Raw genomic sequence first — 67,676 nt, 5'->3', positions numbered from 1 at the left:
ACATCGATTACATTCTCCAAGTTGTACAACCATTCTCACCCTCCTTTTCTGAATTGCTCCTCCCCCATTCACATAAACTCTCTGCCCCCTAAGCTTCCTAGCTGATCTTTCAAATTGCTGTTGTCAGTTGGATCCCATATAGTTCTTAAAGGAGCACAGTGCTCAAGGCAGACATTAGTAATTAAGATAAACTATTGTTTGATTTAAAGAAGACTTCAGGAGATATTTTTGGATTAAGGTTTGAAGATTATCTTGGCAATAGTTTTGAGAGCTCACCCAGCTTTGATGGTTCTAGAAAAACTAGATCCCATGAGAATTTGAAGTTCTGCATTTTCCCCCTTTTGATCAGTATTCGTCTATAGCATCTTTGATCAAAACATTCAGTAATGGTAGCTAGGCACTGTCTTGAATTACTTTTTTTAATTGAAATTTTAATTGAGATAATTTCAGATTCACATCCAGTTGTAAGAAATAATACAGCTATATCCCTTTTACACTTTGTCCATTTTCCCCAGTGGTAACATTTTGCAGAACAAAAATATCACCACCAAGATATTGATAACCCATCAATATTACTCAGATTTCCCTAGTGTTACGTGTGTGTATGTAGTAAGTTCTAAACGATTTTATCACCTGCAGAGGCTCATATATTCACCACCACAAGTCAAGATATTGAGTGGTTCCAACACCACCAAGGGTCCCTTGTGTTGCCCTTTTATAACCACACATCTCTCTCCTGTGCCACATCCTAACCCGTGGCAGCTACTAATCTGTCCTCCATTTCTAAACTTTTGTCATTTCAGAATGACAAAAGTGGCATACAGAGTGACATCACCAGAAATGGTGGAGTAGGGAGCTTCGAGGATCTGTCCTTCCACTGAGGTAACCGTTAAGCTGTCAAAAAGTGGTCAGAATCTTTTTTTTTTTTTTCCAGAACTCTGGACTCTAATAAGCTTAAAACAACCAGGAGAATGTTTAATAAAAGAGGGTGTTGAGTTTCAGTAAGAGGCTGTTCTGACATTTTTGCTTACCTGACTGCCATCCCCCACTCCCCAGCTTGGTGATGGTCTTGAGCATGGCATCCCACTTTACTGGTGTGGTTTACTGTTGGTGCTAGAGTGGGCAATATGGAATTTGCTTTCAAAGAATTGTAGGTTTGGACCTGTCTGGGAGTTTCCTGTTGGATTGACACATAGACTTGGCCTTTGTTCTGCTCCCTGAAATGGGCTGGAGTGGCCACATGGGAAGCATTTGTCAAAAGCACTTAAAGATATATACTGGCTGCAGCCATCTGGGGCGAGGGATGGTGGAGGAGAAGCAGCAAACAACCCAAAAGGCCTGGGGAAAAGACAACAGGAATAAGTGATTTAAATGGTTCCCACATAAACAAGGGAATCCACAGCGACTCAAAATCGTGCCACCTTTTAGCTTGATTCATAATTTGATCATATTTTCATTTTCAGTTTCTTCCTGAAGGTTTTTTTTTTTTTTTTGTATTTTAGATGAAGGTTTACAGAACAAACTAGCTTCTCATTAAACAATTAGTACACATATTGTTTTGTGACATTGGTTACCAACCCCACAACATGTCAATATTCCCTTCTCTACCTTGAGTTCCCTATTACCAGCTTTCTTGTCCCCTCTTGCCTTCCAGTCCTTGCCCCTGGGCTGGTGAGCCCTTTTAGTCTCTTTTTTATGGGCCTGTCTAATCTTTGGCTGAAAGGTGAACTTCAGGAGTGACTTCATGATGGAGCTAAAACGGTGTCCGGGGGCCATACTCTCGGGGTTTCTCTAGTCTCTGCCAGGCTAGTAAGTCTGGTTTTTTTTTTTTTTGAGTTAAAATTTTTTTCTATATTTTTCTCCAACTCTGTCCAGGACCCTCTGTTGTGATCCCTGTCAGGGCAGTCACTGGTGGTAGCTGGGCACCATCTAGTTGTACTGGACTCAGTCTGGTGGAAGCTGTGGTAGTTGTGGTCCATTAGTCCCTTGGACTAATCTTTCCCTCATGTCTTTAGTTTTCTCCATTCTCCCTTGCTCCTGAAGGGGTGAGACCACTGGAGTATCTTAGATGCCTGCTCACAAGCAAGACCCCAGATGCTACTTACCAAACTAGAATATAGAACATTTTCATTATAAACTATATTATGTTAACTGAGCTAGATGTTCCCTACAACCATGGCCCCCACAGCCCTCAGCCCAGTAATTCGGTCTCTCAGGGAGTTTGGATGTGTCTATGGAGCTTCCATGACCCTGCCTTGGACAAGTTGTCCGGGCGTCCCCAGTATTGTGTACTGTCTTAACCTTTCACCTAAGTTACCACTTATCTGTTGTCTGTTTAGTGTTTTTCCATCCCTACCCCTCCCCTCACTTGTAACCATCAAAGATTGCTTCTTTTTGTGTGTAAACCTTTTCATGAGTTTTTACTGCAGTGGTCTCATACAATATTTGTCCTTTTGTAATTGACGACTTATTACACTCAATGCCCTCAAGATTCACCCGTGTTCTGAGACGCTTCGCAGATTCATCACTGGTCTTCATCATTGTGTAATACTCCATTGTGTGTATGTACCATAGTTTACCCATTAATCTGTTGATGGGCATCTAGGTTGGTTCCATCTTTTTGCTATTGTGAACAGTGCTGCAATGAACATGGGTGTGCATGTGTCCACTCGTGTGATGACTCTTTATTTCTCTAGGCTATATTCCTAGGGATAAAAAATTCCTAGGGATGGTATTTCTATTTCTAGCTTTTTAAGGAAGCGCCATATCATTTTCCAAAATGGTTGTACCATTTTGCATTCCCACCAGCAGTGCATAAGAGTTCCAGTCTCCCAGCAGCCTCTCCAACATTTGTTATTTTCCGTTTTTTTGATTTGTGCCAGTAATGTGGGGGGTGAGATGGTATCTCATTATGGTTTTGACTTGCATTTTTCTAATGGCTAGTGATCTCGAGCGTTTCTTCATGTGTCTGTTAGCCTCCTGAATGTCTTCTTTGGTGAAGTATCTGTTCATTTCCTTTGCTTATTTTTTAATTGAATTGTCTTTTTGTTTTAGAGGTGTTGGATTTTCCTGTAGATTTTAGAGATTAGACCTTTGTCAGATTTGTCATGGCCAAAATTTTTTTCCCAGTCTGTAGGTTCTTTTTTTACTCTTGGTGAAGTCTTTTGATGATGATCAGTGTTGAATTTTTAGAAGATTCCAGTTATCTAGCTTATCTTCTGGAGTTTGTATGTTGTTATGTTTTGTATCCTGTTAATGCCATATATTAGGGCCTGTAGCGTTGATCCTATTTTTTCTTCCCTGATCTGTATAAGTTTTGATTTTATATTTAGGTCTTTGATCCATTTTGAATTAGTTTTTGTGCATGATATGAGGTATGAGTCCTGTTTCATTTTTTTGCTGATGGACATCTAGTTTTCCCAGCACTATTTATTAAAAAGACTGACTTTTCCCCATTTAATGGACTTTGGGCCCTTGTCAAAGATCAGGTGACCGTAGGTGGATGGATTTACACCTGGGTTCTCAATTCTGTTCCATTGGTCAATGTATCTGTCATTGTACCAGTACCAGGCTGTTTGGACTGTCATAGTTGTACAGTAGGTTCTGAGGTCAGGTAGTATTCTTCTTCCTCAGTAGTGCTGTACTTATCCGTGGCCTCGTCCCTTTTCATATAAAGTCAGTGATTAGTTTTTCCATCTCTTTAAAGAATGTTGTTGGTATTTGGCTTGGGATTGGCTTCCTAAAGTTTTTATTTTCATTCATATGGAATGAAAATTTTAAAAGTAAAATTTTTCTACATGGCTTAAAACGGAAATGTCATTCCCCTTCACCGCCTTTCATCACTCCCTAAAGGCAACTGTTTGTTACTTTTCAGTCTTAGGTAGGGATTATATCGTCGATGTGTCCTGCACCCAGAACATACACATTCTCGCCATGGCTGTGCTTCTCCTCCCCTACTTCCCAGTGTAGAGAGACGTTAGATCACAGCTTCTGCTTTAACCAACGACATAGCTTCACCTCTGCGCATTTGGTTTTCTCTCCTAAGACACTTACCTCTCGGCCGTCGGCTTTTCTGCCCCTGAGGTTTCGGGACCTTCACTCTCTGCATCTTTTTCTCTCTCCATCTCCTTATGGTTATGTATGTTTGCCTTTTCAAATTCCTTAACTGTCATTTTGCTGGGAATTGGGGGACAAAGGATGTAACTATGTGTGTTCAGCCTGTCATATTTAATTGAAAGAAATGTCCTATTTAGAATCCTCTATTAAGAATCCTAAGGAGTCCTGGTGGCGCAGTGGTTAAAGCACTCAGCTGCGACCCAAAAGGTTGGTGTTTCCAACCCACAAGTGGCTCCAAGGGAGAAAGATGTGGCAATCTGCTTGCATAAAGATTACAGCCTTGGAAACCCTATGGGGCAGCTCTACTCTGTCATATAAAGTCACAATGAGTCAGAATTGACTTGATGACAAAGGGTTTTAATAAGACTTCTAGGAGGCCCTGGGTGCCACAAATGGTTAAGCACTCTGCTACTAACTAAATTGGCAGTTTGAACTCACCCAGAGGTGCCTCAGGAGAAATGCCTGGTGATCTACTTCCAAAAGATCACAGCCTTGAAAATCCTTTGAAGCACTCTTCTACTCTGACACACATGGGGTCGCCATGAGTTGGAATCAACTCAGTGGCAACTGGTTTTTTTGTTTAATTAAGTTTCTGAATCTTTGCATTTCTGTTTCTTGCCTTCACACTTGATTAGTCACTCGGCTGGTATAGAATGCTAGTTTAAAAATTACATCTCTTAGAAGTGGAGGCATTATTGTATCAGACCTCAGACATTCACTCACGCTGATGAGAAGACTACTGTCTTCTAGAAATTCTTGTTTCTTTGTAGGCAATCTGTTTTTCTCTCTCCAAGATTTATTTTCTTTATCCTTGCTTTGAAATTTCACAAATTTGTCTTCAGAGGTGGGGTCTTTTTTATTCATCTTGTCTGGTGCTCAGTGGGACCGCCTCATCCCAGGAAGAATGTCTCTCACCTCTGATTTCACCATCTTTTTTACATCTTTGAAAGGGCAGGGCTCCCTCCACTCTGATTTTTCTAGCATCAAAATCCCATTTGCTTTCAATCTTCGAAACAATTCTTCAAAATCTCTGGGCAATGCACCCCTCCACTTTCTTAACTATGCTACGAACTTATCACTTTTTATGGATTCTGTAATCTCAATGGAATTTTGGGATGAAAGAGGGTAGACATGTGTATCCATCTGCCACCTTGACCTAGAAGACTCACTTATCTTTTAATATGATTACCTTGCATGGAATGTCTTACCTTGTCTGGCTCATCAAGAAACACCCCTTTTAATAGCTATCCTAAAGCCTAAATCCGTTATATCTATCTCTTATTGATCAGCTTAGAGGAGAAAAGATGAGATCATCGATGGTAGTCTGAGAATGATGTTTCTTCCCTGCATATAGGATTGCATATACCTCATAACGTCCAAGACTTTATTCTTTAACTTCCAGAGTTATTTGTATGGACCTTTGATTCTAACATGGCAGAAACCATATTTATTTTGCCTCATTTTTATACATGCATGACAGAAAAGATGACTAAGTAAAATTTTGATGCCAGAATAGTGTTAACCTATTGCTATTTATGCTTAACTACCACCAATCCTCTGTCAGTTGGTCGTACTGTGGTGGCTTATGTGTTGCTGTGATTCTGGAAGTTATGCCATCAGTATTTCAAATACCAGCAGGGTCACCTATGGTGGACAGATTTCAGCAGAGCTTCCAGAGTAAGACAGACTGGGAAGAAGGACCTGGAGATCTACTTCTGAAAAAATTGGCCAGTGAAAACCTTACGGATAGCAACGGAGCATCATCTGATATAGTGCCGGAAGATGAGCCCCTCAGGTTGGAAAGAACTCAAAATATGACGGGAAGAGCTGCCACCTCAAAGTAGAATCAACCTTAAAGACATGGATGGAGTCAAGCTTTTGGGACCTTCATCTGCTGATGTGGCATGACTCAAAATGTGAAGAATCAGCTGCAAACATCCATTAGTAATCAGAATGTGGAATGTATGAAGTATGAACCAAGGAAAATTTGAAGTTATCGAGAATGAAATGGAACACATAAAGATCCTAGGCATTAGTGAGCTGAAATGGACTAGTATTGGCCATTTTGAATCAGACAATAATATGGTCTGCTATGTTGGGAATAACAGATTAAAGAGGAATGGCATCACATTCATCATCAAAAAGAACACTTCAAAATTTATTCTGAAGTACAACACTGATAATGATAAGAACAATAGCCATATGCCTACAAAGAAGATCAGTTAATACGACTGTTATTCAAATTTATGCACCAACCACTAATGCCAAAGATGAAGAAATTGAAGATTTTTACCAAATTCTGCAGTCTGAAATTGATCAAATACGCAATCAAGATGCATTGATAACTATTGGTGATTAGAATGTGAAAGTGGAAACAAAGAAGGATCTGTAGTTGGAAAATATGGCCTAGGAGATAGAAACAAAACGACTTCGGAGAGCACATGATAGAATTTTGAAAGACCAACGACTTATTAACCACAAATACCTTGTTCAACAACATAAACAGCAACTATGCATGTGGACCTCACCAAATGGAATACACAGGAATCAAATTGACTGCATCTGTGGAAAGAGACAGTAGAGAAGCTCACTATCAGGAGAAAGAACAAGGCCAGGGACTGACTGCAGAGCAGACCATCAATTGCTCATATGTAAGTTCAAGTTGAAGCTGAAGAAAATTCAATCAAGTCCATGAGAGCCAAAGTACAACCTTGAGTATATCCCACCTGAATTTGGAGAGCAACTCAAGAATAGATTTGATGCACTGAATACTAATGACCAAAGACCAGATACGTTGTGTGATGACATCAAGGACATCATACATGAAGAAAGCATAAAGTCATTAAAAAGACAGGAAAGAAAAGACCAAAATGGATGTCAGAGAAGATTCTGAAACTTGCTCTTGAATACAGAGTAGCTAAAGCAAAAGGAAGAAAATATGAAGTAAAAGAGCTGTACAGAAGATTTCAAAGATTGGCTGAAGACAAAGTAAAATATTATAATGAAAAGTGCAAAGACTTGGAGTTACGGAAGAAAACACTTGGCATTTCTCAAGCTGAAAGAACTGAAGAAAAAAATTCAAGCTTCAAGTTGCAATTTTGAAGGATTCTATGGGCAAAAAAAAAATTGAATGATGCAAGAAGCATCAAAAAAAAGATTGAAGGAATACAGAGTCACTGTACCAAAGAATTAGTTGATGTTCAACCATTTCAGGAAGTAGCATATGAGCAAGAACCGATGGTACTGAAGGAAGAAGTCCAAGATGCACCAAAGGCATTAGCGAAAAACAAGGCCCCAGGAATTGACAGAGTACTAGTTAAGATGTTTCAACAGAAGGATGCAATACGGGAGGTGCTCACTCATCTATGTCAAGAAATTTGGAAGACAGGTGCGTCGCCAACTGACTAGAAAAGATCCATATTCGTTCCCATTCCAAAGAAAGGTGATCCAATAGAATACAGAAATTATTGAAGAGTATCATTAATATCACAGACAAGTAAAACTATGCTGAAGATAATTCAAAAACGATTGCAACAGTACATCAACAGGAAACTGCCAGAAATTCAAGCTGGATTCAGAAGTGGACACAGAATGAAGGATACCATTGTTGATGTCAGATGGATCTTGGCTGAAAGCAGAGAATATCAGAAAGATGTTTACCTGTATTTTATTGACTATGCAAAGGCATTTGACTGTGTGGATCATAATAAATTATGGATAACACTGCAAAGAATGGGAATTCCAGAACGCTTAATTGTGTTCATGTGGAACCTGTATATAGACCAAGAGGCAGTCGTTCGAACAGAACAAGGGGATAATTCGTGGTTTAAAGTCAGGAAACAACAATGATAACATGCTTAACTATGTTGTTGCTGTTAGTTGCCATCGAGTCAATTCCACATCATGGCAACTTCATGTGTGCTGAGTGGAACTGCTCCACAGGGTTTTCAAGGTTGTGAGCTTTGGGGAGCAGATGGACAAGCCTGTCTTTCGTAGTGCTTCTAGGTGGGTCTGAAATGCCAATCTTTTGACTACTAGTCAAGCGCTTAACTACAGCACCCAAGGGCTTCTGTGTTTAACTAAAACATTCTCGAATAAAAATGTCCCGACCAAGACCCTGAAAAGATTGTTGTTATTTTTGTTAGGTGCAGTCGAGTCGATTCCAACTCATAGCAACCCTACGTACAACAGAACGAAACACTGCCCGGTTCTGCACCATCTTCACAATTATTCTTATGCTTGAGCCCATTGTTGCAGCCACTGTGTCAATCCATTTCCTTGAGGGTCTTTCCCCTTTTTGCTGACCCTCTACTTTGCCAAACATGATGTCCCTCTCTAGAGGTTATTCCTTCCTGATAACATATCCAAAGTATGTGAGACAAAGTCTTGCCATCCTTGCGTCTAAGGGCCATTCTGGCTGTACTTCTTTCAAGAAAGATTTGTTTGTTCTTCTGGCCTGTTGCCATCAAGTTGGTTCTGATTCATAGCGTCCCTATAGGACAGAGTGGAAATGCCCCACAGGGTTTCCAAGGAGCAGCTGGTGGATTTGAACTGCCAATCTTTTAGTGAACAGCCGTAGCTCTTAAGCACTGCGCCACCAGGGCTCCGGTGTTCTTCTGGAAGTCCATGATACATTCAATATTCTTCGCCAATACCATAATTCAAAAGCATCAGTTCTTCTTTGGTCTTCCTTATTCACTGTCCAGCTTTCACATGCATATGAGGTGATTGAAAACATCTTGGCTGGGGTCAGGCGCACCTTAAATCCTTAAAGTGATATTTTTCTTTTTAACACTTTAAAGAGGTCTTTTGCAATAGATTTGCCCAATGCAATGCGTTGTTTGATTTCTTGACTGCTGCTTCCATGGGTGTTGTTTGTGGATCCAAGTAAAATGAAATCCTTGACATTTTCAATCTTTTCTTCAGGTTTTTGTTTTCTTTATGTTGAGATGTAGTCCATACTGAAGGCTGTGGTCTTTGATCTTCATCAGTAAGTGGTTCCAGTCCTGTTCACTTTCAGCAAGCAAGGTTGTGTCATCTGCATAGCACAGGTTGTTAATGAATCTCCCTCCAGTCCTGATGCCCTGTTCTTCATGTAGTCCAGCTTCTGGGATTATCTGGTGAAAGGATACAACCCTGACACACACCTTTCTTGACTTTAAACCACACAGTATCCCCTTGTGCTGTTTGAATGACAGTCTCTTTGGATTATATTTCATCTTGTTCCTTTTCTACTCTTTTTCCCCTTCTCTTTTATTACCCTACTCTTCTTAAAGATCACTGTCCCTAATTCTTTTCCCCTTCTTTCATGGGCGGATATATTTATTTCTTTGTTCAAATTACTTTCCACAGGCATTTTTGAAAACTGGTAATTCTAGAGTCGGTAAATCATTGGTAGAGTGCCTGTGGAAAGGGCCCTAATTCTAAAGCTTTAAGGAAAAAAGAATGTTTTAAGTAAAAAGGAATGCCTAGGAGGTCTTAAATACTTTGATCTTTAACTTTTAAAATAAAAACTTTTGGTCCTTCGTTAGTCACTTAGGACTACATATTTCAGTTCTAAACTATCCTTGGGCTTTGCTAGAATTAATGAGTTTTTCAAAAAACATTGTTTAATGGACTTTAGCCTATGAAATTCTCAAAAATAGAAGTAACAAAAGTATAACTGCAATATGAAATTTAATTAGTGGCCATGAACCAAAAATTAAATGCATAAGGTGGAAAACTGATTTTATACAACTCAAATATGTTAAATGTTATATAGTACATATTGGAACGATAAATATAGCTTTATTGCTGATAGTCACCATACCTCTATGTATCAATTCTGAAGCTTTTTGTTTTGTTTTGATAAATTTTGTTCAGTCTCTGACAAGTCCAGGAAATTTAGGTTATTTTCTAGTCAAAAAATAGAGCAATTTTTAAAGTATAAACAGAAATTTTATTTACTGGTATACAAATCTTAAGTAAAATTAAAAGTTACCCAGGAATGTCTTCAAAAATCTCGCTTTGTAAATGTTAGAATAGCCTTAAAATGTTAATGCTGGAATTACAAAGTTCTCAGTCTTGATGAGACTCAGATTTTTTGTTGTCAGTTTCTGAGGAATTACAAAAACAACTTTTGACATTTCAATCCATGTATAGTCAGAAACACTGACACTCACAGCATTAAATGTCGGGAATGTTTCTATCCCTATTAAGCTCGCCGTGGGCATTCTGTCATTACGTGATAAGTACCAAGAAATATGCAATTTAGTAAAAATTTGTTAATATTATTTTATGTCTTTGATTCATTAACTTTCCAACCACACAATAAGGGGACTAATATGTCTCTGTGTGTGACAGATCATAATATTTGTAATAAAATTCATGCCTCTATATCGATGCCTCTGTCTTCTATCCCCGGCTCTCAGGAACCAGGACCCAACACAAGAAAATCAATGCTGTGGAACAAAACGTACCTGACGTTGGGCCCTGAAAGATTGTTTTTAGTCAACTCCAGGCTTGCTAGCCTCAGAAATAATCTTAGATGATGATGATAGAATTTTCACAATTAAGCAATCATTTCATTAATTAGGTCCAAAATTTCTCTTTATGAGAATAACATTTAAAAGAACTCCTATTGAGCAAGAGCGATTGACCTTTTCAACCAACCTGAGAAGATTGCTTCTTTAAAAAAAAAAAAGTATTTTTAGGAAAGCTGCTGGTTTTCATTACAAAATGCTTACTGAAATCTTAAACAACTTGTCCTGTGGAAAAATCATTTGTGACAGTTTGCTCGATATTATTTAATTCAGAACTTATGGACTAACATATGCAAATTATATGTGTGAGAGTGTACAAATATCTGTATACATTTTTTTAAGTGAGAAGCTTTTACGAGATTACAGACTAGAAAGAAAGAATGCAAGATTCAAAGGGTGGATACCCTTAAATGACAACTTACAATAAATGGATCACATTATGGTAATATTAGGGCAAGCAGTCATGTATTCTGTGCCACAGGCTACCTGTTGGATGACCTCAAAATGGAAGGTCAAATATATAAGACCAAAGAAGTCTTTAGGGTGGGTCCCCAACTTAGTAAAAATGAAAATAAAGGTATAGTGTTTCTTGAGAACTGGTCCCTAAATTTTCTTTCTCTACTTCAGAGGGTAACCATGGCATGTGTCCAGGGACTTTGGCCGGTTTTTGACAGTTTATGAAGCATTGAATTTGACTTAATAATATTTAACATGCTTACAAACACATTTGAAAATATGTACTTCACAGTCTATATAAAAATAAAGCTGTGGACAGCTGGACAAGAACACTGATCTACTCGCCGAACTTTTTTCCAAGTTCCTTGACATCGAGGATTCCCAATGGCTTGCCAATGGAGAGTTTGATTTCTGAAACGATATTTTGAAAATGTTAGCTATACTAAAAGCAAACCTAAGAAAATTTGAATTTCAAGTGCGTTATAAATCGACTTTTTATTTTTGAAGACAATGATCACACACTGAGTTTTCCTTCTTGGGTTACAAGGAACAGAAGCTCATCTGGGTTCTGTTGAAAACCATTTGCTGTCAAGTCAACTATGATTCATGTGATTACATGTGTGTCAGAGTAGAGCTGTGCTTCAAGGGGGTTTTCAATGGCTGTTCTTTTTTGAAAGTAGATAGCCAGCCCTTTCTTCTGAGTTGACTTGAACCTCCAACCTTTGGGTTAGCAGCCAACCATGTTAACCATTTGCATCATCCAGGGATAGGTGATAAGGATAAGGGGACTAGGATAGAATTGAGGGTATTCTGTATGAATATATGAATATAGAATATAGATAGATACTAAAGCATATGTGAATGAAAGCATAAAGCTATGGTAATCCTCTTAACTCTCAAAATAGTCATTGTCTATATATACATATATATGTATATATTTTTGCCATTAATCAAATGCTGCTTTAAGAGATCCCTTCCATTTTTCTCTTAAGGTGCTTGTTTAGGACTTTTATTTAGCTTTTCATGTCTCTTCCTTTCCCTTGGGCCATAGACTCCATGAAAGTAGGACAGTTGCTTTCCCTCTGTCCCATAAATGTGCACATAGCTACTAAACACTTGTCCATCACTTGACACTTCAAAAAATGTTCCTATATAGCAAGTTCTGCTGTGTGATGTCACATGAGGTTTAGGGTTACAGTATTTGTTCCTCCAAGTTGATCTCTGTATATGAAGTGCTACAAAAAGGAAAACGGCTGACTATTGATGTATGTTTAAATTAAAGGAGTCTGAACCAAATGATCTCTTGTAATCCTTTCCAACTCTTTGATTCCATAATGAAAAAAAAAAAAAAACTTGAGAAGTAGAAGGAGCAAAGCCAAATTATTAAAAATATTATTTTTAAGGTCACTGGTACCTCAGCCAGGATTTAAGGTACTTTATGGGTACAAATTAAATTATAAATTTATTTAAAATCAAAATACGGATGAGGTATTCAGAAAAATATTAAATCTAAATATTAAGTTTCTGTTTGATATGAGTTCCTTACCCATTTTACTGTTCATACAGTGTACTCAATACAGAGGCCTTTAGGCACAAGTGACTAGTAAACAGAAATTCAAGTTATTAAATATTAAAACATACTGTGGGAATAATGATTAACTGGAAAGGTTCATATTTGACTTTTTAATCTGCCTTTTTACCAGTTCCACCTGACATATTTAAAACCTTAATCCATGTATGATCTAAACTGGTCTTTGTCCAATAGCTTCCCAGCATGAAGTCTACACTTAGCTATTAGTAGTGTTATTCAATTTAACTGATAAATCAGTTACAGGACTCGGATAGACTTGAAGGGAGGTAAAATGTTTTCCAGGTCAATTCTTTTGGAAAATCTACAGATTTCTAGGTTTATGACCGTGCAGAGCAGAGCCTGTCACTATTCTCAGTCATGGTTTTATGACTACTCCATTGAGCAGTGGGTCTCAAACTTTGCTGTATGAATCACCTGAGCAGGGGTCTGCAAACTATGGCCCCTGGGCCAAATCAGATTCACCTTCTGCTTGTATATGGAGACACTGAGAGCTGGAAATGTTTTATGCATTTTTAAATGGTTGGAAAAAAATTAAAAAGAATATTTCATGTACATGAAGATGATATGAAATTCCAATCTTAGCATCATAAATAAAGTTTTACAGGAACAAAGCCAGGCTCATTTGTTTTTACAGTATCTGGATGCTTTCATGCTATAATGGCAGAGGTGAGTAGCTGTGACAGACCATTCGTCCACAAAGCTGAAAATATCTGCTATCTGGCCCTTTACAGAAAAAGTTTTCTGTCCCCTGACCTAAGAAACTGTTAAAAGCATACCCCTAAAGATTCTGATTCAGTTGGCCTGAAGTGGGGTTCAGGAATCTACAGACTTCAAACCACTATCCCCCAAGATTCTGATTCAAGTAGCCTTCAGAACTGAAATTTGGAATATCAGGTTTTGGGTGATCATTTGGGAGGCAGGGATAACCTGAAATAACCAGACTGACCCATTCATCTCTGATGCATGGAGCATCTGAGTCCCCTGGTATGAACGGGAGCCCTGGAGCCTGGAATTACTCAAAAGATTCTCTTCACTTACTGTTTTGACTCCCCAAATCATGCCTTGATATGTCACATACTGGTCAGCTGTTCTGGACCTGGAGAGGACAGATGTCTAAGAATGAGTCACAAGAAAGTTCTTCAATCAATTTCCGTCCCTTACCCATCAGTGTCCAGGCCATCTCCTGAACAACGCAGGCTCACGGAGTTCATAGCTGGAGGCTGACAATCTACACACACCGTGTATCCCTCTCGGAGATACTGCATCCATCGAGTCAGAGGTCGGTTCTCCATTGCACAGTGATGAGTCAGTGACTCTGTCTTGAATTCCATACAGTATCTAGAGAAAAGGTAAGTAATAATTTAACTCATTGTCATTTGAGATCCTATACTATAGAACCACCACTCATCTATCACTTATCCAAATGTTGTGGCTTGTGTGTTGCTATGATGCTGGAAGCTAAGCCACCAGTATTCCAAACACCAGCAGGGTCACCCATGGTAGATGGGTTTCAGTGGAGCTTCCAGTCTAAGATACACTAGGAAAAAGGCCTGGCAATCTACTTCTGAAAATTAACTGATGAAAACCTTATAGATCACAACAGAACATTTTCTGGCTGGCTTACTTTGGACATGTCATCAAGATAGATCAATCGCTGGAAGAGGACATCATATTTGGTGAAGTAGACAGCCAGCAAGGATAAAGCAGACCCTTGGTGAGATGGATTGGCACAGTAGTTGAAATGATGGACTTGAACATGCTAGCAATTGTGAGGATAATGCCAAACTGAGCAACATTTTGTTCTGTTGTACATAAGGTCACGGTGAGTTGAAATCGACTTGATGACAGCTATGTGTCTATTTATATAGTAGAAGGTCTTAGGAATCCTGTTGTCCCCAAGGTTATTTGGCCGGCTAGAGAAGGTAGTGTAATGCCTTTTCACACACTGCCTTGTGAAGTCTCATCCACTGAATTATGATTGACAACTAAAATGATTCTTTTCTCTCTTCTTCAGTCCGTGATTAAATAGTCTAGTTAACATGATGAATTTGAAGAAATTTGGATATCCTGTATCCTGACTAATCATACCACTAAATTGTGTATAAAAGCATGTTTCAGTGGAAAAATAGCTCTTCTATTTTAAAGAACTAGATAATTTGAACAAACAATGGTCTGAGAGCCCTTAAATCTGAGCCGCAGGAGGAAGGCAGGTCCTTGGTACTGCTCTGCCCCACAGATATTCCCAGGGCATTACCCACATTCCCCACCCAGCTCCCATGTATGACATAGGTAATGATAATGAGCTGTGACTTGAAGTCAAGCATCAGAGATAAAAGCAGAAATGGGAAGCTGAGACATTTTTGTGTGGCAAAACTTAGTGTCACCTTATACTGAGCTGTGAGAAACTCTAACATCCTGGGTGTGACTAAACTCTGAAGGCCTCAAGAGCGCATCCAGATATAGGTGAAAGTTTTAGCATTTTCTGCTTTACAGTAACAAATTTTACAATTCTCTGGGGAAACAAAACATAGAAAAATCCTGGAATGTTCCTGACGAGACTTGTACTTTTGTTTCTAACTAAGCTACAATGGATTGTTTACCCATAAGAATGATGAGTTGTAATAGGTTAAATGGAACGTGTTCGGAGAGTCTGCTTTCAAAGACCATCTTTAACAATGGTACCAGTACCAGTTGCCACGGAGTCGATTCTGACTCATGGTGACCCATGTGTGTCAGAGTAGGACCAGGCTCCTTAATGTTTTCAAAGGCTGATTTTTCAGAAGTAGTCAGGTCTTCATTTCGAGGCACCTCTGGGTGGACTCGAACCTCTAACCTTTTGGTTAGCAGTCAACCACATAAACCATTTACACCACCCAGGAACAATGGTAGGTGCCATTCATTAGGTTAAAAAAAAAAAAAAACTGTTGCCACAGAGTTGATTCCAACTCATAGTGACCCTACAGGACAGAGGAGAACTGCCCCATAGGATTTCCAAGGCTGTAATCTTTACAGAAGCAGACTGCCACATCATTCTACCACGAAGCAGTTGGTGGGTTCAAACCACCGACCTTTAGGTTAGCAGCCAAGCGCTTCACCACTGTGCCACCAGGGCTCCTTATTTATTAGGTACCTTTTTTTTTTAGGTACTGGCGGAGCCCTGGTGACACAGTGGTTAAGTGTTCAGCTGCTAACCAAAAGGTAGGCAGTTTGAATCCATCAGCTGCTCTTTGGAAACCCTATGGGGCAGTTCTACTCTGTCCTATAGGGTCTCTGTGAGTCAGAACTGACTCAGTTGCAATAGGTTTGGGTTTTTTGTTTTTTAGGTGCTGGGGTAGGAAATTTTATGATGCAGCTTGAATCAACTTCAGAAATCTCCTCTTCAATGATATTTTCTCATTGAATTCTCACAACAACCCCATGTGTTAGGTATTAATATCCCCATTTTTTTAAGAAGAAAAGCTGAAGAGGGACAATTTATCCAAGGTCATGGTTAGTGAGGGGCAGTGTGGGAATCTAAACTGCATCAGTCTGTTGTTGCTTATCTGACAGCAGAGGACTGGACTGCAGGTGAGCGGGGGAGGTTCCTGCCAGCCTGTGGCATTAGGTTTTGGTAAGAAATCCTCAGCGCTGATGTGTGCTTCACTTGAAAACTCACCAAACAGAGGTGATGCTGAAGTTGGTGGTCCCACAAAGACTGTAAGAGGAACATCCTTAACATGACTGCTAAATGGATTTCTTCTCATTTTTAAATAGCATGTGAATTTTCTTCTTTGAGATCAGACCTCATAGACAGATAAATCTTTATAGTCCCACAAAAAACAGGGAAGGGACAAGTTATTTTTACAACTCTGTGATCAGGAGTCATGTCTTATCCAAAGTCAATGAAAAGTAACAGAGGAAAACATCGTCAAACCAAATTGACCCTTTTGCACTGACCTGACCACATGATTAGAAACACATAAGTCAAAAACACAAGTTACTGAGGGAGCAGGAGATCAGTGAGATGCAGACCCCAGATTCTCATAAAAAGACCAGACTTAACGGTCTGACTGAGACTAGAGGAATCCCGGCGGTCATGGTCCCCAAACCTTCTGTTGGCCCAGGACGGGAACCATTCCTGAAGACAACTCATCAGACATGGAAGGGACTGGACAATGGGTAGGAGAGAGATGCGGATGAAGAGTGAGCTACTTGTATCAGGTGTTGGCATCTCCTGTCTGGAGGGGAGATGGGAGGGTAAGAGGGTTAGAAACTGGCAAAATTGTCATGTAAGGAGAGACTGGAAGGGCTGACTCATTAGGGGGAGAGTAAGTGGGAGTGTGGAGTAAGGTGTATATAAGCTTATATGTGACAGACTGACTTGATTTATAAACATTCACTTAAAGCTCAATAAAAATTATTAAAAAAAAAAAAAGTTACCCAGGATCCTGTGTGTCTGTAGACCACTGTGGAGAAGCGGCTTGTCTTGTTCTCTCCTTGTTGAATGCGGAGGTAGTTATGAAGGCAGGGACTAGAAAAGGGAGAATTACGTTGAACACCTGGAGACTAAAGTACTCACAGCAACATTTCCCAAACTTGGTTACACACCTACAGAAAGTCCTCCATTTCTAAGTTCAGAGGTCTGTGGCAGGACATCAAAGAGGGGAAGGAGGCTAAGTTACCGTGTCCAGAGAATCAAATTTGATAAAGGTGTGTGCATGCAGATGGTGAAGAAGGGAACTGCAGGCCTTTGACAAGCACATTTGTCTACCGCAATTAAACTTGTGGGAAAAGGAAGCAGAGGAAACAGAAGAAAAACCAAAAAGAAATTGAGGGAAAATAAGAAAAAAAGTCAGGTGATGGAGATCATGAAGAGAAAGAGAGAAGAATATAAAGTAATGAAAGGAAGTGAGATAAAGAGAAGAAAAAGGAAAGACAACAAGAAGAATAAAGTAAAAAATAGAAGAGAGCAAGATGAAGAAGAAAAGAGAGAAGATAAAAGGGGATGGAAGAAGAAAGAAAAGACAACCAGAGAAAGAGGAAATGGGGATGGCGAAGAACAGAAGAAGCAAAGGAGGGAAGTGTGAAGTGTTCTGCAAGCCTTCTGGGAACCACAGTCTGGAAGCTTCATCCACCATGCAGAACCAGCAATGAGACTGCCCAGTGCCCACCAGGCACAGCATTTTCCTCATGCCAACCTCAGGGAAAGAAAGTTACAAGTGGTTCTCTCCTGTTTCCACTCCTTTCTCAACTCTATCCAAGTCTGAGGCTCTGGGTAGGAGAAAAGGAAAGGAGCCAGGGATTCTTTGCTCCCACCTCTGCTCTCTCGTATTTTGTTTGCCTGTATCCTCCCTATTTCATCCCTCAGTCTAGGGAAGCATCTGTTACTATAGCATCCGGAGGTACCCTCTTGATTCCACTCTGCCATCAACTTGAGGAAGGCAGGGTTTTGCCTTGTCCATCACTGTAACCATCACACATTTACACAAAAACATGCAACAGATAATGGATCAGTAAGTGAATGAATGAAGTAATGGGATGCCACCAATGTGCACATGTCCTGCTTCCCTGTGGTCTTCTGTTCCTATACTGAGCCCTGCAACTGAGATGGCTCAACAATCGATCCCATCTTTTGTTTCAGAAACTGAACCATCCCAAGAAGGTAGGTACAAGCTGATGTTGGCTTGTGGACACCAAAGCCATCATCAGTGTGAGCAAAATGGCATGAGGATACCAACTGCAAAGTAGATGCTTTAACGTTTTCAATCTACCTAGCTCCTTAGCGCCAAAAGATGGCAGGCCTTAATTCTTGTTTAGATTTCCTTAATGAGGAGTCATTTTTATATTACGAGGGAATATAAGAGTGACCTAATATCAGCTAGCCACATGCTTCTAAGAATTGCAGGTGAAGTTCTTGTCTCACGTGGTTTGGTGCCCAAACTCTCTAGTATGAAAATTATCCACATCTAGAGTAGACCCTACAATTCCTCCTTATGTGGGTCTTCCTTATGGCTCTAACATCCTTGGTTGTTTTACAAATAGAGCATTTCATGTTTTCTAAGTGTGATTGTAGCTTCTGGATTTCTAAAATCTGCAGACAGAATCAAAAAGAACAAGTAAGAAGCCTTCTCTGTTTCTCCTAGACCTCATAATCAGAAATACAAACATCTAAAGGAATTTAGTTTCCAGTATTTTATTTCCATTTCTGTTTTTCTAACTCACATGTTTATTTACTAAGTGACGAATACATTCACTGCTAAATCCACACAGCACTATACAATCCAAGCTATAAAATTTTCAGGATACATTTCTTTAACTCAAAACATTTATTTACTCTCCTAATTCATATTGCATATATTATCACAAAAGTTCAAGGGTAACGGACTTAATCTATAAAATAAATAAATACCCAGTTGCCATTGAGCACATCCCGACTTCTGGCGACCCCGCATGTGTCGGGGTAGAACTGTGTCCCATTGGGTTTTCAATGCCTGTGATCTTTGGGAAATAGGTCACCAGGACTTTCTTCCAAGGCATCTCTGGGTGAATTTGAACCTATAATCTTTCAGTTAGTAGCTGAGCACGTCACCATTTGCACCACAAGGGATTCCTGCTTAATCTATAGCTCAGAAAAAAATGAGGTTAGGGAGTAGTGGGGAAGTGTATGACTATAGTTTCTGATATAAAATCCTTAGAAAAAGTTCTATAATAATAATAGAAATTAATAATTATGCACTTGTACATTGCCAGGCACATCGCCAAGGACTTTTCATGTATTAACTCATTTGATTCTCATAACAAATCTCTGAAATAGATTCTATTATTTTCCCATTTTACAGGTGAGGAAACTGTGGCACAGAAAGGTTAAGAAATGTGTTCAAGGAACACATCTAGAATGGGCCAGAGCTGGGCAATCTGTCTCCAACCCATGTTCTTCATTGCCACACTCTGTTATTGTTAGTTGCCATTGTGTTGATTCTGACTCAAGGCCACCCCATTTATGTAGAGTAGAACTGTGCTCCATAGCGTTTTCAAAGCTGTGGCCTTCCAGAAGCAGATCACCAGGTCTGCCTTCTGAGGTGCCTCTGGGTGGGTTGGAACCCACAACTTTTCATCTAGTGGTTGAGCACTTAACCATTTGCAACACCCAGGGACTCCTTGTCATGCTTTCCTGCCTCTATAATATTGCAGATTAAAAACGTCCACCATTCTATAAAAGAATCCTAATCAAAAGGGGGATATGCAGAACAGAATTTCATATTCTCATGGAATTCAGACTTTCTGGAGCCATGGAGGCTGGATAAGCCCCTGAAGCTATTGCCCTGAGATAATCTTTAAACCTTAAACCAAAAATATATCCTGAAGTCTTCTTAAAACCAGACAATAGTTTAGCTTAACTAGTAAAAAAAAAAATCTGCTTTGAGCATTATGCTCTTTTAAGATCTGTCTATACGGGATCAAATCGACAACATCTAGAAACATTAGATAGGAAACTTAGGGGGCAATGAGTTTATATTAATGGGGGAGGAACAATTCAGGAAAAGAGGGTGAGAATGTTTGTACAACTTGGAGAATGTAATGAATGTCACTAAATTGTACCCGTAGAAACTGTTGAATTGGTGTATGTTCTGCTTTCTATACTCTCAACACAGCCACAAAAATAAAATAAATTATTAAAAAAGCTCCACTATTTTATGCAGCCTATTTCCCAGAAATATTTAAAATTTTGTTTTATTTTTCTTTATGTCCGTAATCACAGTCCTTAGCGTGAAATCAGATTTAGAAGAAGAAAGGGAAAAGTTTTAGTCCATATAATCTGAGTCCCCTCAAGCCATGCAAGAGAGTTGGAAGATGCAGGCGGGAGTGGGAGCCACAGGAAGGGGGGTGCTGACAGCAGGCACAGATTAACGGTTACAGTATGACACACCTTATATTTTTATAGCCTGCTTCATTAGCAAGGAAACGCTGGTGGTGTAGTGGTTAAGAGCTACGGCTGCTAACCAAAAGGTCGGCAGTTCAGATCCACCAGGATTGCTCCTTGGAAACTCTATGAGGCAGTTCTACTCTGTCCCATAGGGTCACTATGAGTCGGAATCAACTCGATGGCAATGGGTTTGGGTTTTTTTTTTTTTTTTGGTTCATTAGCAAAGTACTTTCATATGATAAATTGCTAACCTTCACAAAAACTTTGTAAAGAGGTGTTATACCAATCTTACTCCTCAGGAAACTGGGACTTGGAGAGGATAAATGCAGGGAAAATGAACAGGGAGTGACTGAGCAAGGGCTCCAACGCAGGAGATATTTTCTGTTAATAAGACCCACCATCTACGTTCAGGAGTCCCTGGGTAGTGCATGTGGTTAACGAACTTGGCTGCTAATCAAAAGGTTGGAGTTTGAGCCCACCCAGAGGTGCCTCGAAAGAAAGGTCTGGTGATCTGCTTCTGAAAAACCAGCCATTGAAAGCCCTACAGATCACAGTTCTACTGTGACACACATGGGGTTGCCATGAGTCCGAGCTGACTTCATGGCAACTGGTTTGGATCCATGTTCAGTTTCAAGCCTAATAATAATAAAAACAAGCTGGTAGCCTTGGACCTTGTCTCCCATCCCACGCCACCCCACATAGTGCTTGGTTGGTGACATATCCTAGTGGGAGGGCTCCCTCCCCTCTCCAGAATCTTCAGTTAATCAGACCAGATGCCAGATCGCCTGAGGTCTCTGAACCAGCATTCCTTTTTAATATTCCTCACAAATTTAATTTTCTTTACAGAAGAATGGTTAATAATTTAGAAATTATTTTTGCCTCAGTTCCACTTCTGCTTTTGTGTGGATGCACGTAGCCTGGTGCCCAGGACAAAGGCTCTTAATAAATGTTTGTTTCCTTTCCCTTCCCCTCCCTGGTGGCTATGGTCAAATGTAGTGTATTCTTCATTAATGGGCTGTTTGCCAACTTCTGGCATTCTGTCAGCCCACCATTGTTTGATTTTACCACAGTTCCACATGGCACCGCACATACTTACTTTGAAGATTAAAGTAAATTAAATTTCCTTTCAGAATTTCATAACACGCCCTGACACAATGGAGTGTTACGAAAGCAGGCGTAGAATCACTGGTCTGTAGATAATATGGTGATGAGAAGAGAGCGAAAATTTGACAAGTAACAGTGACTTGGAAGCATCAAGTTGTCCTCCTTGTAGGAGGACAAGGCATATAAACAACTGTCAGTAATATGCTACAAACTCAATAATATGTTTTTTTAAATTTGTCTTTATGATTAAAATATCATCACGGCGTGGATTAAATGAAACAGAAAAATACAGTAGCTACTTGATCATGAATATAAAAAAAGCTTCAGTGGTCATGTTTCATTCACTGGCCTCACAGTGGCTTGATATTTCTACTCAGCTACCAGAATCTGTAATCACAATTTTGGCTCTAATGATGATGGTTAGCAGCGAAGAAATACTGAGGGGAGAAGCCCCATTGATCTCAGAACCAAAAGATCCAGGTTTAAGTTCCCGTACTGCTTCACAGCACTGTCACCTCTCTGAATTCCATTGTCCTCATCTGTTAACCAAGGATCAGAACCCTGTCCTACCTCCCTGGGGTAGGCAGAATAGTGACCCTCCCAGAGAGATCCACATCCTAGTCACAAACAGGCATTACGGTGGCAGGTAAAATTAAGGTTGCTACACAGATGACCTTAATACAGAACAGTATCCCCAGATTCCGTAAGTGGGACCAATGTAATCAGTAAAAGAGTCAATCAGAGGGAGTGTGACTGTAGAAAGGCTCATAGGGTTGCGATGTTGCTGGCTTGAAGATGGAGGAGGAAGCCACGAGCAGCGTGTCAAACTGGTTGGTTCTGGTTCAACCCCTTGCTGAGACTTTGCATTTCTGACCTAGATATACTGAATCAGAATCTTCATTTTAATAAGATTCCCAGGTGATTCTTACCATGTCAACAAGTTCCCCTCATATTAACAAGAATTACCCCAGGGATCTTGTTAAATGTAGATTCTGATTCAGTATATCTGGGGTGGAAATGAAAATTCTCAGCAAGGGGTCAAAACAGAATGAACTGGCTTGAACCCATGGCCACAAGGCAAGGAATGTGGGTGCTCTCTAGCAGATGGAAAAGGTAAGGAACTGGTTATTTCCTAGAGTCTCTGGAGAGGAACACAGCCCTGCTGATAGCCTGATTTTAGCCCAGTGAGACCTGTCTTGAACTTCTAACCTACAGAACTGTAAGATAACAAGTTTCTTTTGTGTAAGCCTCTAAGTTTGTGGCAATTAGTTACCTCCAACCTTCTGAGGTATTAGTAAAAAGTTGTATAGCCACATGCTCACTTTTTTCTCTAGAGCAGTATTTCCTGGCAGTGAATTTCTTAATTTTCACATCTTTTATGGATAGAATTGTGCCCTTCAAAACATATGTTGGAATCCTAACCCCTGTACCTGCCTGCGAATGTGACCCTGTTTGGAAATCTGGATTTTTTTTTGTTATGTTAATGAGGCCACATTGAAGTACAATGGGTCCTAGACCTAATCCCTTCTGAATAGTGTCTTATAAAAAAGGAAGACAGACACACACAGACACACACGGAAAAAAAGGCCACGTAAGGAATCATCTACGAGCCAAGAAATGCCCAGTAAGGCCTGGGGCTACTCACAAGAAAGGACCCTCCCCTAGAGCCATGTCGTGATTTGAACATCTAACCTCCAAAACTGTGAGAAAATAAAATTCTGTTCCTTAATAACACCCACTTTGTGGTATTTTGTTATGACAGTCTGATAAGAAGTGCTTGCTTCTTAAAATCCTCTTAATGGAGTTTGGTGGGAGCAGTGGAAAAGGGCAGTACTTTGGGAACAGGAGGACTTTTGGAGAAGGGCAGGCCTGTGGGCCGTGCCCTGTCAGAGGACAGAAGAGGGTACAGGTCCAGGCAGAGAACATGACCCAAGGGGTCAGATTTCCCCAGGACCACAACTCTCCCTGGTGCCAGTGACCATCATGCTCCCTGGTTCCCTTGGCCCATGGTCCACAGCATCCCCTTCACTGACCCTTCCTGTCCCCAGTCCTCCGTCTGCAGTGGTGTACTGTAAACAATCCCAGGGCTGGGAGGAGTCTGCAGCAGCCTGGTGCTGCTCTGAGGAGTCAAATGTGCTGAAGAAATACTTTCTAGCAGCTCAACACTGCACAAGAGCAGCAGTTGCTTTCATTGATAGATTGACTATAGGTCTTATGAGCCATCAAAAAAATCAATAATGTCATAAAGTGACTTCCTCCCTGGGCCTTTCCTGTGGTGTTTCTGCAGAGTCCGCACACCAAATGGGCTTTGGTTCTATGACCATTTTTGTGAGCAACCACTTTCAAAGCACTAAATTATTTCCCTGTGAGCTTAATGTGACTGCAGACCTATAGGCCTCCCCCAGGCCCCTCCATTCAGCACTCCAGTGCCAGAGTGATCTTTTCAAATCACAAATCTGAACACGACAGCTCTTGCAGAAAACACTCCAATGGCTTTCCAGAGCTCTGAAGATAAAGATCAGAATCCTAAACAGACACTCTGAGGCCCGGCACAGCCAGGCCCCTCACCTGCTCCAGTGTCCCCTCTCACCGCCGGCCTTGCTCTCTGGCTTCTTTCAGCTTCTTAAAGGGGTCTTGTGCTCCTAGCCCTCAGGTTGACCATGTGGGTACCTCTGCCTGGGCAGTCCTACACTTTCCAAGCTTGGATCTCAGCCCAGTCACTGCTTCCTCAGGAAAGTCTTCTTCCCCCCTTCGCTCTCCCTCAAGGCCAGGGGAAATCACCTTATTAGACCACTCATAGCTCCAAGCACCTCTCACTTGCTTGGTACCAGTTGTACACGGACCATAGCTGGAATTTTCCAGGAGTAATTTCCTGATATTAATATCTGATGAACATCCCGCTCTCCCACTAGACTGTGACCTACGTGACAGCAGGTTCCACTTCAACTTTTCTCACCATTATAACTCCCACACCAGCCCAAGCACCAGTCTCTCAATCAGTATTTGTGTGTGGAATAAAAGAATGAATACAATGGCTTGATGATGATCGTGTGGGCTTGAAATTGCAATTGAAATCTATGAAAAACAGAAGATTTTGCTATCTCGAGAAGTCAGTATTTTGCCCTATCTGCCTCAGTCCAGATCAATGAATCGGCATTGGCCTTTTTGCTTATTTATTTGTGAGCTCAGGATGGCTCCTGGCTCATTAACGGGCTGACTCCGTTCGACACTCCACAACCAGGGTGATCTTCTCAAATCACAGATCTGATCATATCAGCCCCAATTCCATCTGCTTGAGGAGACAGGCGGGTGTTTTAAGAGAAAAAATTCTACCGTTGGGGAGGAATTTAGAATTTTTTTTACTACAGCCAACTCAACAGCAGCTAACAGTACATATTCACTGTAGAAAATGTATAGGAAACAAAGAAGTATTAAAAAAAAAAAAAAGTACTTTCTGAACATGTGTGACTGTGGAAGTGTGGTTAAGAGTTTGTCTGCTAACCAAAAAAGATTGGCAGTTTGAATTCACCAGCTGCTCCTTGGAAATCTCATGGGGCACTTCTACTCTGTCCTGTAGGGTCACTATGAGTTGGAATTGATTAGATGGCAACAGATTTGGTTTGTTTTTTTAAAAAAAAAAAAAAAAAAAAATTACAGTGGAAGGCAAAATAGAGCTATCCTGGTTAGGTGCCTTCGAGTCGATTTTGACTCACAGGTGCCCATGTAACAGAGTACAGCTGCCCCATAGTGTTTTCTAGGCTATGATCCTTGTCAGAGCAGGTCACCAGGTCTTTTCTCCTGAGGAGCCACTGGGTGGGTTCCAGCCGCCTGCCTTTGGTTAGCAGCCCAGCTCATAGTGCCACCAGAGCTCCTTAGAGCTCCTATTGGACACTTACTATCCTGTGACATATCACCCTAAGTCCTGTATTGCCAGACAGATTGACTGAGTTCCCTCAACACTGCAGGGCACTGGTCCTTTATTCCCCTCGTCTGTGCGCACTCTGAGTCATCGGTTAGAAAACACAATGAGGCCAGCCCGGAAGGGAGGCATTTGTGCAGCTGGCCGTTCATTCATTCATTAAACATTTCCTGAGCTCCCTATCTCCTTTGGGCAGACCTGCCTATCCCACTCCCTGCAGTGCATGGAACTTTCCCTCCACAGCCCCTGGCCTTTTATGGGGTGAAGTGGCCGAGTCAGCAGAGATAACACAGGTGGAAACACGACAGCAGCAGTACCGAAGGCATGCCCGCAGTCCTGGCCCTGTGGCGTTGAGTACTCCAGGCAGCCAGCCCTCTCTTCCAGGGGTGGACAGGGTGCCCCGCCGTTCTGAGGCTCCTGCCGCACTGGGCGCCGCCGAATGCGAGCAGTGGGCTTGCACTGGTCTGCACAGCCGCTCCAGGGGCTCCACTCCCCCACGATGCACGGGCGAGCTGGAAAACAGCACGACAGACCTCACCTGAGTACACCAGCCACATGCCAGGTGCTCCTGCCAACATAAACAGTCAAGATTAGCTTTGATGGGGGCCCTTTATCAGGAGAAATGCACAAAGCCACAGCCATCCCAGCTGACATTGGCCCATCCCACCCTGATGGTTAACTGCTGATTAGGTACCTCTAAGAGGCAGGCGGGTCTGTCTGCATCCTGAAGATGGGTATGAGCCAGAGACCCACCCAAGTTAAGGAGACAGATGCCTGGCCTCCAGGGCACTTCCCCATCCTCCCAGGGGCCAAAGCAGACCTTCTTTGCTTTTTCTTCACTGTGAACTTTATTCTTTCCTGCCCATACATTTTTTTATTGTAACAGTAATATGTATTCACTGTAGAAAATGTGAAGGAAAAAAAGTATAGAGAAAAAGAATATACTTCAAGCACTAATAAGCCCATCACCCCAGGTCAAATCTTATCAGCAAGGGTGTCTCCAGTCAGAGTGGGATCTTTTTTTAAATGTCTGTAGTTCTATAGACCAGTAACATCATGGGATCATTGAAATAAAAGGGTGGGGCTGGGTGGTGGGGAGGTCAACAAGAGATGACAAGAACAGGAAGTGATCTGTTACTGATTTTCCAAAGGCTTAGGGCCACACCAAGGAGCCTCTACATTTTTAGCTTCTCATGAATGGTCTGTTCTCATCTTCCCTGGCTGGTAGACCCATAGAATACGAGAGATGGAGTTTAGGGATGAGCAACCAGGGCTCAGAGAGGTAAATGGTCCTCATGGTCTCGCATGAAGAGGCAGAGTCAAGATGAGAATGTGGTTCTGGCATCCGTTTCTTTCTATCGCTCGCTGCCCCGCTACACATTAGCCAGGCCTGGGAGCCCAGCTGTTCTCTCGGGAGCCAGCCTTGAGCTAGGCTGCCCCTGGAGGCCAGCATCGTCTGAGGTCCAGCCAGAAGCTGTTCCCCTCTTTGGCTGTGAAGTTTGCATACCAAATCTGAAGATGGAACTAAAAACTCAATATCCTGGGCACGACTGTAAAATCAATGTGGGTTTGCATTTAACTTTCCAGCTTAAAATCCTAATGAGTCTTTTCAAAGGACTGTAATGCATTTTTAAATTGAATTATTTCATGACTTGAAAATGGAGGTAAAAAAAAGAGGAAGGGAAGAACAAGAAGGCAGAAGACATGCCTCTCATCTGGGTGCCAAAAGTCTTTTTTTCTACAAAGTGTGACCCACTTTCCCTATCACCCTCATGCTTTCAAGTTTATAGGGTTTCAACAAGAAAGCACCCTGACTTCTCTGAAACCTTGATTTGAACTTTTGACAGCTTGTACTTGAAAACTTACTTTGCCTCTCAGCGCACTCTAGTTTAGGGTTCATGGCAATTGGAAGAAGCGGTATTTGGCAGCACATAACTACCCCTGATGTGAAAAGGGTCACAAACAATATAAACATCTGTCAGTAATTCAAAGATTTTAATACTGTTTTAAAGCATGCTTTCATTAATCATCTAAAAATCCCTAGGTATCACATGGCAATTACCTACGGAATTAAGAACAGGCCACGTCGGAGTTCATCCCCAATATCCGCCATGTACACAACCTTTGGAAAATCAGTAACAGATCACTTCCTGTTCTTGTCATCTCTTGTTGACCTCCCCACCACCCAGCCCCACCCTTTTATTTCAATGATCCCATGGTGTTACTGGTCTATAGAACTACAGGCATTTAAAAAAAGATCCCACTCTGACTGGGAACTGGTTGAGAAGGTCTTCTGTCTTTATTTCTTTCAATGCCTCTCTTCCTCCCCCAACCCCTCTTCATCCCTGAGTCTAGCTAGTTCTGCCGTGGTGTGTTACCAGTAACCAGTTGCCATCAAGGTGATTCTGACTTACGGCTACCCTTTGTGTGTCGCAGTGGAGTTGTGTTCCATAGACCTTCAATGGCTCATTTTTCAGAACAGATTGCCTGGTCTTTCTTCCAGGGCACCTCTACCAAACCAAACCTGTTGCTGTTGAGTTGATTCTGACTTATAGTGACCCTATAGGACAGAGTAGAACTGCCTCATAGAGTTTCCAAGGAGCGCCTAGTGGATTCAAACTGCCAACCTTTGGGTAAGCAGCTGTAGCTCTTAACCACTACGCCACCAGGGTTTCTCTAAGTTTTTGTCTAGCAGCCAAGCATGTTAACCTTTTGTACCACCTGAGGACTGCTCCCTGGCAGATTAGACTTGAACACTGCTTAATAATACACTTAAAAAAAAAAAAAACTTATTTTAGAGATCAGTATTTGGGCATTATAATAAATAAAATTTTGCCATGGCATTAATTCAAAATTGAGTGATGTGGCCTTTGGTTAGACTCTATCCATATGGTAAAAAATTACATTGGGGATAGTCTTCTAACTGAATTTAGTCTCTCAGTATTTCGTCAACACCCGTGTCTATGGATATTTATGTTGTATCCAACGTTTGTTATGGTATTTAGTTTGGTTCCACAGTTAAAGTCCTCAACTTACAGAGTCATGAATCAATTTTTCCTATTGGTTCAGGTCTGTCCTTGGAAAAATGGTATTTCCTATTTCTCCAATCCATGACTTTAAAATCCTCATAAAGGGCTTCAGAAAGTTCTAGGACCCTGAGCAACACATCTCGACAACTTAATTGCAAGGCAAAATGAAAAAAAGTTCACATAAAATGATATGAATAAAAAGGTGTTCTACAAAATATTTTGAATTGGAAGATTTATCAGAGATGTTTCTTCGTACTCTGCACCAAAGGTTCTACTCTTGACCCATTTGTGAACCTTTGATTATTTGGATTGCAATTCATCGTAGATGACAAGAGGCCTTTGGTCTCGAAGGTTAGGGGAAGTACAGGGAACTTCTGACTGATTTATTGCCTCAAGTCTTATAGCACAGCTGCATGACACAAATTTCTTTTTGAACTATTCCCTTAGAATTCTTGTCCCCTTTCCCATTAAAGCTCTTTCTGTTCAATCTAATTCAAATCTATATACAGCCTATCAGAATACCCTTTCTTACAATCCGACCTCCTCACTCTTCACTTTTTAGCTTCACTAGTTATTAATTGAGCCTGGCAGACTGTTACCTAGTGAGCAGCATAATCTCTTTTGACTCCAGTCTTGTCACAGCCTCCCAGTTTCTTCATAATCAGTCAGGACCTGAGGACATCACCCCACCCCTTTTAGGGGAATGAAGCCTAGAGTGAATGGCAGCCAGGAAGTTCAATAAGCTCTTTTTTCTTTTTGTTTAGACTCAAGCTAACATTCATCTTGTCTGGGTGGTGCAAATGGTTAAGTACTCAGTGACTAACCAAAAGGTGCATGGTTTGAATCCACCCAGAAGCACCTAAGAAGAAGGGCCTGGTGATCTGCTCCCAAAAGGTCACCACCTTTGAAGACCCTATGGAGCAGTTCTACTCTGCAACACATGGAGTCACCAAGAGTCAGAATCGACTCAATGGCAACTGATTTCTTTTTTAACATTTTATTGTGCTTTAGGTGAAAGTTTACACAGTAAATTAGTTTTCCAGTCAATAATTCATACACAAATTGTTCTGTGACATTGGTTGCAATCCCTTCAATGTGTCAGCACTCTCACTTACACCCTGGGTTCCCTGTTTCCAATTCATCCAGTTTCCCTGCCCCTCCCTGCCTTCTCGTTTTTGCTTTTGGGCAAATGTTGCCCTTTTGATTTCCTATAGTTGATTGTTCTAAGGAGCACATTCCTTACGGGTACTACTGTTTATTTTATAGGAAAGTCTATTATTTGGCTGAAAGGTGGCCTCCAGGTGTGGCTTCATTCCCAAGTTAGAAGGTTATCTTAGGAAATAGTTTCAAGAGTTCTACCAGTCTCTATCAGACCAGTAAGTCTGATCTTTTTTATGAATTTGAATTTTGGTCTACATTTTTCACCCATTCTAACTGGGACCTTCTGTTCTGTTTCTGGTGAGAAAGGTCAGTAGTAGTAGCCAGGCACCATCTAGTTCTTCTGGCCTCAGACTAGAGGAGGCTGTGGTTCATGTCAGCCATTAGTCTAATTGTTTTCTTGAGTCATTGGTTTTCTTCACTATCCTTTGCTCCAGACAGGAGGAGACCAATAGTTTTATTTTAGATGGCTGCTCGCAAGCTTTTAAGACCCCAGACACTACTCAGCAAACTAGGATGCAGAACATTATCTTTAGGAACTATGTTATGCCAACTGACCTAGATGTCCCCCAAGACAATTGTCCTTAACCTTCAAGCCTAGTAGTTCAGTTCCATGAGGTGTTTGGTTATATCTACAAAGTTTCCATACCTGTGCCCCTATGTGCTCTACTATATATATCAATATACATGCAGCACATACAATTATGTGTGTAGAACTATCCACAACCATATGTATAGATGCATGTGCGTGTACTCCCATATGGCCTCCACACCTATTTAGTGTACATACCTACCTATGTATCCCCTCACAAATTATTGTTTGTTATTACTGTTGTTGCAGGATTGTATATGTTATAGCATTTACCAAACTTGCTTTTTATTCTTGTGTACCTCTCAGTGTCTTCCTTTGCCTTGGTCGTGTTATGCTGACTTCCCCCATGTTGCGTGTTGCCTTTCCCTTCACCAGAAATCACATTTATCTACAATCTATTTAGTGATTCTCCCTCCCTCACGCTCCTATCCCTGGTCATCAAAGAACTGTTTTTTTCTGTGTGTAAGCCTATTCTTGGACTTTTTATAATAGTGGTCTTATACAATATTTGTCCTTTTTGATGACTTATTTCACTCAGCATAATGTTCTCCAGAGTCATCTGTGTTGTGAGAGGTGATTTAGCGTAATATTCTTGTTGGATTTCCCCAAAGATGTGGATTTGAATGAAAGTAATTTATTTGGGAGGTGACTCCTGGCAGCACCAAAATGGAGTGGAAAACAGAGACAGAAAGAAGAGAAGGAAGCCGATAAGAGTGTGTTAGTGAACAGCTGACCATTGGGCCTCAATCCTACTGGGGACCTCTAGGAGACTCTGTAAAACCCATCTCAGAGTTGTCCCACCCTAAGACATGGAAACTAGGGTATTTTCCCACCATCTCCTTCCTGTCAGTGGTAGAGGGCTGCTCCTTTGGCAATTAACCCTGGCATTCCAGTCTGCCCTGTTAGGGCAGAAAAAAGCCTCAGGTGGAGTCACGGTACTTGTAGCAGAAAAACCCCTGGCCTGTAGGAAGCAGTGGGAGCAGGGGATGTGAGTGGGCTCAGTGCTCGAGGAATGGTAACCAACCCTGAATGGTAGCCATGGTTATAGTGAAGGCCAGCTCCGCCTTTGGTGGAGCTCAGCTTCTTCTTCTGGCAATGGGTCACCGTTTGAATATTAATGGTGGGAAAACTACCCCAAGTGCTTTTCACAGACAACAGAAGTTTTTGTCTCTTCCTTTCAGAATCCCTTCCCATAAGTCAACATCTAAGTTCCTATTTCAGGCCCAGTGGGCACTTCTGGCCCTCCTCACAGTGGTGTGAGATAATGGATAAACCCAGAGTTCAAGAAATAACCAAGTGCTTTCTGATTTACCAGCTAGCCCCCCTTCCTCAAGAGCTTTGTGATTATCAGATATCCCTACCACAGCCACCAGGAAAAAGGCATAAAAACAAAGAGTAACATAAACTTCATGACCAAATCTGCACACAAGAGAAGGGTATATTTTCATATGTTCTAACAGGGATATACAGTCACAGCCACATACGATAACCTTAAAAGAGGTACCACAGATCTTCCTCAGTGGCTTCCCATTGAGTTTGGAATAAAACCCAAACTCTCTGCTGAGGCCTACAAGGTCCTTTGTGACCTGCCTCCGCTGTCCCTTCACTCCCTCCAGAGTTGCCTACCCTACTTCCGCCCTAAGCTCCAACCACGTTGTCTTCTTTATTCCTCGAACGCACCAAGCTCTCACCACCAAAAAGTACAAACTTTGTACATGTATTCTCTCTGCTGGGGATGTTCTTCCCACCTGAACTGTTTCTTTTTCAGGGAGTCCTTCTCTGGCCAGCTTATCTATGTAGTCTAACAGCCCCCTTGCCCCTTACTACTTGCTTCCCACACAATTACTTCCTCTCGGAGCTCAGGGTTTCTTGCCTTCTATTGATGTTATTGTTAGCCACTGTAGGGCCTTCTAGCACCTCCGTAATTTGTAATTACATATTTATTGTTCTGTTTATTGTTGTCACCCATAGGGACCATGATAGTTTGTCATTATTTTATCCCTAGCTCTTGACACATGGTTGGTGCTCAATAAATATTGAACGAATGAATGAATGAAATGGCATTAGGCAAGTTCCTCCTCCTTTTCCTCCCTAGTAATGTTCTATACTGAAACAGACTCTGGTCTGTCCACATCATTAGTTAGAGGCCAAAGCACTGGAGGAGGCCCCAGAGAGGAAAAGACAGGAACAAAATCAAAAACACAGAAATTCCTAACCTGGGTCAGAGTTGTCCCTGTTCTCCTGGCAACAGTGGCCCCATGGGGTGTGCTATTGGTAGGAACATTGCTTTCTCTGCCTTACAATTAGGAGTCCCCAGTTCTCCTGGCAGCCACCGGTCCTTCAAATCCTTTTTAATCCATTTATGTTTCCTGCCAGTACTATGTTTTGAAAGTAACACACTTCCTTAACTTTACTATCTGAGGTGTGAAGTGGTATTTCCTTTCATTTTACCCAAATTTCTCTCATTCAACTGTTCGTCATCCAAGAATTTAAGAACATGATTTAAAAAAAAAAAAAAAAATCTGTTTACCTTATCAGTACCACTTATAGTTTTACTGTTTCAGCAGGTCTCTCTCCCCCTAACCACAGACCTTTTCAGGTTAAGACTCCAGCCATTTGGCCTATCTTTCTGTAGATATTTCCAATCTTGCCATGCACCCATGGTCTGAGTTACCATTAGACTTTCCACGCATACCGTTGGTGAGTTGTGGCAACCAGAACTAGACACGTTATTCTCAGTTTTTAGGTATAAAGCTGTAATTTAAGAAAAAAAATTTTTTTCTAATGCTTTTCTTGATGCCAAATATGCACGTACACAGAGCAACAAATTGACCTGATAACAAGAGTCCCTTCTTTTTTTTTTTTTTTGGCTTTTTATTAACCAAATTTTATAATGGCAAATAATATTAACCTTATAATCAGAGGATACTGACCCCTTGTTACATAGATACAAACCTTGAGTTTCAAATGTTTCTACTTGTGAAACTTCTCATGTAAAACTCTTACCACAGTTGCTATTATGAAAGATACGTTAAACAGCAAGAACCAATATGCTATGTGTCTGGATTATTTTAGTTAATGAAAATAAAAATACTCTAACTGCATTTGTTGTTGTCGTTGTATGCCACCAAGCTGATTTAGACTCATAGCAACCCTATAGGACAAAGCAGAACTGCTCCGTAGGGTTTCCTAGGCTGTTTTATGGGAGCAAATAACCAAGTATTTTCTCCCATGGAGCAGGTGGTAGGTTCAAACGGTCAACCCTCCAGTTAGCAGCTTAGCGCTTAACCATTGCACCACCATGGCTCCTAAAATATAATTGAATCTGTGATCTTTTGAGTCACTCTCATTTTTCTCTTCTGACTGCTCACACAGAGACTGCCTACATTGACCAGAGGAACCGGTAGGTGACATTTAACTCTTTGGCAACTGTCTTCTTTTTTTTTTAATAGTAAAATATACATAACACAAAACTTTCCATTTTAGCCATTTTTAAGCATACAATTCAGTGGCATTATGTACATCACAATATGTACACACACACAAATGGTAACCAGAACCATTATCTATTTCCAGAACTTTTTTATCATCCCAAACAAAAGCTCAGTATCCTTTAACGAAAGCTCCCTATTCCCTCCTCCCCCCAACTCCTGGCAATCTCTAATCTTCTTTCTGTCTCTATGAATTGCCTATTTTAAATACGTCATATCAGTGGAATCATACAATATTTGTCCTTTTGTGTCTGATTTATTTCACTTAGCATAATGTTTTCAAGGTTCATTAATATCGTAGCGTGTATCAGAACTTCATTTCTCTTTATAGCAGAATAATATTCCATTATATGGGTTAAGACTGTATTGTTTAATGTGCACTTTATTTGTGAATTTTCCAGTTTTTTTTTGTTATTGATTTCTAGTTTCATTCCATTGTGATCAAAAAAGATACTTTGTATGACTTCAACCTTTTTAAGTTTATTAAGGTTTGTTTTGTGGCCTAAGATATGGTCTATTTTGGAGAACGTTCCATGTGCACTTGAAAAGATTGTGTATTCTAATACCATTGGGAGCAGTGTTCTGTAAATGTCTGTTAGGCCTATTGGTTTATAGTGTTGTTTAAGTTCTCTATTTGCTTATTGACCTTCTGTCTGGTTGTTCTATCCATTATTCAAAGTGGAGTGTTCAAGTCTCCAACTATTATATATGTAGAACTATTCTTCCCTTCAGGTCTGTGAATTTTTGCTTCATTGCTTTGAGGCACTATTGTTATGTGCATATATGTTTATAATTTTTATATCTTCTTGCTGGTTTGATTTTTTTATCCATATATAAATATCCAATTTTTGACTTAAAGTCTATTTTGTTTGACAGTAATAGAGCCACCCCGGGTGTCTTTTGGTTATTATTTTTGCATGGAGTATCTTTTTCCATCCTTTTACTTTCAACCTCTTTATGTCTTTGTATACAAAGTAAGTCACTTGCAGACAATATACCAGTGGATCTTTTTTTTTTTTAATCCAATCTGCCAATCTCTGCCATTTAGTAAGAGAGTTTAATCCATTTACATTTAAAGTAATTACTGATAAGCAAGGATTTACTTTTCTCATTTAGCTATTTTTTTCTGTATGTCATATATATTTTTTGTTCCTCAATTCCTCCATTACTGCCTTTTTGTTGTTTTTAGCTGAATTTTGGAAGAAGACTTAAAAACAACCTGTGATATGGAGATAACACAACCTTCCTTGTTAAAAGTGAAGAGGAGTTGAAGCACTTACTGATGAGGATCAGAATACAGCCTTCAGTATGGATTATACCTCAACATAAAGAAAAAAAATCCTCACAACTACACCAATAAGCAATATCATGATAAACAGAGAAAATATTGAATTGTCGAGGATTTCATTTTACTTGGATCCACAATCAATCCCCATGGGAGCAGCAGTCAAGAAACCAAATGACATATTGCATTGCACAAATCTGCTGCAAAAGACTTCTTTCAAGTGTTAAAAAGCAAAGATATCACTTTAAGGAGTAAGGTGTGCCTGATCCAAGCCATGGTATTTTCACTGGTCTCCTATGCATGAGAAAACTGAAAATGAATAAGGAAGATCAAAGAAGAATTGATGCCTTTCAATTATGGTATTGGTGAAGAATATTGAATATACCATGGACAGTCAGAAGAACAAACAAGACTGTCTTGGAAGAAGTACAGCCAGAATGCTCCTTAGAAGCAAGGATGGCAAGACTTCATCTCACATACTTAGGACATGTTGTCAGGAGGGACCATTCCTGAAGAAAGAGATCATGCTTAGTAAAGCAGAGGGTCAGCAAAAAAGAAGAAGACCCTAGACGAGATGGGTTGAAGCACTGGCTGCAATGATGGGCTCAAACATAGCAACAATTGTGAGTATTATGGCACAGAACCAGGGACTGTTTCATTCTGTTGTACACAGAGTTGCTATGAGTTGGAACCGACTCGACAGCATCTAACAACAAAGGCTTTGATTCCTTTCTTTTCTTTTTTGTAGGATTTTTAGATATTTTCTTAATGGTTACCTTGGGGGTTATAATCAGCATCTTAACTTTATAACAGCCTCGTCTGAACTGGACATTCTGAGTATTATAATGTGGTAGCTCTGGAAGTCTGATTATTCCGGTCCTCAAGGGTTGCTGTTGTTTTTTGATGAAAACTGCAGTTATCCGTTTATTTAGTGACTTTTCCAGGCTGTTTTTGCAAAGAATGTATTCCCAGTTGTATATGGTTACTGAAATTTCTGTTCCATTACCTCTGTGATAAGCCAGGGACCTGACATAGATTTCACCATTTAAAAGGAGCAGAGGGTAACTGGCCTTTTAAACGAGCCCTCGTGGTAAAAATGGTTAAGCGCTCTGTTATTAACTGAAAGGTTGGAGGTTTGAACTCTCTTAGCTGTTCCTCGGGAGAAAGATCTGGAAATCTGCTTCCATAAATATTACAGCCATGAAAACCCTATGTGGTAGTTCTGCTCTGTCGCGTGGGCTTGCTAAGTGTCAAAAATGACACACAACAATAACAACAACACTGTCCCTTTAAATCTTCCAATAGATGCTGCTGGGAGAAGACCCTGCTGCTGAGAGGGGCAAAACCAAAGCAGGCATCTACATGGGTCCTTCAGGGTACTGCCAGAACAACCAAGTGCACAACCCCAAGTTCTTGGAGGACAAGATCCCCACTGCTCACCTGGGTACCAGCCAGCCACTCCAGGAACACTGGCTTCTATCTTTCCCACCAAGGTGGAAGAAGGGATAGTGACTGGTTTGCACCTGTTCCTCACTTAGGAAAGATCGGCAGCCTCTATATTCATAAGACACTCCCCTAGTTTTTATAGATGCCTGGTCAGGTTCCAGAGTTCCAAAATAGTTGATTCCCGTTGCTTTCTCCAGTTTTGCTTTGGCGGAGCGACTGACCCTTAGAACTTGCTACTCCACCATTTTGCATTCAGAGTCACTTCATTTTTTCCAGATAGTTTTGATTATTTCTTCTGTAATATATTGCCTCGTTCTTATTAACATGTAGCACTGTCTCTTTGGTTAATCACAGAGACTCAAGCATTCTCCTTTGTGATCTAGCCCTGCCCGCTTGGCTCTTTGCCGCCTAAGAGTTTAAGGCCACCCACAATCAAGCATTTTCTCCCACGAGTTGTTCAGTCCAAATAGCCCTAATCATTCCTGAGGAAATAATTCTTTTTACACTTTACTCACAGGGATATCCATTTATATATAACTTCTGTTCCTTGACATTCTATGGAAGAAAAATAAAATAGTCACTTTATTCCCTAATACACACATATATATACATCTTACAGTGACACATGTTTAAATGTATAGCATCTGCTCTTTTCTCTTTTCACATGTTATCCTTTTCTGTGGAACCTTGTCAAAACTTCTGTGAAAGTCACATAAGAGTACATTGCCCAAGTTCCTATAAAAAACACCAATAAAATGATCAAAGGTTTTTTTTTTTTTTTTCCTCTTGCAGAAATCATGTCATCTGGCCCCCAACTGATTGGTTGATTGCTTGTTTGTTTTTGAGGTATTAACTGGACAAGTTCATGAAATGACAGCAAGATGATGACATGGGCTCCCTTGTTAGAAAAATAAAATTTTACCCACCATCTAAGCCCAGAAAAAAAGAGGATACACATAAAAAAGTTTAGTGATGCTTACTTCTGGGTAGGAGGTTTCTGGGTGATTTGTTTTCTTCTCTTGTGTATTTCTACATTTTCCAAAGTTTTTGCATCAATATATTTTGTAGTCAAGGAAGGAAAATGTTGTTTTAAATAGGAAATGTAGATATACCCCAAATGGCAGTGTCCTTGGAAGTCACAGGTAATATCTGCTGGGATGAAAGGCTCATTATCTTTTTTTCCCCCAAAGGAAAAATTTTATTTTGTTGTGAAAATATACACAACAAAAGGCATACCATTTCAACAAGTTCCATTTTAACAAACATTATTAAGTGGCATGTGATAGCCACTGTTGTTGTTAATTGCCTTCTAGTTGACTGCTACTCATGGCGACCCCACGTGGGCAGAGTAGAACTGCCCCTCAGGGTTTTCAAGGTTGTGACCTTTCAGAATCAGATCTCCAGACCTGTCTTCCAAGGCCCCTCTGGGTGGTTAGGACCACTAACCTTTCAGCACCTAACCATTCGTGCCACCCAGGGAAGCTAAGATAGCTACTGGAGGGTTACAAAGAGGAGCAAGACACGCTCTTTGCCCTCAAGGAACACACAATTGATGGAGAGAGATGACGCTGCCAGTATTTATTTGGGGCTGGCCCTGCAAAGTACAAAGCTTCTCATATAACCTCATTTCTCTGGGACAGCAAAACACAGTATTTTAAAATGTGGGCTCTGGATCCAGATGTCCTGAGTTCAAATCTAGCTCTATCACTTTGGACAAGTTACTTAACCTCTGTGCCTCAGTTACCTTGTGTGTAAAATGAGACTAAAATGAGGCATAACCTCAGCAGGTGGTGAGACCAAAGTAAGTTAAGAGCCATAAAGCGCTTAGAAGAGTGTCTGGCACAGAGCAAATTCTTTGCTGTTGTTGTTAGCTGCTGTCAAGTAGATTCCAACTCATGGCAATTCCATGTGTGTAGAGTAGAACAGTTCCAAATGGTTTTCAAGGTCGTGACCTTTCTGAAGCAGATCACCAGGCCTGTCTTCCAAAGCACCTCTGAGTAGGTTCAAATAGCTAGCCTTTTGGCTAGTAATTGGGTACTTAACCGTTTGCATCAACCTGGAACTCCATGAGCAAATGCTAGGCTAGTGTTACTGACTGCCCTCTGTTATGGATTGAATTGTATCCCCCCAAAATATGTGTTGGAATCATAACTCCTATACTTGTGGAGGAAATCCTATTTGGAAATATGGCATTCTTTGTTATGTCAATGAGGCCTTATCAGTATAGGGTGTGTCCTAAACCTAATCACTTCTGAGTCTTAAAAAGAGCAGATTAGACAAGATTCCAGCACAAAACAGGGAAGACAGATGCCATGCAAGGACTGTCTACCAGCCAAGGAACCAAGGAACACCCAGGGCTACTGACATGGAAGGAATCGACACAGTGGACACCCTGATTTAGACTTTCAGTCTCCTGTAATGTCAGAAAATAAATTTCTGTTCTTTTGTTGCTGTTGTTGTTAGGTACCGTTGAGTCAGTTCCGACTCATAGCGATCGTATGTACCACAGAACAAAGCAGTGCCCAGTCCTGCACCATGCTCACATCGCTGCTATGCTTGAGCCCATTGTTGCAGCCACTGTGTCAATCCATCTCCTTAAGGGTTTTCCTCTTTTCTGCTGACCTTGTACTTTACCAAGCATGATGTCCTTCTCCAGGGAATGATCTCTCCTGACAACATGTCTGAAGTATGTAAGATGCAGTCTTGCCATCCTTGCCTCTAACAAGCATTCTGGTTGTACTTCTTCCAAGACAGATTTGCTGGTTCTTTTGGCAGTCCATGGTACATTCGATATTCTTCACCAACACCACAATTCAAAGGTGTCAATTCTTCTTTGGTCTTCCTTATTTATTGCCCAGCTTTCACATGCATATGATGGCTTGGGTCAGGTGCACCTTAGTCTTCAAGGTGACATCTTTGCTTTTCAAAATTTTAAAGAGGTCCTTTGCAGCAGATTTACCCAATGCAATGCATCATTTGATTTCTTGACTGCTGCTTCCATGGCTGTTGATTGTGGATCCAAGTAAAATGAAATCCTTGACAACTTCAATCTTTTCACCGTTTATCATAATGTTGCTCATTGGTCCAGTTGTGAGGATTTTTGTTTTCTTTATGTTGAAGTGCAATCCATACTGAAGGCTGTGGTCTTTGATCTTCATTAGTAAGTGCTTCAAGTTCTCTTCACTTTCAGCAAGCAAGGTTGTGCATTTGCATAATTCAGGCTGTTAGTGAGTCTTCCTCCAATCCTCATGCCCCGTTCTTCTTCATATAGTCCAGCTATATTTGCTCAGCATACAGATTGAATAGGTATGCTGAAAGGATACAACCCTAACATACACATTTCCCGACTTTAAACCACTCAGTATCCCCTTGTTCTGTCCGAACAACTGCCTCTTGATCTATGTATAGGTTTCTCACGAGCACAATTAAGTGTTCTGGAATTCCCATTCTTCACAATGTTATCCATAGTTTGTTATGATTCACACAGTTGAATACCTTAGCATAGTCAATAAAACATCCTTCTGGTTTCTCTGCTTTCAGCCAGGATGGATCTGACATCGGCAATGATATTCCTGGTTCCAGGTCCTCTTCTGAATCCAGCTTGAATTTCTGGCAGTTCCCTGTCGATATACTGCTGCAGCCGCTTTTGAATGATCTTCAGCAAAATTTTGTTTATGTATAATATTAATGATATTGTTTGATAATTTCCCCATTTCGTTGTATCACCTTTCTTGGGAATAGGCATAAATATGGGTCCTTTCCAGTCAGTTGGCCAAGAAGCTGTCTTCCAAGTTTCTTGGCATTGACGAGTGAGCACCTCCAGCACTGCATGTTTGTTGAAACATCTCAATTGATATTCCATCAACTCCTGGAGCCTTGTTTTTCACCAATGCCTCCAGTGCAGTTTGGACTTCTTCCTTCAGTACCAGTGGTTCCTGATTATCTGCTATCTCTTGAAATGGTTGAACGTCAACTAATTCTTTTTCGTATAATGACTCTGTATTCCTTCCATCTTCTTTTGATGCCCCTGCGTCATTTAATATTTTCCCCATAGAACCCTTCACTATTGCAACTCAAGGCTTGAATTTTTTCTTCAGTTTTTTCAGCTTGAGAAATGCCATGTGTGTGTTCTTCCCTTTTGGTTTTCTATCTCCAGCTCTTTGCACACGTCATTATAATACTTTGTCTTCTTGAGGCACCCTTTGAAGTCTTCTGTTCAGTTATTTTACTTCTGTTCTTTAAGGCCACCCATTTGTGGTATTTCTGTTATACCAGCACTAAGAAACTAAGACATGCTCATTGACTGCACCTGAGGGCTACAGCCAAATCCTGCTAACTCAAGTCATTTTTAATAGTGACCCCATGGTCTGCTCATTTTTCTGCCAAGACAAAAGCAGGGGAAAACACATGCCATCTCTCGGACTGTTCCGGCTTTGTTAAAGTCTCAACTTCCAAATCATGCTAGACTGTGACATTGCTCCTCTGGCTGAGTTTCGGAGCCCCTGTTTTCAAGCATGTTGCCCTTCCTTCTTCAGGTGTGATGTCATCAGATCTTGGCCAGTTTGTTTCTAGTCTCTCCATAAATCTAGGAGAAGATACTGGCCATTCGATTTTTTTCATGCTTCACTTTGGTTAATTGTCACTCTTTCCTTAAGTTACCCATCAATGTTCTAATGCAATCTACTGTTTCTATGATCTCAGGATTCAAGGCTCAAGGAACCCAGCCAATTTATTAGAGACTGGGGTAGTGTAAGCCTGATAAGCAAGTCTCCTAAGAAGTTCTTCCAGGGCAGGGTAACTTGGGTCTGTTACCCCTCTTTACTTCTCCCCATCCCTGATCAGACACAGCCAATGGAGAATTTTCATACTTTATTTTGAGGGGGAGGTGTGAAGCTACATTATTAATGTTGAAATGGAATATTTCAAAACCCATGCCATCATCATTATGAGATTTTCTGAAAAGATTAATTTCTAAACAGATGTCCTTGGCAGTCTAGTGGTTCCACAGATCGAATAACTCATTTTTATTTTTGCCTAAGTAAAAAGAAAAAAAATAACTTTCTATTTATAAAAAGAAATTCCAGTACTTCATTTCTTAGCCACACCAAAAAAAATGCCTGCATCAAGATGAAAACATCAGAAGGTATGCTTCTAAGATAAAGTGTGTTCAGTTTTTTTGACACCATTATATTTTCCACTAAAAATTAATGTAATTTGAGTCAAAGACTTTGGTCAGTATCATGGATAGAATTGTGTCCCCGTAAAAGTATGTGTCAACTTGGCCAGGCCATGATTTCCAGTATTGTGTGGTTTTCCTTCATTTTCTGATCTGATTATCCTCCATTTCATGATGTATTATAAATCCTAGCCTCTATGCCTGTGTTTATGGTCCCATTTGGGAGTGAGCTGTCCATTATGTTAATGAAGCAGGAATAGGTCATATTGATGAGGATTAGGGTAGGATGCAACATCCTTACTCCAATCACAGCCCTGATTCATGTAAGGGGAGATTCCCTGGGATGTGGCCTGCACCCCCTTTTGTCTTAAAAGAGATAAAAGGAGAGAGAAGTGAGCAGAGAGGAACCTCATTACCACCAAGAAACAAGAGTTTGGAATGGAGTACATCCTTTGGGCCTGGGGTCCCTGTACTGAGAACCTCCTAGACTCAGGGGAAGACTGATGCCAAGACACATGCAGAACCCCAAGGAACACCAGGCCCACAGTTATTGAAAGGAGATGAGAACCTTCCCCCAGAGCTGACAGAAAAAGCCTTCCTCTAAAGCTGGTGCCTAATTTCAAACTTCTAGCTCCTAAACTGTGACAGAATATATTTTTGTTTGCTAAAATCATCCACTTATGGTATTTCTGTTATAGCAGCATTAGATAACTAAGACAGACAACACCAATAGGTCATATAACATAATAGAAAATATAACATACACGAGAAGGGGAAAGATTCTAAGAGGCAGAATGGTTCTATTTGCAGGCATACCTCGGAGATACCGCGGGTTTGGTTCCAGACCACTGCAGTAAAGCCAATATCACAATAAAGAGAGTCACACAAATTTTTTGGTTTCCCAGTGCATATAAAAGTTACTTTTACACTATACTGTAATCTATTAAGTGTGCAATAGCATTATGTCTAAAAAAAAAAACAATTTACATACCTTAACTTAAAAAATACTTTATTGATAAAAAAAAAAAAATGCTAACCATCATCTGAGCCTTTAGTGGGTCATAACCTTTTTGCCAGTGGAGGGTCTTTTCTCAATATAGATGGCTACTGAGTGACCAAGGTGGCGGTTGCTGAAGGTTGGGATGGCTGTGGCAATTTTTTAAAATGAGACAACAGTGAAGTTTGCCACATTGATTGACTCTTCCTTTCACAAAAGATTTCTCTGTAGCATACAACACTGTTTGATAGCATTTCACCCACAGTAGAACTTCTTCAAAATTGGAGTCAGTCTTCTCAAACCATGCCACTGATTTATCAACTAAGTTTATATAATATTCTAAATCCTTTGTCGTCATTTCAACAATGTTCACAGCATCTTTACTAGGAGTAGACTCCATCTCAAGAAACCACTTTCTTTGTCATCCATAAGAAGCAACTCCTCATCCATTAAAGTTTTATCATAAGATTGTAGCAATTCAGGCTCCACTTCTAATTCTAGCTCTCTTGCTATCTTCATCTCATCTGCATTGCTTCCTCCACTGAAGTCTTGAACGCTTCAAAGTCATCCATAAGGGCTGGAATCAACTTCTTTAAAACTCCTGTTAATCTTGATATTTTGACCTCCTCCCATAAATCATGAATGTTTTTAATGTCATCTAGAATGGTGAATCCTTTCCAGAAGGTTTTCAATTTACTTTGCCCAGATATATCAGAGGAATCACTATCTATGGAGCTATAGCTTTGAGAAATGTGTTTCTTTGATAAGACTTGAAAGTTGAAATTATTACTTGATCCATGGGCTGCAGCATGGATATTGTGTTAGCAGGCACGAAAACAACATTGATCTCCTTGTACATCTCAGTCAGAGCTCTCCAGTGACCACGCACATTGTCAATGAGCAGTAATATTTTGAAAGGAATCTTTTTTTCTGAGCAGTAGGTCTCAACAGTGGGCTTAAAATATTCAGTAAACCATGTTGTAAACAGATGTGCTGTCATCCAGGCTTTGTTGGGCCATTTATAGAGTACAGGCAGAGCAGATTTAGTATAATTCTTAAGGGCCCTAGGATTTTCAGAATGGTAAATGAGCACTGGCTTCAACTTAAAATCACCAGCTGCATTTGCCCCTCACAAGAGAGTCCGCCTGGCCTTTGAAGCTTTGAAGTCAGGCATCGACTTCTCTCTAGCTTGATGGCACCTTCTTCCAATATAAAGCTGTTTTGTCTACACTGAAAATCTGTTGTTTAGTGTGGCCCCCTTCATCAGTTATCTCAGCTAGATCTTTGGATAACTTGCTGCAGCTTTTACATCACCACTTGCTGCTCCACCTTGCGCTTTTATGTTGTGGAAATAACTTCTTTCCTTAAACCTCATGAACCAGCCTCTACTAGCTTCAAATTTTTCTTCTGCAGCTCCCTCACCTCTCTCAGCCTTCATAAAATTGAAGAAAGTTAGGGCCTTGCTCTGGATTAGGCTTTGGCTTAAGGGAATGTTGTGGCCGGTTTCATCTTCTATCCAGACCATTAAAACTTTCTCCATATCAGCAATAAAGCTGTTTTGCTTTCTTTTCATTTGTGTGTTCACTGGAGTAGCACTTTTAATTTCCTCCAAGAGCTTCTCCTTTGCATTCACAACTTGGCTAACTGTTCGGCACAAGAGGCCTAGCTTTTGGCCTATCTTGGCTTTTGACATGCCTTCCTCACTAAGCTTGATCATTTCTAGCTTTTAATTTAAAGTGAGAAAGTTACCTAGTGCTGCTATAACAGAAGTACAAGTGGAAGGTTTTAGCAAGCAAAAATATATTTTCTCACAGTTAAGGTGCTAGAAGTCCAAAATCAGGGTGCCAGCTCCAGAGGAAGGCTTTTTCTGTCAGCTCTGGGGGAAGGTCTTTATCTCCTTTCAGTAACTGTGGGCCTGGCATTCCTTGGAGATCTCCATGTGCTTGGCATCAGTCTTCCCCTGAGTCTAGGAGGTTCTCAGTGCAGTGACCCCAGATCCAATGGATGTGCTCCACTCCCGACTCTTGTTTCTTGGTGGTAGTGAGGTCCCTCCCTCTCTCTCTCCTTTTATCTCTTATAAGGTAAAAGGTGGTGCAGGCCACAACCCAGGGAAAATCCTCTTACATGGATCAGGGCTATGATTGGAGTAAAGGTGTTGCATCCCACCCTAATTCTCATTAACATGACTTAATCCACCTGGCACACAGTAGCAGTTTTATAAAAGGTATCAATGATTTAATGTTAACTTGCACAAATTACTGCAATATGTTACTATAAAATTATCGTACAAATATTTAAGAAAAAAATATGAACTGTTCACCAGTGTCCACAGCGATAGAGCGGACTGACAGTACATTTGCTGCTAAGGGCCTCCTGCCACATTCCAGGTACTATGTGATGACCTTTCCAGGCATTATCTCAATCCATCCACTCAACAGTCCTGCATGGTGGCTTTGTCAACCCCCCTTTAAAAATGAGGCATCTTAGGCTCCAAGAGGTTAATATGAGTTTTCCTAAGTCACAAAACAGCGTCAAGATTGAACCCAGGATTCTCTGACTTTAGAGGCAAAATGGGTTATTTCTGGAAAAAAAAAAAATATGCAAATAGGTAAATAACTGGGAGGGGAGCAGACTTTGTGATAAGGGTAGGCTGTGTCCCAGGAGTTGCCCGTCAACCAGCTCCTAGATGCTGTCAGCTCTGGGCCAGAGAAAACAGACTCTAAGATGCAGTCTGTGGTGTCTCTACTGGGAGCCCAGAGTTGTGACGTGTGTCTAGGGCTGAGGAGACTGAGCATCTCAGCTAGACCGTGCCCTTCACTCTCACCCTCCGCTCTGACAGCAGTACAGGCTCAGGCTTGCCAAGTGGGCCAACTTCCAATTATCTTTATTTTCTTTCTCCCTTCACCAGAAACTCTGAAGTGCAGAGAATCTAGCAATGAGCAGCCTTCTCAGCCAGGTGCCTGATTTCCTCTAGGCCTGCAAGGTCCTCCATGGACTCCCTGGGAAAGGGCATTTAAGGCTCCTGAATATGCTCATTTTAATAATTCTGTCAGATACCATTTCCTTTTCTGGTTTTGGTTCCTTTGTCCACCACTCACAGTTCTTCTCCCAGGCACGTAGTTGCTATGATTCTTTCTGAGTTCTTCACAAGATGGTCAAGTCATCTGATCTTTTCTATGACTTATCTGATAAATCCCCTGCAAAATGGTAGGCTTTTTGTTTTAGTATTTCTATCTTCTAGACTTAAGCAAAGGATTTGTTTTTGACCAAATAAAGACTTGGAGAATTTTGCTAATGTTTGGCACTATTAGGCTTGGCCCTCACTGGAAAGCAAAATTCAAGTTTTTCTCACGACTTTCACTGGGTCTTTGCCCATCCCTCTTGTGTGTCTTGAATTTCTCCACACCAAGCTGTGTTCACTGCCTGCCCTGGTCACCACTTAGCCTCAGGGCCCAGCACAGTGCCTGGTGCAGACAGGCTGACATTCACAGGAAGTGCTGAACAAGGGGTGATACACTTCCCATCTAGAATTCTCCTTTCTTTCCCCTTCTCCTGGAGACCTCTTTTCTTTTTTTTTTTTAATTTTATTGTGGTAAACTATATATAAAATAAAATTTGCCATTTTTATCATTTTTAAATATACAGTTCAGTGACATTAATTTCATTCACAATGTTGTGCAACCATTACCACCATCTATTTCCAAAACTTTTCCATCACCCCAAACAAAAACTCCCATGAACTGTTGCCATTGAGTCAATTCCGACTCATAGCGATCCTACAGGACAGAGTAGAACGGCCCCTTAAGGTTTCCAAGGAACTGCTGGTGAATTTGAACTGCCAACCTTTTGGTTTGCAGCCAAGCTCTTAACTGCTTCGCCACCAGGACTCCAACAGAAATTCCGTACCCCTTAAACAATAACTCCCCATTCCTTCCTTCCCCTAGCCTGTGGTAACCTCTAACCTATTTTGGTCTCTATGCATTTGCCTATTCTAGATATTTCATATAAGGGGGATCATATGATATTCGTCCTTTTGTATCTGATTTATTTCATTTAGCATGTTTTCAAGGTTCATGCATGTTGTGGCATGTATCAGAGCTTCATTTCTCTTTAGTAACAGTACCAGTCAATTCCGACTCATGGCAACCCATGTGTGTCAAAGTAGAACTGTGCTCCATAGGATGTTCGATGGCTGATTTTTCAGAAGTAGATCACCAGGCCTTCCTTCCAAGGTACCTCTGGGTGAATTCGAACCCCCAACCTTTTGTTAATAGCCTCCTGCGTTAACTGTTTGCATGATCCGGTGACTGTTGATTTCTCATTAAGGTTGAATAATATTCCATTGTATGTAGATACTACATTTTGTTTCTCCATTCACCTGCTGATGGAGACTTGGGTTATTTCCACTATTTGGCTATTGTGAATAGTGCTACAATGAACACTGGTGTTCAAACATCTGTTTGAGTCCCAGCTTTCAAGTCTTTTGGGTATAAACCTTGGAGTAGAATTGCTGGGTCATATGATAATTTCATGTTTAACATTTTGAGGAAATGCCATCTGGAGACCTCTTGCTCACTCACCAGAACTATGGACTTGTCCATTACTTCCTGTGGGAAGTCTCCCTTTTTAGTTTTTCTTACCCTAACCTCCCACTAAGCATGTTGTGAGTGCTTTGCATGTGTGTTTGCCAGCTAGCTATGAACTCCTAGAGAGCAGAGATTGTGTCTTAATCATCTTTGCATCCCTGTGCTTACCCCAGATCTGGGCATATTACCTAGGCTAAATGAATTCTGTGATTACCTTTAACGTGTAGGCAAACCCCTCAAGAGACAGTGATTCTGCCATACTGAGACAGGCTTTGCTGGAGTTTCCAGGTAACTGAGGCAAATGAGTTTAGGAAGCTTCAAGGAGAGGCCTGAGGACCCCTGGCTCCTGGCTTGAGGGCACTGCATTTCCTAAATAACTAACTCTTCCTCCTGCCATTTAGTAGTATTATGGATTAGAGTGTGTCCTCTGAAAATTTTACATTGAAGTCCTATCCCCTCATGCCTGTGACCTTGCCCTTGTTCCGGGATAGGGATTTTGAAGATGTTATCAGTTAATATGAGGTCCTACCAGAATAGGATGGGTTGTAATCCAATCTGAGTGGTGTCCTTATAAGAGAATAAACACAGAGAGACAGACGGAGGGAATATGGCCCTGCCAATACCCTGAATTCGGACTACAAGCTTGCAGAACTGAGACAATAAATTTCTGCTCTTATAAGCCATCCGATTTGTGGTATTTTGTTACAGCAGCCCGAGGAAGCTAATACAAGTAGTAAAATACCCTGATGCTGGAGAAGAAAAGGAAATAAGCTTATCAAAAACAGTATCAGTATTCATAGGTTAATCATTAGCTTATGACCATTGTCAAAAAATCTTAATATTTTTCAACTGTGTTCTTTCAGCATTAGGCCTGGGTGGCTGGCCTGCTCTCTGGCTCTCGCCCCACCCCAGCTTCTTCAAGCAGCCAAGAGGCAGAGGGGGCTGCTCTCTCGTGGGCATCAGGTTCTCCAGGTAAAGATACAGCCTATGGGGACCTTCCCAGGAATATGCTGAGACTCAGACAATGCTGGGATCCTTGAGATCAAACCCTAACACAGGTATGGCTTTGGGGATGATGCGATTAACGGAGCCAGGAGACTTTTATTTCCAGAGCTGGCTTCTCTCAGATGTAATGTCTTCTCCAGGACTATACTCAGTTTCTTCCTTTACCTTTTAAATCAGTTAAATGAACATTTCCTGAACCCTTATCGGGGCAAGGAACCATGAGATTCTTGGGAGGTTTAAAGATAAAAAAAAAAAAAAAAAAAAAAAGGCTGATTGGGTAGGGTCCTATGAGTCAGAATTGACTAAATGGAAATGGGTTTGGGTTTGGTCTAAAGAAAAACCAGCAGGATTAAAACATAGTAGGAAGCCTGAGATAAAAATCCTAACCATGCTGTAGAGATGAAATTGAATTCAATGCACATAGGGAACACTTACTATGAGGGGGCTTTGCTTTGTGCTGGGGTTCAGAGGGGAGGACATCTGCAGACCTCAAAGAACTTGCTCTCTAAATGAAAGGGCCCTCCCAGCGCAAGCCCTAGACACCAAGCAGGATAATCACATCTTCCTTCCCTCATCACGCCACACGCGGGGCCCTAAAGATCCACAAGGATTAACATAATGAAAGTGGCAGCGCCTGGCCCGGGGTTGTGTCCCTAGACCTGTCAGTGCCTCTCTCCAGGCAGGGGGTGGTCCTCCCAGCCAGAGTTCCTGAGTCACATCAGAGATTTCATCCGGCAGAGGGGCCCACACCCGTCCAGGAGAAGAGGCGTCTCCAGCGGCTCTGGCGGGAAGGTGTGCTTTGGAGCAGTAGCCTAGACGGAGAGGGCTGGGAGATCCCACATGGAGGAGGCTTGGGAATGTCTGGATGGAGAGTCTGGGTGTGCATGGATGGAAAGGGTTGTGGTGTATCTGGATGGAGAATATGGGGTGCCCCTGGGTGGAGAAGGCTGGGAAAGGGTGTTTAAAAGGGACTGGGGTGCGCTGGATAGAGCGGGCTGAGGAGGCCTGGATGGACGGGGCTGCAGTGCGTCCAGATGGAGAGTCTGGGGTGCTTTTGGATGGAGAGGCCTGTGGCACTGCTGGATAGAAGGGGCTGGAATAACCTTGGATGGAGGGGGGTTGCGGCACTTGGCGAGGTGCCCTGTGCCCCTTGGCTGAGGGCGAACAGCCCACGCCCCACCCTCGGCCCGGCCACCCACCTGGGCACGCCCTGGAGTAGTCGAAACAGCAGTCCCCGGTGAGGATGCAGGCTTGGTCGCAGAAGCACGTCCCGTAGACCCTGTCCAGCCTCCAGCCATGGGTGAAGCAGGCGGGGTCTCTGCCCGGGCAGCAGCGCCCAGCCTCGGCGCAGCCAGCCAGGGCCCCGGGCCATAGCCGAGCCAGCGCGCACAGCGCCAGCCACAGGGTCCTCATGGCGAGCGCTCCCGGTGCACCTGCGACGCGACGGGCCCCGGGGGGGTAAGTGCTCCGCTCCTCGGAGGGCGGGCGGCCCGGGAGCTGCCCGAGAGGCCGGAGAGGCGCAGCCCGGCCCTGCCGCTCACCCAGGCCCACGCCCTCCCGGCCCGCCCCTCGCCAGCCAGCCCTGGCGGCGCGCCCGTCGGGGCGCCGGAAGGTTAGGTGCGGCTGCCCCCGTCGAGGTGGGGAGGGTGCCTCTCCCCGGAGGCCGCAGCCTTCGCAGGACGCGCCCTACACCCTTCAGCCCTGCAGGCACCAGTCCCTTCCCCGCTGCGAACTCTCCTGAACACCCCCACCCGGCAGGAACCGCCCCGAGAGCGGAAAAAACAGGTGCACCCGGATCCCAGCGGCAGAGCCCGGCCAGAGTGGCTACATTTCCTGTTTCCAATTCCTAACGTCTGGGGGCCAGTTAGTGAGAAGGTATTTTCACTATAAAACTATGAGACTAATAGCGTTTGATGTGTATGTAGCAAGACGGTATCACCAGCATAACGCGTGCGGGTCACCCCGAATTCGCCCCGGAGACCCACACTGCATTTTTTCCGACACACCAATTCGCCACCCCTCAGAGTTCTCGTGGGCCAGTGAGGCTTCAGAGAGGGAAGGAGATAAGACCAAAGGGCCGTTCTTTTTATCTGTTGCATTTTATAATGGGATTTTCCTGCTCCTGGGAAATGCCACTTGGCTTCACTAAATAGGCAATTAATGAATGCATTAAAAAAAAAAAAAAAAGTCACTGTTGAGTGGATTCCACTCAGGGACTCTATAAGACGGGGTAGAACTGCCCCATAGGGCTTCCAAGGAGGGGCTGGTGAATTCTAACTGCTGACCTATTGATTAGCAGCAAAGTTCTTTACCGCTGCACCACCAGGACTCATAATGCTAATGAGGAGATCAATATAAACTAAACGGTGCTCTTTGCTTTCTCTTAAAGCCAATTTCCCCTAAGAAGCTCCGTTTAATGATATTTTAGAAGTAACATCTGCATTAATAAAGTGCGTGCCTAAGTTTTCTAAGTTTTTATATACATTTTCTTCTCCCTTTCTCTCCAAATTTATCTTCTGCATCTCACTCTTTTTGTTAATCAAAAATTATCATGGAGATGTCATTTTATGTTCTGAAATCATTTCAACTTTTGTGGGTTTTGGGAGAAACTAAGAGTAGAAAGTTTTCTGCATCTGTGAATCTGAGAAAATGAATTAATTTCGGCGACTAATTGTTTTGTTTCTCATAGAGGAATTTCCTTTATTCTTCAGACAGAAAAGCCACAAAGTTGTAAAGCGAACAAAAAAATCAAATATAATAAACTGTCAAAAAGATGTCAAATGAAAAATTCAATACATTATAAAATTGTATCTGATAAACTCTAATCAGAGATAAAATTCAACTAGTGTAGAAGGTGATCTTATTTCATTGCACAAGGAAAATTGCTCAAAAATCAAACAGAATCCTTTCATTGTGAGTCAACACAAATAAATCCTCAGGGTTAAAAAATACTGTTTTCCTCTATTTTACTTTAAAAATTTTTTTCTTTTAGTTGTTGGTAGTTGAAAGTAAATAATTTTTGCCAGCAAATTACACCCTCTTCCTTTTACCCGTGTTACTGGCTTCATTCCTGACTTTGTACTAACCCGTCCATGTAATTTACCCTCCACACCTTCTCTAAGGTTGTCTGCTTTGTGAAATGCCTTTGGGTAGATACTGTTCTGTAACTCCATAAGAATCTGGAATCATTCCAGAAAGATGTAAAGGAAAATGATCTACTGACAAGTTTATTTTCAGGAATGAAACATGAAGGGATGCAGAAAAGTGAAAGAAGATGGGCTCCAAAATTAGGAGAATTAAAAATATAATGTATATTATTTTGCTCCAAATGCCTGCTCAAACATCATGCTTTTCACTCCCGTTTTCCTTATACTCTGACGAAACCAAAACCCAGAGTCAAAAACAAAAAGCCTGGGGTCTATGCTTGGCAGGCTTGGGCTTTAGAATTAGAACTTTGTTCCAGCTCTGCCTCTGCAATCCCTGTCCAATCACTTACTTTCTCAAATCAGGCCTCAGTATGCTCATCTGAAAACAGAGAGTACTAAACCTTTTAGGATTGCTCTAAGATCCCTGCAGAAATGCAGTGATCTGTATAGATTGAACACAAATGGAAACAAACCGAACCCATTACTGTCGAGTAGATTCTGACTCTTAGCCACCCTGTAGGACAGAGTAGAACTGCCCCATATGGTTTCCAAGGAGCTGGTGGATTCAGACTGCCAACCTTATGGTTAGCAGCTGAGCTTTTAACCACTGTGCCACCAGAACTCCAAATTGAGCATGAAGTGGGTGCTAAATACATATTAGTGTCCTAATGCCCACCCCACTCACAGGCCATACTTTAAGCCTAAACTAAGTGAAAAGAAAAATGGACTGTTTTAAAGAGTATGAAGTCTCTGCTACTAACCAAAAGGTTTGGACCCACCCAGAGGCACCTTGGAAGAAAGGCCTGGCAACCTGCTTCCAAAAGCTCACACCCTTGAAAACCCTACGAAGTACAGTTTTACTCTGCAACACATGGGGTCATCATGAGTTGGAACTGACTTGAGGGCAACTGGTTTTTGTTTTTTTTTTTTTTTTTAATGGTGTGCCCAGAGTTTAAAAAACAAACCTACCAATAAATGATTACTACTTTAATGACAAACATAAAACAGAACTTGTCTCTGGTAAGTAGCCCTAAAAGAAACTCATAAACTCAAGTTAAAGCTTGTACTGTCTTGAAAACATCAAGATAAGCCTCCCCTAGCAGGCCCTAGCGCGGGAGGCAGTTTCTGCAGGAACGGGCAAAATCAGGAGGACAACTGACAGTTAAGGCAATGGAGTTCACGTCCTTACTGAAAACTGGGCGCAGCCAAATGTAACAATTAGTTGCTTTGTTTTCCATGCTTTGTAGATGTTGGGAGAATAGAAACCACCCCAGTGATCACGTGGGTGAGTATAGGAAGTAATCAAATGTGCCTTTAAAAGACATCCTTTCTTCTAAATCATTGTCTTTGGAAGCTGTCCAAGATTGATAAAATTACAGAGGGGCACGGAGGCCTACCTGTTTGCCAGATTCCAGAATGCAGTACTTTTTAAAGGACGTCCGCATATATGATCTCATTCAATTCAACCTTGCATAACTGTGAGCAAAATGTTAGCACTCCCATTTTACAGATGACAGATGATTAGGCATATAGCTAATTAGTGACAGAACAGACTAAGACTAAAATTATTCTTTCTAGAACACTCCAAATTCTTCCCATTACTTAAAGCTTGAGGGAGAGGGGTGGTAATGGAAAGTAGAGCTAAGGACAAGTAAGATTAAGAGCTGCAGCGAACATTGCAACTGGTACATGTGGAAATTAAAATACAAATAATTTCCAGAAAAGTTTAGGTACACTTAAAACGGAAGATGGATCCAAACAACCTCAAACCGATGCTGTCGAATGGATTCCAACTCATGGCAACCCCACATGTTATGCTGTAAATCTGCTCCATAAGGTTTTCTTGGCCGTAACCTTTACAGAAGCAAATAGTTAGGCCTTTCTCCCTTGGCGCCACTGGATATGTTCAAACCGCCAACCTTTAGATTAGTAGCTAAGTGCAAAGCTTTTGCAACACCCAGGTTCCTGGAAGATGGATAAAGAGTTATTAAAGGCACCCAGCAATGTAAAGGGAATTTTTGCAGATGGACAGACAGGCCAGTGGATCCTTATGCAGTTTTTTGTATGTTTGCAGAATTCTGTGTGGACATTGATCACATCATATTTTATTGAATATTAGACATTTTTGATTGTAAGATGCAGCATCTTTTTTTTTTTTTTTTTTTTGGTACTACTAAGAAAAAAAAACAACTACCTATTAAACTATGATGCATACTGTTGTGGATCGGATTGTGTCTCCCAAAAAGAAATGTTGAAGCCCTAACTCCTGTACCTATGAATATGACCTTGTTTGGAAATTAGATTTTTCTTCTGTTATGTTGATAAGAACATAACAGAACATATCCACCCAGGGTAGGGTAGGTCCTAAACCTAATCTCTTCTGAGTGATGTCTGCAGAATAGATATGGAGAGACTACAGTATGAGGGAATTTCTCTACAAGCCAAGGAAGGCCGAGAAATGCCTGGGGCTTCCAGAAGCTGAAAGAGAAAAGAAAGGATCTTCCCCTAGAGTGGACAGAACAAAGCCCTGCCAATGCCCTGAATTTGGACTCCTAGTCTCCCAAACTCTGAGACAAGAAATTCCTGTTGTTTAAAGCCACCATTGTGGTATTTTTGTTATGGCAGCACTAGGTAACTAAGACACACACTTACAAAGGAATTGTAGGATGCATCCCAGTGGTGTTAAAATATGGGGAAACACATCTTAGAATCAATGAAATATCAAAAGAAAAACAGTTTCATCACTTTACCTTTTAAAACATACTTTTCAAATAATCCTACGAGGCAGAGCTTGTTAATTTTCCCATTTTGTTGGGGAGGTTCACAGGGACTCAATGGCCTGTCCAGTGTCTAATGGGCTCAAGCCCAGGCCCTTTTTCTTCAGAGTCATCTCTGCTCATTTGGCTGCAGTTATTTGCTTCCTATGAACGAGAAGCCCCTCCAGGCTGAGGATCAAAGACAGGTAAAAATGGTTCTTCCCTAAGGATGCTGAAGTCTAATGGGTGAGCCAGACATGCAGTCATCATCGCATGTTGTGATCAGTTCCTTCTCATCTATGCTTTTGTGTAAATGTTGACCATTTAGTCTTGTAGAGGTGATTGTTTAAAGGAGCACATTCCTCATGGGTGTGATTTTTTATTTTATAGGCCAGTCTATTATTTGGCTGAAGGTGACCTCTAGGAGTAGCTTCAGTTCCAGGTTAAAAGGGTATCTTTCTTAGGGCAATAGTCTTGGAGGTTCCTCTAGTCTCTATCAGTCCAGTAAATGGTTTTTTTATGAATTTGAGTTTTGTTCTACATTTTTCTCCCCCATTCTAACTGGGACCTTTAATTGTGTAGTCTCTTTATTTTCTTGGAGCCCTGGTGGCACAGTGGTTAAGAGCTTAGGCTGCTAACCAAAAGGATGCGAGTTTGAATCCACCAACTGCTCCTTGGAAACCCTGTGGGGCAGTTCTACTCTGTCTGTAGGGTCGTTAAAAGTTGGGATCGACTCTATGGCAATGGGTTTGGTTTGGTTTCTTACCTTCTTACTGTAAAGTGCAGACTGCCACCAGGAGAAGCAACTTTTGGGAAGGTCCGGCCTTGATAGGTTGGTGCCTATTTTTTAATAATGCCAAAATGCACAGGCAAGTATTCAAAGATGCTTGTTTAAGGTTGGCGTGCATAGTATACTTAGAACAATTCTTCCTCTATCACCTTATGGCAAGCAGTCAAGAATATCACCATGAAGGTTTATGCTGCTAATTTTGTATTTTTTACCCTATCAACTTAAAAAATGTGTAATGAATATGGAAGTAGTAATGTAAGTTTACTGGCTGCCTACAAAATGTCCATTCTTCCATTCTTTTTCAACAGCCCCCAATTTTCCTTTGGGGAGCACCTCTTTGCTCCATTACGTGACAGCAGTTCATTTTGGGTAGAATTGATCTCACCCCTGATAAAATAAAATTCTCTTTAATATACTGCCGTATCACGCTATAGGGTGCAATTGAAGGACCTCTGGGAGTCCAAAGACCTGGCTTCTAGTCCTGACCCTGACGCTGAGTGATTTTGTACAGTTCATTTAGGCTTTCTGGCCTCAGCTTCTGCACATAATATGATGGAGCCTGGGGGTTAATTCCATCCTCAGTCTATGGACTAGTCCAGGTACTGCCCCACTCAGAGCCCCAGAGTAGGGACACTTCTTCAGTGGGTGATTCTGCCTCATCTTTTGCCCTTACTGAATGCGATGTGAACAGAAGGTCCCTGGGTGGCTCAAGTGATTTTTGCTCAACAACTAACCTCCAGGTTGGTGGTTCAAACCCACTCAGAGGCACCTGAGAAGAAAAGCCTGGTGTTTGCTTCCATGAAGATTACAGCCGAGAAAATCCTATGGAGCAGATCTACTATGTAACATATGAAGTTGTCATGAGTCAGAATTGGCTCAACGGCACTGGGTTGGTTTGTTTGTTTTTTGGATGTGAATGAGGATGCATGGGGCTCATGTGAAACCAGCCTGAGATCTCAAACCAGGGAAGGCAGAGCCAGGGAATCACGGAGCTCCGGTTGGATGACACTTGAAGTCACACTTTTTGCTTCTCAATCCCCTACTCCAATAAGTCCATCTTATACTTCCAGTTGAGATTTCCAGTGTGATTTGCAACAAAAGCACCCAATAGAAGAGTGCTAACATGTTGTAGGGTTGTTAACCAATGTCATAAAACAATATGTGTACTAACTGTTTAATGAGAAACTAGTTTCTTCTGTTAACCTTCATCTAAAGTACAATTTTTTAAAAAAATCATCCAACAGAGGTGATACGGAAAATGAAAAGACCTTGAGTTTTAAAGAGAAAAGTGGATTTGAACTGCGCTCTACCACTTACTAGCTGTATAACAGGAAAAAAAATATTATAAACTCCTCAAGCCTCAGTTCTGTAATCTGTATAATGGAGATTATAATATAAGGATTAAATTCCATAATTTGTTCGTGTCTAGAATAGCTCCTGCTACTTAAGAATGAGTTGGTAAATGGTAAGTATATTATTTGTGCTCTGGACTTTAATGCAAAAGCCATGCTTTAGTTATAAGTAATAAAATTCTCTTTAATATACTGCTGTATCAGGCTATAGTGTGCAATTGAAGGAGCTCTGGGAGTCCAAAGACCTGGTTTCTAGTCCTGACCCTGAAACCGAGTGATTTTGTACAATTCATTTAGGCTTTCTGGGCCTCAGTTTCCCCACATAACTTGATGGTGTGAGCCAAGGGCCCTTTCAGCTTTAAAATTCTAACATTCAATTTTAGTAGCAGTATAAGCTACGGAGAGAGAGGTCTCACATGACTTTCTTTTTACCCTAGTAGTAGGCTGCAAGTAACACAGCTGAGTCAGTCAATTTACACAGAGACCAAGTCTCTCCAGGTTGAGGTGAGAGAGCTAATTTAGAGACAGATAGACATTTTTTTCCATAAAGTAAGCGCAAGTTCGTCACTGATGCTTGCATAAGACTTCTGTAAGTCATTGGGATCATTGAAGCAATGACGATGTAAAAAAACACTGGTTTAGGAATCAGGAATCAGGAAATGGGGATTATAGTTTTCGCTCCATAACTTACTAGCTATATGACTTTGGGGGAAACTATTTGATTTCTTTCTGCTCCAGAATCTCAGCTATAAAATGAAGGGCTGTGAGATGCTCTATAAGGTCTCTGACAGATCCAGCACTGATTCTATGAGTTTAATCCTCTAGCTCTGGGGTAGCCAAATTACACTTATTTTTGTACAGCCTGTGTGCTAAGAATTTTTTTTTTTTTACATTTTTTAAATGGTGTTGGGAAAATCGAAAGAAAAACATAATTTTGTGCCATGTGAAAATTAAATGGATTTCAAATTTCAGTGACCATAAATAAAGTTTTATTGGAACACATCCGTGCCCTTTTGTTTACATATAGTCTATGGCTGCTTTCCACACCACCATGGCAGAGTTGAGTAGTTCGCAGCACAGACAGAGACCCGTGGCTTCCAAAGCCTAAAACATTCACTACCTGGATGTTTATAGAAAAAGTTTGCCGACCACTAATCAATGCATCCAGCTCTAAAATTCTGTGAAGTAATATACATTAAACACCTTGTAAACTATATAGCATTCATCCATATGTAAGGGGTTAGTATAAAATGGAATTCTGAAATTAAAGGGGCACATCCAGAAAACACATGCCTTGCAAACATTTTTTACAATGGGTAACCGTGGATAGTGCCAAAATTAATCCTGTGCTCATGTAATTATAAGTAAAGCTTAAAAAATGAAAAGGAGAAAATCATCTGGATGATATTAAAGAAGTCATATAATTTGCTCCTTTTAGGGGAAAATAGCCATCTCTGAACCACAACAGGAATCTTTATAGCAAATTATTCTCTCATCCTACGTGCAAAGCTCCTGCTATGGCAGGGGAAGGGCCCCAAGGGAAACGAGGGCACAAAGCCCTAAGAAATGCCCGCGGCTGGACAAGTTAGAGAGAAATGTGTCCCTCCAAGGGAGAGGAATGTTCATACCCCCTTGAGTTCTAAGAAGTAAGTGGGAAGGGCGCTCCCTGACGCGCCCGGCAGCTCTGTATGGGTGTGAATGCATCCACGGCTGCATATGACTCTGACCTTGCTCCTAAACATTTGTTCCAGAGAAAACATGTTCTTTGCAGACTAACCCTCCAAAGACTTTCTTACTTATAGGGAATAAACCAAACTCGTTGCCATCCAGTCGGTTCCGACTCATAGCGACCCTGCAGACCTTTTGGTTAGCAGCCAAGCTCTTAACCACTGTGCCACTGGGGCTCCTTACAGGATATGGAGCGACCATATATTAAGGCCTCTTGGGTAAACCAAACTCTTTGCCATGGAGTCGACCCGACTCATAGTGACCATACAGGACAGAGGAGAACTGCCCCATAGGGTTTCCAAGGCTGTAATCTTAACAGAAGCAGACTACCACATCTTTCTCCTGTGGGACGGGGCTGGTGAGTTTGAACTGCCAACGTTTTGGTTGGTGAAGGAGCCCTCTAACTACTGCACCATCAGGAGGAACTATATATTACAAGCTTAATGTCTCTTATCTCACTGAAGCTTAGAAAGCAAGTATTAATATTTATTTTTCACAGTTGAGGGAGTCGAAGTTTGATGTTATTAAATAATTTGCCCAAATTAGAGATACTCAGGCCAGCTCTGTGTGATTTCAAGAACCCACAATTCTTCTGTTCTGAAAACTAATTAATCAACCACTGGATTTTTATTAAAATGTCATAGACTGTGTATGATAAATATCTTGAAAACTAGGTCAAAGTTAGGCCGTTAAAATACCGAAGACATTAAACCATGCGGTATTATTTTCTATTCACAGCTTCTTAATTTCTTAAATATTTAATTAATGATAGAGAATGCTGAATTGGGGGTCAGAAGAACTCAGTTCTAGTTTTATTTTTGATACTTATTTGTGTGAATTACACACTGAGCGTCAGTTTTTCTTATCTGAAAAATGGGGACAGTAAGATCTAACCTGATAAAATCACAAGGTTTTTGTGAGGATCAAGTAAAATAGTATAGGTGAAAGTGCTTTTAAAATGCTTTATCATTATTAGTTCCTGGTTACTGTTGGATTCTTTTTATTTATTCATTTATTTTCTTGATGTCAAATATTTTTTCTTAAATATTAAAATGTGAGCTAATAATAGTCTAAGAAGTAAACCACAAGTATATGTATTACAAGGCATCAAATATTTAGTTAGCTGTAATGAAGGCTATGTACGAATGTGACTTTTAAGAAAAATGTGTCTCTCTTAAGTAAGGTTAAAAAGATAAAATTTTATCATGAAGAAAAAAGCATTTTCTAACTTCATGTAAGATATTTGCCAAGAGAATGACATAGCCGTAGTCACAAAGCCCCGAGGAGTTTGCATTTTAGTCAGATGTAGCAATAGTTTAAATTCCTTGCCCACATACTCACTCTGTACCTGCACACCCATCTAGATTATGATCACCAGAAATATCTCCCACAAGCCCATGCTTTCATAGCCTGACAAGAACCCCAGGAGATAATGGAATATGGCTTAGCAGTAGTCTGCATGTCCAACAGTTACTAAGTCATGCTACTCCACAAACTGGGAAGACCCACTCTGTTCTATGCTTTCCCCCCCAACCCAGCTGTTCCAATAAACAGCCCCATCTGCTGGCTGGCTCCCACAACTGACTTAGTGTCTGTTCTTTCACCTCCTTTCTTCCTCAGAACTGTCTCGCATCAGCTCTCCTTTCCACGTCTCTATATTTCACTGTTCACAGTCCTGCAATTCCATCTCAGGACGTCTTTCTTTTACACATACACACACGTTCTCTTTCACTCCTTTCCTCTTTCCTTCGTCCAACTTGCTCAGGGAGGCTTTTATTCCCATTCTTTCTTCTTCTGTTTCCTATCGTGCCAACTTCTAGATTATCCTATGTTCTTGTTGTTAGCTGTTGTTGAATCAGCCCCCTACTGATAGTGACCCCATCTGTTATAGAGTAGAACTGCCCCATAGGATTTTCTTGGTTCTTTTTTTTTAATCTTTATGGGAGCAGATTGCCAGGCCATTCCTTCCGAGGAGCCGCTGGGTATGTTTGAACCACCAACCTTTGGGTTAGCAGCCAATCACAAATTGCTTGCACCACCCAAACTCCTTAAATTATCCTAAATATGATGGAAATACACAACAGCAGTGTTAAGAATGGGCATGTCTAGGAAAAGGAAAGCCACGTGCTTTGGAATGTAATGGGACCTAAATAGAGGTGTGAAAAAAATAGAGGTGTGAGCAACCCTAAAATCACTCAGGGGTTCTCAGAAGGCCCTACTTCCTCATTCTATTTAAACCAGTTTTTCCCCTCAAGTACAATCATTCAAGACATTTATTTCCTGCACAGCATTTTCTTGTTTTAATCACTAATATTCAAATAGTATTGTGTTCTGTTATTTTCATTGTCAATGTGTGGTATAATAATAACTGTTATAAAATAAATTCGGATAAAGTCCTTATGATATAGTAACTATCTCAACCCCCTGCCCCCCCCCCCCCCCCCAGCCAACACTACAGTTCTTATTCTCTAAGTACTTATCAGGAGTCTCTGGGTGATGAAAATAGTTAAGCGCTTGGCTATGAACTGAAAATGCTGTTTTGAGTTCACCCGGAGGTGCCTCAGAAGAAAGACCTGGCAATCTACTTCCAAAAGATCATAGCCACTGAAAGCCCTGTGGAGCAGTTCTAGTCTGTAATGCATGGGGTCACCATAAGTCAGAATCAACTCAATAGCAGCTGGGTTTGTTTTGTTTTATTTTAAAATATTTATCAAGTATCAGCTATAAGCTGGACACTGTGGTAAATGCGGGAGATACAAAGGTAAGTGAGTCATGATGCCTGTTATGTAGAAACATGCAGTCTAGGGGCAGACAGACACAACTAATACAGTAAGTCTTATAATCATGGTATTTACAAGGTAATATGGCAGTACAGAGTATGGAGTGATTGAATAAGCATTAGGGACTAGAAATCATCAGCCCCTATCGGTTCAATAAAAGACAGTTTTCTTGGTAAAAGTAAAATTTCCTAGCATTCTTAGTTGAATGATAAGAGAGAGAGCCTGGCCTGTGGAAGAGAAGGGCACGGTGGCACACTGGGGGTAAACTAGGAAACTCTGGTGGCGTAGTGGTTAAGACCTACGGCTGCTGACCAAGAGGTTGGCAATTTGAATCCACCCGGCACTGGTTGAAACCCTATGAGGCAGTTCTACTCTGTCCTATAGGGTCCCTATGGATTGGAATAGACTCGACAGCAACCGGTGTGCTTTTTTGGGGGGGAGGCGGAGTGAACTGGAAAGTTGACAGTAAGCTTCCCTTGCTTACCAGATTATCTGTAGTGAACAATTTCACATTTTTTCACCACATCAAAGATTCTTCTTCTAGATATGGCTGGCATTTTTTCCCTATCCCAACCCCACAGCACCTTCCTACAGAATCACAGCTTCTTTTCAAATTTACAATCCCTGACAGGGGTGGATTACCCAGTAGGCAGGGTAAGCATGGGCTTACTTGTGCTTACTTACAAACCTGTAGTGCATAATTTCACACGGGTTTCACACATTAAGTAAGCGTATGTAAGTAAACACAAGTAAGCCCGTGCTTACCTTGCTTACTGGATAATTTGCCCCTGATGGGAAGTGAGTGGAGTATCAGACGAAAGGGTCTTTGAGCAGTCTTCCATCCAACCACTGGCCTCTGTCTACTGCTATGGGTTAGTTTGAATTTGCTGATGTCTCAAGTGTGTGAAAGTGATGGATGCCATCTTTGACCTCAGGGATGTGCACATTGCCCAGTGAAAATGAAAGAATTATTTCTGAACTTGCCTAAAAAAAAGTTACAATTCAAGGGCTATTCATCAGCTTAACAGAGTCATTATAATCATCCAACCAATGAATTGTTGACTCACTATTTCACCTACCCTACAGGATGACCATTATAAGCTGCAATGTGGCCAGTCATCCACAGAGACTTTCAATTTTCTCTTGGTAGTTAGTTTCACATCATTTCCGCTTGCACCAATTCTCACAATTTGTTTTTGATGAATCATTTCAGTACTTCCCAAGCTAAAACCTGGATGTGCTCATAAGTAGGCTTTAGAATTATTCTTTTGAAAGAAACAGTCTCCGAATCTCTGTTTTCACTTGATCCATTTGATTGTGTCATCAGAATACAGAAAGAATACATCTGTGTGTTCGTTGTCTATAACTCCAAGGTTTGGTTAGGATCTTATATGCGGAGTCCCCAGTTACCACTGATTTCTCACTCTTACTTCTCATGAGTAAAATGTATTCAAGCTCCCTGTTGCTGCTAGCAAATCCTACCCTCTGCCCTGCAATGGCTTCCTGTTCCCAAAATTGGGTGCAGAACCAAGAAATCTCAGAAAGTCAAAGCTGAGTGCATTAGAGACCATCTTAATTCAACAACATACAGTAGATCCTCATTATTTACAGATTCTATATTTATGAATTCGCCTACCTGCTAAAATGTAACCCTAAAATCAATAGTAGGGGCACTTTCACAGTCATTTATTTTCATGTACAGAGCAGCAAAAAATCTGAGTTGCCTGACAACACGCTCCCAGCTGAGGTCAAACAAGACGATCCTCTGTCTTCTTGTTTCAGCTTTCATACTGCGAACAAGTGTTCTTTTCACTGTCTATTTAGTGTCACATCTTTTGCATTTTCATGCTTAGTGTTGGTGATTTCGCTGTTCAAAATGGCCCCCAAACTTAGTCTGTTGTTCCTAAGCACGAGAAGGCTGGGATGAGCCTTACAGAGAAACTTTAATGCTTTGCTCAGGCATGCGTTATAGTGCTGTTGGCCATGAATTCAATGTTAATGAATCATCAATATAGATTAAATAATATATGTTTAAAACAGAAACACACATAAAGCAAGGGTATGTGTTGGTTGGTTGGTGAAAATGTTGTGACCATAGGTTCACCGGAAGCTAACCCTGTATTTTCCCTAGGAGCAGTGGTTCAGTACTCGCTAACTCAGTGTTCACGAAGATGACATACAACGTAACTATTGTGAATAACAAGACTCAACTGTATTTTCATATCAAGGAAACTGAGGCTGGGAGAAGTTAACAGGTCTGACAAGATTATGCAGAATCTGAACCAGAATCTAGGCACCTAGATGCTCCTTTTTGCTCTTTGGTTATATATATATATATATAGAATAAGGAAGCACTAAGAGCAAAACTTATATGTATGTTGTTGTTAGGTGCCATCAAGTCAGTTCCAACTCATAGTGACCGTATGTATAAGAGAATGATCTTGTACCATCCTCACAATCGTTGTTATCCTCAAGAGCATTGTTGCAGCCACTGTGTCAATCCATCTTATTGCGGGTCTTCTTCTTTTTTGATAACCAGAAGAACTTTCTTTTTTTTTAGTTTACCAAGCATGATGTCCTTCCCTAGGGACTGGTCCCTCCTGATAACATGCCCAGAATTCAATATTCTATGCCAACATCATAATTCAAAAGCATCAATTCTTCTTTGGTCTTCCTTTTTCATTGTCCAGCTTTCGCATGCATATGAGGCAATTGAAAACACCATGGCTTGGGTCAGGGGCACCTTAGTCCTCAAAATGACATCTTTGCTTTTAAACACTTTAAAGAGGTCTTTTGGAGCAGATTTGCCCAATGCAATTCGTCATTTGATTTTTTGACTGCTGCTTCCATGGGCAAGTAAAATGAAATCCTTGACAACTGATATATATAACCAAAAAACCAGACCGTCAAGTCAATTCCAACTCATAGTGACCCTATAGGATAGAGTAGAACTGCCCCAGAGGGTTTCCAGGGAATGGCTGTTGGATTCAAACTGCCGACTTTTTTGATTAGCAGTTGAGCTCTTAATCACTGCACTGCCAGGGCTTTATATATATATATATATATATATATATATATATATATATATATATATATATATATAAACATATATATGTATCTTAAAAAAAAAAAATTGGCATCGAGTTGATTCCAACTCATAGTGACCCTACAGGATAGAGTAGAACTGCCCCATAGGATTTTTAAGGACTGGCTGGTGGATTCAAACTGCCAACCGTTTGGTTAGCAGCCAAGCTCTTAACCACTACGCCACCAGGGCTCCATATACATACATATATATATATATACACACACACATACATATATATATAAATCAAACCTACTGCTGTCAATTCCAACTCAAAGTGGTATATCTTTTTTTTCTGTTTTAGCTCTCTCTGTGGGAGCCATGTTAAGTACTTGCTCTTTATCTTAAAAGATAGGGGATCCACTCAAGGATTTTAAGCCTAGGTGGGCTCAACCTGACTTACATTTTGGAAAAGAACTCCCCAGTGGCAAGGAGAGAATGGATTGAAGCGAGCACTGTAATAAATGTGTCTTATGGTGCTTACCCTGATCACAAACCTGGAAGAGGGCCCCATGTGCCACTTGAAACAGCACCCACCCAGGCCACAGCTCACCGTCCTGGAGTGGGCACTTGACCCAAGGGCAACCAATCAGCATCTATGACTGAATCTGCTCAACTAGAGATGTACCAGTCTAATACCCTTTCTCCAGAGATTCTGTCTGAGTTCATTTGGGATCAGAGTCCAAGAATCTGTATTACTTTAAAGCTCGAAGAGTTTTCAGTAATCAGCCATGTTCTGGATGTACCAGTCTGGGGAATTTGAAATAAGAGACACAGAACCAGTTGTCAGCTGTGTTGAGTACTGGAGCAGAGTTGTCATGGTGCTGGGGGGCTTGAGACCCTTTTGGGCCAAATGCCAAATGAGTGAGTAGAAGAAAGTGCTTGAGGGGTAGAGGAACTGAAGACACTGTGAGCAAGGCAGAGAAGGGAAAGAGGGACCTCTGTGCCTAAATTTCCAACTGTCTAAGACCTGCTATGTGTCATATCCTCTCCCTGTAATTTCAAGGAAACTTGGGTCTTTATAATACTCCTTCATTTCTCCCTCCGAGTGTATATGTACATGCACTCACATACACATGATAGGTTAAATGGATTTCTGGTCCTTGCAAACAAACTAACTGATCAGAACACCCATTATGTTGGAGAAAATCCGTAGGCTCAGACTCTTTCCTTAAGTCCTCCCCCACTCCTAACACCCCACCCCATATCTTTGTCAAGGTCTTCTTCTCTTTCCAGGAATTTACGATCTAATCCAAGTTAGCGTGTTATTAAGTGCCTGCAAAGGGTTTGATATCTGTAAGCAGGCACATTTCCATTTGAGAATTTTTCCACAGGTCCTGCAGCCAAAACGATTATGGTTGTTGGAAGGTGTAGGGACCAGAGAGATTGGGCCAGGAGAGGGGGGTGTTATTTCTAACTGCCATGTTGGAGGGCTGCCTTACTTCATACTTTTCATCCCCACCGTGTGGGTAGAGCTTTATCCTATAACCCTGCCCAGAAAGCTCTGATTTTGGATCTACTCAGTCCCGTTAAATTTTAACCCCTAATCACTCTCATGAAGAGAAATTTTAGTATTGGCTTTCTCAGGTAACTGTCACCTGAAAATCACGCTGTATTATATGATCCAAGATTTAGCTCCTTGTGGTAAAACTAAAATATCTCTATTGAGGATAACAAGTGGAAGATTCTATTCAGAATTATGCCAAATTGAAGAGAGTGAAAGTCCTCACTCTCAGTAACGTTTATTTCTAGTACGATGACCCTTAATGTGTGAATACACACACATAGGGGTGGATCAACCTGTAAGCAAGACATGCACGGGCTTAATTGTGTTTACTTACTATAGCGCACAATTTCACATGGGTTTTACCATGTCAATGATATGGTGAAAAACAGGTGAAATGGTGCATTACAGATTAGTAAGTAAGCACAAGTAAGCACTTTTTTACCTTGCTTATTGGGTAATTCATCCCTGCACACACACACACACACACACACACACAGTGAGAGAGAGAGAGAAACAGGCAAATGGACGGCCTGGAAGACTTTCCACCAGAATGTTAACCGAGATTATCTCTGGATGAAGTGATTTACGTGCTTTTGTTTTGATTTGTTTTGCCTTATCTGTGTTTTTCTTAATGTTTTGTAATGAACATTACATGTGCATAGTAAATTACATTTGCATAGTACTGCATTAGATTCATAAGAAAACGAAAGAATACAAATCATTTTTCCAAGAAAGAAAGAAGAGGGGGAAGCAAGAAAAGATGGATGGGAGAGAGGGAGGGAGAAAGAATATTTTTAGCAATTGTTCTATCGTTGTCTAGACCTTCCCACCTGCCATCAGTTTGGTGTGTGGTTGTTGACTTGAATCCCCAGTGTGATGGCTTCCCAGACTTGGCGTGTGAGCTGTGGAAGCCCAGTGCAACCACTGAGAACAGAGAGAAGCCATCTGCACAGGGCCACTTGCTCTTCTCACCGTGGATTGACTAACAGTCAAAACACTTTGTTCCTGTTTCAAGTTTAAATTATAGCTACGGCAATATTGAAACCTCGATGAAAGGAACGTTCAGGTCAACTTCAAAGTGGAGCTGAGAGTATGATGTGTCACCGGAGAGCACACCCCACCTCCACCTCCACGCTGTGACCCACCCAGGGTGGGACTGCACAAACACGCAGAGCAAGCTCCGCTCTCTCTGGGGATCGAACTGATGGGATCAAGATGAGGAGACTTCAAACACGGAGCAGCTTTGTCTCGTTCTTTTCCCTTCTTCCCTCGCTTGCTTATTTCCTTGTATCTGTTTATTTACTCTTTAGAGATTTATTTCTCTCTTTTTTGTTTTTCCAAGAGACAGGAAAGAAAAGTCCTTAAGACCAGAAGCTGCCTGGTTGTGTGGGCACAAGGGGTGTGAGTCAGTGATTCACAAATTCATTCCTATTGGACTAGTTTTTGGTTTCTTTTTGCTGAGTTCCTGTCCCTAGCTGGGAGCTAAGGCACAGCTGACTTCTCACAAGGGTCAACACTGAATAATTTAGACTTGTAAGAATCCTTTTAATTTTATTTCTCTGACAACTTCAAAGATCCCTTAGGGTCGTTATGTTTTTCTTTTGAAATATAAATTTATTTTAATATCTTGGATCCTGATAAAGTGATACCAAGCAGGTCAGATTAAACAAGCTTTGTAATTATCGAAGTGCAATTTAAATTCCGAGTCTCTGAGGCCAACATTTCAAAAAGGACATTTTCATCCTTAATAATAGCAGTCATTAACATTTGTAGTTTTTTTCTTCTTTTTTTTAAATTGTGTTTTAGATGAAAGTTTACAGAACAAACTATCTTCTCATTAAACAGTAAACATTGTCTTATGACATTGGTTAACAACCCCACCACTTTTCAACACTCTCCCTTCTCAACCTTGGGTTCCCTATTACCAGCTTTCCTGTCCCCTCCTGCCTCCTAGTCGCTGCCCCTGGGCTAGTGTGCCCCTTTAATCTCATTTTGTTTTATGGGCCTGTCTAATCTTTGGCTAAAGGCTGAACATCAGAAGTGACTTCATTACTGAGCTAAAAGGGTAGCCAGGGGCCATAGTCTCGGGGTTTGTCCAGTCTCTGTCAGATCAGTAAGTCTGGTCTTTTTTGTGAGTTAGAATTTTGTTCTACATTT

The 67,676-nt window shown here is 41.2% G+C and overlaps 1 protein-coding gene across 1 annotated transcript; it reads right to left on the bottom strand.

Annotated features, from left to right (window-relative positions):
- Positions 1-10,068: 10,068 nt before the first annotated feature.
- SBSPON (somatomedin B and thrombospondin type 1 domain containing) lies at positions 10,069-50,061 on the bottom strand. The gene is made up of 5 exons (XM_049853704.1): positions 49,575-50,061; positions 25,928-26,122; positions 17,104-17,194; positions 13,846-14,022; positions 10,069-11,504 (listed from the first exon to the last, which is right to left on the bottom strand). The coding sequence occupies exons 1-5, from the start codon at positions 49,786-49,788 to the stop codon at positions 11,387-11,389; spliced, it is 795 nt and encodes a 264-aa protein (XP_049709661.1). The 5' UTR covers positions 49,789-50,061; the 3' UTR covers positions 10,069-11,386.
- Positions 50,062-67,676: the final 17,615 nt, after the last annotated feature.

This window comes from Elephas maximus, chromosome 15 (assembly GCF_024166365.1).
Source record: "Elephas maximus indicus isolate mEleMax1 chromosome 15, mEleMax1 primary haplotype, whole genome shotgun sequence".
NCBI lineage: Eukaryota > Metazoa > Chordata > Mammalia > Proboscidea > Elephantidae > Elephas > Elephas maximus.
The sequence above is the reverse complement of the archived record's forward strand: the minus strand, read 5'-3'. Positions and strand labels throughout refer to the sequence as shown.

Excerpts from the sequence above, each read along its gene's own strand:
- SBSPON (XM_049853704.1), bottom strand. The coding sequence starts at position 49,788 with ATGAGGACCCTGTGGCTGGCGCTGTGCGCGCTGGCTCGGCTATGGCCC. Across the intron at positions 26,123-49,574 it reads CTACTCCAGGGCGTGCCCAG|CTCGCCCGTGCATCGTGGGG; the intron begins GTGGGTGGCCGG and ends GCTGTTTTCCAG. Across the intron at positions 14,023-17,103 it reads ACAGACACACAGGATCCTGG|ATACTGTATGGAATTCAAGA; the intron begins GTAACTTTTTTT and ends CCTTTTCTCTAG.